The 72,089-nt window shown below is 37.9% G+C and overlaps 1 non-coding gene and 1 pseudogene across 1 annotated transcript; one reads left to right on the top strand and one right to left on the bottom strand.

Moving 5' to 3' along the window:
• The first annotated feature begins 39,489 nt into the window (after positions 1–39,489).
• Positions 39,490–39,626, top strand: LOC125995560 (uncharacterized; annotated as a pseudogene).
• Positions 39,627–57,267: 17,641 nt separating this feature from the next.
• Positions 57,268–57,400, bottom strand: LOC125995626 (small nucleolar RNA SNORA51). Its single transcript, XR_007491120.1, has one exon. It is a non-coding gene; the product is annotated as a small nucleolar RNA SNORA51 (small nucleolar RNA).
• Between the last annotated feature and the right edge of the window lie 14,689 nt (positions 57,401–72,089).

Genomic DNA, 72,089 nt, shown 5'->3' with positions numbered 1-72,089 from the left:
TGATTTATTCCATATTTACATTAAAGGACTGAAACCATATATAATACTCCAATAAGGCATTTTATAGAATGATTTCACAATAAGACAATGTTATCTCGAGCTACATTGGGGTTGCTAATGTTGAGAATTCAAACAAATCTCTGAATCAGCCTAGAGAACAATGAACATTTCTGAAACGTTTAAGGCATAAAACATTTTTCTGATATGCATCTGTCAAATTGTATTTTTAGAGTACAGTTTTCTTCCGTAACAACAAGTTCAAGATCCCTAAATTTCATGAGAACTTTATAGCAAATATTTAAAATCCCTTTTAAGGTAATTCAGAATTAATGTATCTATAACTTAGTAAAGTATCTTATTAATGTGATTTTCATTAAATATATGAAACCTGTACTATATATCTCAGTCTAAGGTTAGTTTCCAAATAAATAATTTTGCTTTGAACACAAGTTACTACAACCCCAGATTTGCTATAAAATAAGTTTCCTCTAAATTTAGGGAAGATATTAACAGATACATGACATTTGAAATAGATGGAATTTAAAATAAAAAAGAAACAAATACATATTTAATCAATAACTAAATTATTACTTACTGTACCTAGTTATTATCCTTATAGTTAAGCACTTATTCTTCTTAAATTTATCTTAATAATTAAGTCTTACTTTCAACAGTTGTTATTCCCTCAGGGGAAGGTGCGCCTTTCCTGGAGGTACTGCAATGTTGTATATGTAAATATTTGGGGGGATTACTATGTTACTCACCCTAAACTGATTGGTGATTGTGCCCTACCCTAGGGTGTGACCTGGCATTCTGCCCCACCCTAGGGTAGGACCTGATTCTGCTTCCACCATTGGTTGGTATCTGATCCCACCATTGGGTGGTACCTGACTCTGGGGGATAAAAACAAGGGTCTGTGGAAGGCCGAGGCTTTTTGGCTGGAACTGGAGCTGAGTCTTTGGACTTCAGTCTTGTCCACCAAATAAAGCGAATATTTCCACGAGCCTGACTGTTTGCGAGCTGTTTACCCGCCGTTTCACCTCAGAACCGTTGGCTAGACAGGGTGGCAGACGCGTGCTCCGAGCGGGAAGAGAAAGGCCTCATCCTCCATCCCACCATCAGTCAACCTCTTCAGGGGCTGACTTGCTACACTGCAATACCAGATTGATACATGGAATGGATAGAGCAAGCTCCTAGGTAAAGTAGAAGTTTTGTCTAAGCTTTTAAACATCTAGGGTTATGTGAAGTGGTCTTTGTTTTAATGTCAAATCTATCATATTCAGATTATGATAAGATTCATGGTAATATACTGAGTCATACCACAAATTATAAATGTGATTAACTCACATAGAGCTGATTTACCTTAAATCTGTGAACATCTGTGTATGCTGTTTTTAAGTCTAAAGGGATATTTCCATTGAAGGAAGAGTGCATTCCTCATTTAAAAAAACAGTAAAATTATAAAATTTATATTTTACCTCTATACTATATTCCTTTTATATATTGCACATAGTCTTTTATACTTGTCATTCATCTTTCTCAATTAATGATGAAAGAAATTTCAACTGTGCATGCAAATATAACTTCTTTTAAATCTCAAACTTACCATTAATCCATTCATTTAATATAATTTTTCATATACTAGAGCAGAAATATAAGACTTACATAAATCAACTGAAATTTAAAAATGAAAGCTCATTTAGGCTCTTTAAAGCATATTGTGCACTGTTGCTTCTATAAAGCACATAAAAGACTTGGTCTTCAGCCTGTGTTCTCACTTGAACATGGTTCTTACTTGCTTGCCTCAATATTTCTTTCCTTGGCTTTTTCCACTTCAGAGAAGCTTGTGTTCTCTGTTAAACACACGCATCATCCATATTCTTCTCTTACATATTTCTAAGCCCCAGCATGTAGTCTGTCTTGGAGAATGTCCTATGTGCATTGGAGAAGAATGTGTATTCAGCTTTTTGGAATGACAAGCTCTGTGTGTATGTTTGGGTGTGTATTCTAGCTGGCATAATTCTAGATGATTTATATATAAGTATATTTATGTTATAAATATAAACATATATATATATATAAATTAATAAAAAATACTACTTTTGAAAAAAGAAAAGAAGAGTGGGATTAGTATACACACTTCTGAATTTTTAGTCTGATTTATCTGTAAGAGGTGACAGAGCAATATGAAAGTCTCCAACTACTTTTATACTGCTATTAATGTCTTTATTCAAGTAACTTTACAGTTGATTTAAGTACTGTACTGGCCATTAATTGATGCATATAAGTTTAGGACTATGATTTATTCTTGATGTGCATATTTCTTGATTAATAAAAAATGACCTAAAGCTACTCCTCAGCCTGACACCCATCTTGACATCTATTCTGTCTGCCCCCCCTTTGTCTCCTGCCCCATTCATTCTGTCTGCCAAATACAGTTTAATTTATATCTAATCTTTCTAGGCAAGTTGGACCTAGCACTTCTTTAGAAAACATACAGCTGGGGCCTAAGTGATAGCACTGTGGGAGAGCATTTGCCTTGCACATAGCTGACCTGAGACAGACCTGATTCAATTTCAGAAATTCATATGGTCCCCCAAGCCATCTAGGAGCGATTTCAGAGCACAAAGCCAGAAGCACAGTGGGGTGTGAGCCAAAAACCAAAACAAACAAGCAAGACAGCTTCAAAACTCAGTTGAAGAAACCAATTATTAGTTGTCAGTATTTCTTATACTTGAATAACCTTGCATAATTTAGTAAAATAATATGTAAGTCTAATATGTACAACTAGCCAGATTTTATCCAACCATTTTAATAAATCACATTTGGGGTGGGGGGAGTCCAGACCTGGTAATTCTCAGGGGTTACTCCTCGCTATGCGCTCAGTAATTGCTCCTGGTTTGGGGGACCATATGGGATGCAGGGGATCAATCCCAGGTTTGTCTTGGGTCAGTCATATACAAGATAAATGCCCTAATCTGTTTTATCACTCTGGCCCCAATAGATCACGCTCTTAAATAATCTGAAACTCATCATTGTATAGGAAAACTTAAAAATACATTTAATGTTTTAGAAACAGAAATCAAGGAGGTGCTAACCATGAAATTAAGCACAAATTAAGAACAAAGATAAGAGAAATAATCTCAGAATTATAGGAATACAGGGAGAAAATTGGGAAAGGGAAAGAACAAATAGTAAGGAAGATAATAGCAGAGAACTTCCTGAAACTCTAGAAAGAGGCCGCTGTACAAATCCAAGAATCAAAAAGAGTAGTGAATAAAATAGTCCATAACAGAACATAGCCAACACATATAGTAATCCAAATGTAACAAAAGAAGAAGAGGAAGGGACTCTTTAAAGCAGTTAGGAAAAAATATTAAATATAAAGAAAGGACATAAGAATCAAACTAGGGGCTGGAGAGATAGCGCTGAGGTAGGGCGTTTGCCTTGAACGTGGCTGACCCAGGACAGACCTCAGTTCGATCCCCAGTGTCCCATTTGATCCCCCAAGCCAGGAGCTATTTCTGAGAATATAGCCAGGATTAATCCCTGTGTGTGACCTCAAAACAAAACAAAACAAAAACAAACAAACAAAAAGAATCAAACTATATATTCCATTTGAAACAATCCAGGCCAAAAAAAAGTGTGGTGTAATATATTCAAATTACTGAATGAAAGAAACTTTTAACCTAGAGTCCACTATCCAACAAACCTCTCATTTATATGGGAGGGATGTATAAAAAAATTCTCAGAGAAAAAATATTTGCAGCATTCATACTACCATACTAACACTAAGTGAACTACTCAAAGATTGATTATAAAAGTCAAATACACAACTGAAATAAAACTACACAGTATCAGGGAACAACAGCTCTTTCTTTTAATAGTTACTTTAAATGTCAGTAGAATATATTCTCCCATCTAAAGTCACAGAGTAGTGGGCTGGAACAGGAAACAAAATCCAGCCATTTGATGCTTTTGGGAAACACACTTAAAATCTCATCATAGACATAGGCTCAGAGTAACAGGATGGAAAAAAATTATTGAAACTACTGGACATTAAAATAAAGTTGAGACAGCCATACTTAAATTAGACACATTGCATTCAATATCAGGAAAGTACTTAGAGACAAGGATGTACACTACTTATTGATCGGGGGAGAATATACCAAAAGGTACTAAATGATCAACATCTATACACCAAATATAGAATCAGCAAAGTTTGTAAGGCTTTTGCTCACAAATCTAGAGAAACTAATGGACAGAAATGTGATAGTAGACAGAGAGAGAACTCAACATGCAATTCTTCCCACTGGACAGATCCACTTGAAAGAATATTCGCTACAACAGAAGGTTGATGTCCCTAAGTGGAAAGGTTACGCTGGTGAAGAGGGGTGTTCTTTTTATGACTAAAACCCAACTACAATCATGTATGTATTCATGGCACTCAAATAAAGAAAAAAATTAAAAGAGAAAATTAAGTAAATCATAATATTAACATCTTTTCCAGGCATCAAAAATTGATATCTACATTAGTATGTTTAATAGAAAACCAGTGTGTCCATGTAGTATGTACACACTGAGCGGCCCCAAAGCAGGTTCAGAACAGTCAATTGTGATGATTTAACCTAGTAATGCACAAATTACATCAAAGAAAGGGTGCTAAATCATCTAAAATTTAAGTGAGAAGGAAAATAGTACAGCACTATCAATATAAGGAAATTGGAACAGTAAATCATAATATTCTCAAGAATAAAAGTCCAGAACCAGATGGGCTTACAGGTGAGTTTTATCAAACATTCAGAGAAGATTTGCTAACATGGATCTTAGACTCTTCAAAGAAGAGATACTGAAAAGAGAGGAATCATCACTAATATATTCTATGAAGCTGACATTATGCTCATTTCCAAAGCTAACAGAGATACTTAAAAACAACAACAACAACAAAAACTAAGGATAATCTGTCTGATGAACATTAGTGCCAAAAATCCTTAACAATACCTTAGCAAACCATCAACACATCCAAAATATTATACATCATAACCAGTGTTTTTTTTTCCCCAGGGATGTATGATGGTTCAATATGCAGAAATCAATCAATATCATACTCTTCATCAGAAAGGATAAAAAATAAAAGGATATAAATCACATGATCATATAAATTTCTGTATAGAAAACATATGACAAAATCCAACACCTCTTCATGACTAAAACTCTCAACAATATATGTGTGGAAGAAATCTTCCTCAAGATAGTAATAGCTATCAATAGACAGTCAATAGTCAACTTTATTCTAAATGGGGATTAACTAAAATCATTTTTATTAAGTTCAAGCAGTAAGCAAGAAAGGGTATTGTCTCCACTCTTAATCAACATAGTATTAGAAGTCCTAGCAATAGCAATCTGACAAGAGAAGGAAATCAAAGTAACCCAAATTGAAAAGAGGAAGTCGGGGCCAGTGAGGTGGTGCTAGAGGTAAGGTGTCTGCCTGGCAAGCGCTAGCCAAGGAAGGACCGAGGTCCAATCCCCTGGTGTCCTATATGGTCCCCTCAAGCCAGGGGTAATTTCTGAGCGCTTAGCCAGGAGTAACCCCTGAGCATCAAACGGGTGTATCCCCCCCCCAAAAAAAAAGAGGAGGTCAAACTATCTCTATTTGCAGATGACACGATATACATCAAAGACCCTAAAGAATCCACAGAAAAGCTAGTAGAAACAATGAATATACATAGCAAAGTGGCAGGCTACAAAGTCAATACATAAAAGATAGTTGAGGGGCAATAGTGGTGGTACAAGCAGTAGGGTATTTGCCTTGCATGTGCTGACCTAGGACTGACCATGGTTTGAACTCCCAGTGTCCCATATGCTCCCCCCAAGCCAGGAGTGATTTTTCAGTGGATAGTCACAAGTAACCCCTGAGCATCACCCTGTATGGCCCAAAAACCAAAACAGAAAAAAAAAAGTAAAGATAATTGCATTCCTAGGAGTGGTACAGCTGGATTGTATGGGAGCTCAATTTCCAGTTTTTGGAGGATTCTCCATATTGCTCTTCAGAAAGATTAAACTAGTCGACATTCCTATCAGCAATGGATAAGAGTTCCTTTCTCACCGCATTCCCATCCAACACTGCTTGTTCTCATTCTTTGTGATGTGTGCCAATCTCTGGGATGTGAGGTGGTACCTCATACAAAAATACAATACAAAAACCACTTCCTTACACCTATATTTATTGTAACACTATTTACCATAGCAAGACTCTGGAAACAACCAAGATGCCCTTCAACAGATGAAAGGCTAAAGAAACTGTAGTACATATACACAATGGAATATTATGCAGCCGTCAGGAGAGATGAAGTCATGAAATTTTCCTATACATGGATGTACATGGAATCTATTATGATGAGGGAAATAAGTCAGAGAGAAAGTGAAAGATGGAGAATGGTCTCACTCATCTATGGGTTTTAAGAAAAATTAAAGACATTTCTCAACAATTTTCAGAGACAAAAGAGAAGAGGGTTGGACGTTACAGCCCACCTCATGAACCCCACCAAAAAGAGTGATGCATTTAGTTAGAGAAATAACTACATTACGAACTATCCTAACAATGAGAATATATGAGGGAAATAGAAAGCCTGTCGAGTACAGGTGGAGGCGGGGAGGGGAGGAGGGATATTTGGGACATTGGTGGTGGAAATCTTGCACTGGTTTTGATGGGTGGGTGTCATCTGATATGACTGAAACCCAACCACAATCATGTTTGTAACCAAGGTGTTTAAATACAAAATATTAAAAATAAAGATAATTGCATTCTTATATATATAACGAATGAGAAAGAAAATATCAGAGTCTATCCCATTTTAAATTGTGTCCAAAACTATAAAGTACGTAAAAATCAACCTAACAGAACAAGTGAGTGACATATACCATTAAAAATTCAAACACTTGGGGCCATAGAGATGGCGCTAAAGGTAAGGTGTCTGCCTTGCAAGCGCTAGCATAGGATGGACCGCAGTTCATCCCCCAGCGTCCCATATGGTCCCCCCAAGCCAGGAGCGATTTCTGAGTGCATAGCCAGGAGTAACCCCTGGCGTCAAATGGGTGTGGCCCAAAAACCAAAAAAATAAAAATTCAAGTACTTAAGAAACTGAAGAAGACCTAATGAAATGAAAAAATATTCCAAGCTCAAGATTGGAAGAAACACTATCAAAATGACCATCTTTCTAAACTATTATACAGATTCAATGTGATCCTTATCCAAATTCAGACATTTTTTCAAGAACTTAGAACAATCAATTATAAAGTTTGTATAGAACCATAAAAGACCTAGGATAGTCAAATATGCATTAAAAAACAAGAAACTGAGAGGCATATCATTACTTAACTTGAAGGTCTACTAAATAGCTATACTGACCAAAATAGCAAGGTACTGGAATAAAGACAGACTTTCAGAGCAATGGCTCAAAATAGGATATCCAGTGACAACCCCCAAAGTATATGGTCAATGAGTCTTTGACAAAGGGATCAATTAATCTTTGACAAAGGAGTCAATAACTTAAAAATATTTGACAGTCTTTTCAACAAATGGCATTGAAACAATTGGATAACCACATGTAAGAAATTAAAGATCAATCCATATCTCACAAGTTACACAAAATACAATCCAAAAATGGATTAAATACTTTAAGATTAGACTTGAATCCATAAAATTCATTGAGGAGACTATTGTAAGTACACTCCAAGACTTAGACCTCAGAAAAGTTTTTGTTCATAGGATACCAATGGAAAGCTCTATAGAATCAAATTGAATAATTGGACTACATTGAACAGAAAAATTTCTTTATGAGAAAAGAAATACAGACTAAAATCAAGTAGCAGAACAGGAAAAATTTTTGCACTCAACACATCAGATAAAGATTTGATATCTGGGATATGCAAAAACTCACAAAAATTAACGCCATAAAACCTAAAAACTATAAAAAATAAGGAGAGGAAAATATATAGACATTTCACTGAAGAAAACCAACAGATGGAAAACAGGCAATTGAAAACACTTATGATCACATATCAATAAGGAAAAACAAATCAAGACAAGAAGTATATATTATCTTATGTCACTTATAATAATACATATTAAAATACTGAGAACAATTTCTGTTTTTGGGACTGTAGTAGGAAAGGCAATCTGATCAACTGCTGGTGAGAATGCTGCCTGTTATAAACCCTATGGAAAAGTTTGGAGAATTTCAGTAAACAAAATTGAGCTGCAATACAACCAAGAAATCCAACTTTTGGGTATCTATCCCCAGGACAGAACAAAATTTACCAAGAAGGATATATGCACACTATTTATTGTAATACTCACTACAATAGATAAGACTTGGATAACCTAGCTATCCAACAATAGATAAGTTGATCATGAAAATGTGGTAGTTATATACAATAGAATACTCCATAGTTTAAGGAATAATTCAGTCATGCATTTTTTTTCTGCAAAATGGATGTAAATGGAAGATGTTAAATGAAGTAAGCCAAAAAAAGAATACAGAATATTACACATATATGGTATTTAGAATAACTGTGTGAAAAAAATATAATAGTTTAAATAAGAATTGTCTCAAACACCTTAGTACCAGAATATAGCAAGATTCAGAAAATAAACTGAGTTGAGGATGAGCAAAAAATAATATGAAAGGATAGGGGATACGGTGTCGAGTGGTCTTAGGTGCATTGGTGCTATTATAAAAAAGAACAGAATTAAATATCTAATCCAAAAGCAACAACAATGGAGTCAAGATACCCGAAGTTTAACAATCTAAACTTGAAATGGGCCTGCTATACTGACAGACTGGGAGATAATATGGCATGCATGCACTTGAGAACAGAAAGGAGGTAGATAATGGTGGTGAGATTGATCCTGATTCATTGTATGTCAAAAACCCTTCTATGCAGGACTTTCAAAAATTAATTAAAAACTAAAAGTAAACAAATCATGCTATCTGTCTAACATTTTAAAGTCTAAAGCCTATGTTGACTGATATTAGTATGGATATTAGTATGGATACACCCGTTTTGTTTTAAAGGAATTGATTGCTTTATGGCGTGTCTTCAGTCGTTCATTTTTAGACTGTATTTCTTCTGAACATTCAAATATGTTTCTTATGGACTGCAGAATGTTAGATTCAATAATCTGACCCATTTCTCTTAATTGGTAAAATCAGTCCACAGGCATTGAGAAATATTATCATAGAATTTATTGTGCCATTTTTTTTGTAGAAGTTTTGTGTACTTACATGGTTTATCTGCTGTAAAGTCACCCCTCTAGTTCTTTATTTAAACTTGGTTTTGAGTGTGTAAAGTTCCTGAGCCTTGTTTATCATCTGTGACTGTATTCTTAATTTCAAATACAAATCATAGTATGAGTAAGTGAAGTACTCTTGTTAAGGTATTAATTTTCTGGAGTTTTTCACTATATTACTCTACTACCTTATGTTGGGAGGGCTGCTTGTTATAAATCTGCTGTGAATTTTAAGACTGCTCCCTTGTACGTAATTTTTTTTTTGGCCTTGCTACTTTCAGTGTTCCATCCTTTTTCTTTGCTTTTTATCATTGGAACTTTATGTAATTTGGTTGTTTTTATTTTTTCTCGTTTTGGAAGTACTCTTTGAGCTTCCCAACTTTGAGTGCATAAATGCTCTCTTCAGTTCAGAACTTTTCAACAATGATATCTTTGACTGTTGTTTCTTCATAGGGTTTTTCTTCCTATATCTCTGACTCCAATGATTCTAATGTTCTTTCTGTTGAATTTATTCCAAAGTTCTATTGTCATTTGTTCTGTTACTCACTTATTTTGCATTCATTACCTGATAATCTGCTGGTGAGACATCTCTATATGTTTTCATTTTGCCTAGCAAGCTTTTCAGTTCTGTCATTTCTGTTTGAAGTTATCTCATATCTTCTTGAATCTAATTTTTACCTTCCATGATTTCTTGGAGTTCCTTGAATGTCCTCAATATATCCTCTCTAAAGCTCTTATCAGAGAGGCTATCTAGGTGGCTGATACTTCTTAGGCCTTCAGAACAACCATCTTTATTCATTAAATCTGTTGGAGTTTTGCAAGAGTCTTATGGGACCTCTAACTGCGGGTAACCTAGAAGAAAAGACTGACAAAATGTTTTTATTGAAGCCTATTTAATAAACAGAGAAAGTAGAGGTCAGTGGCTTATAAACTTCAAGGTTGGGAGAGGTAGATAGCTAGATTTGGGATAAAGTGAAGGTCAGATTGAGGGCCAGATGTAAGGAATAGGTAAAAAAAAATGTTAAAGGATAAGCAATCCAGGGAAATATAGCTTAGTTCCATAGAAATCAGTGAGGAATTCACAGCCAGGAGTAGAAACAGTTCACCAGTTTACAACTCCTACTTCACAATTCCCACGTTCATTTCCCACATGAAGCCTTACTCAGGTTGGGTTTTATTCATCCCATCAAACTGCCAGCCAATGACAGTTGTTTAAGATCTTTCTTAAATTGGTGGATGCCTTTTATGGCTGATGTTACAAGGGTGATACAATAATGTAAGACAATAGAGTTCTTCATTGCTTTCTCATGGTGACCTTTGCAGTATGAAATTGTGTGTGTGTGTGTGTGTGTGTGTGTGTGTGTGTGTGTGTGTGAGACGTGGCTCATTGACTAGAAGAAATGCACAGCCATGGAACAAAGAAGAGAGATAATACTCTACTGGAAGGCAAATGTCTCTTTTGAAGTACAAAGAGGACACCTCTATGGTCTGTTTCTTTGCCTAAGTTGCTTTGGACAGTTCTTTGGGACATTCACATCTTTCTAAATAAGTTCCAATTTTAGAAAATAATTTTGATTTGTATAAAAAAGAAAAATAAATAAATTTATATATGTGAAAAAACTTACTTTGTAATAATAGAACTCAAACTATCTTTAAATTAGTTACATGATTTTACATGATTTTTAATACAAGGTTGTAAGAAGCAAAGAACTTTGCTAAAATCAGGGTAGAGACAATGAAAGCATAGAATTTTAACCCTGGGATACTGAGTCTGACTTATCTGAAGTTCCCATTGTCTGTACATTCTGAACTACTCACAATGGGTCCTGTTATCTAGGTATTCCTGCCTGTTCAATGTATCTATGCCATATCTGTATGTGTAAGAGCAGAATTCTGCCTGCAAAAAGAATTTAAGCTGGGCCTTGTGCTTCAATAAACACATGGGAATCCTTCTCCCATTCTTGTCTGTTTCTGAGTTTGTTCTTTGGTCTGTGTTTATCTGTTTTTATGTGCAAGTAAGTTCCAAGTAAGAGTAACCCATATCTTAAATGGTGTTCCCTGCAGGTCGGGGCACCTACAAAATAAATACTAGACAATATGGAAGGAACACTTAAACTATGTAAATACTGTTTCTCTTTAACACATGTCATATTTATTTAAATTATTTCATTGATATTTTTAAAGGGAAACTAAACTCCAGTAGGGATTAAATCCCTGAATATATATTGGCACAATCCATAATCAAGTCTATTTTCACTCAATTTCAAAACTCTTCCATCTTTTAATTACTTAATTTTAAACTCTTTCTGTTTGGAATTTTTAGCATTTTCATCTAGGAAATATGACAAATATTACTGAAAATATTTACTAATAATGGCTGGAATGGGATGTCATGAATATAAGTGTTTTCAGAAAATTGTGTGATTTCTCTGTTGGAGCCATCTAGGTATTTTGATTAGCCTCATTTCACCAGTTCCTTTATTATTTCAGTAAACTGCATGATTTAATATTTTCTTTGCATCTGTGTATTAATTATATTGTGTAATATACTCTCATTTTCTTATACAGTCATTACCAGAAGTAAATGGATAAAGAACATGCTATGTAAAGGCTACAAGTTAAGATTAGATCTGTAGCATTGTTAACAGAACAGAGCAGCCCAGGATCACTTATAGTGAATGTATAACAGAATCACTTATAGTAAATGTATAGTAAATGTAGGATCACTGCTAGTCAATGTATAACTCACTAAAAAAAACCCTGACATATGTGATGTATGGGAATGTTATGGTGGAAAAGTACTGAACCACCCCTTCCCCTCTTTTGTCTGAAAACGTGCTCATGCTTGCTATAAAAACTAGCCCCCTTTCAATAAACTTTGACTCTTGATCTGATTTTCGTCTTGAGTCCATCAATTTTCCCAGCCCTCTTTTATTTTCCAGGTCTACTCCTCTTCCTGAGTCACGAATAACTTCATGACCCTCATTCACCCTGTGGGCTGGGGTCCCCTGGGGTCGCAAACATTGATATAATGACCTGGCACAGGCCTCAGAGGAATGGGCATCCTCCATTCACCCCTGAACCAGGGAAGGTATCTACGAAACATCCAAGGTTTTTTATACCAAAACCTGGAAGCAATCCTCTACCAGGAAGACACTACCACGGCTTTGTCATCGACCTGCTCAAAAGAGACTTCCCTTAACACTAAGAAGACTTGACAACAACAACGGCCTGCTTACAGGACAGGGTTCTCTGCATTGCCCTTTAATTGTGAGGTGAAATGAGAAGACACTCTGCACCATCCTGACTGCAGTGTAGAATATGCAGATTTCAGGATCTTTAATACATAAACATGATACCAACAACAAAGACTGTGTGAAAAATAAAAGTATATTGGCACTACAGACAATGACTTGGATTGGACAAACTAGTTTGCCTGGAGCCTAGAGTTGGTCTTATGCCAGGAAAATTCAGGGGTAGGGTCTCCTTATATTTAGGCCAAAGCTTTTCCATTCCATGTCCCTCATATTTTGGTGGGCCTATGCAAACAATAATTTCCACTCTAACACCGTTTTGACTGTGCTCCTTTGACTCTAATCTTTAAGAGAAACAAACCACTTAAACTTTTGAGGTTAACTTAAACTAATATGAATGTGCATGGAAATGTAAAAAAGTACTTTGCCTTTAATGTTTAAGGAGTTACATAAGTGTTATGTCTTTAGATTGCTTTGTGTGCTGCTAAGAAATATTATGTACTACAATCTGGGGACTTGAGGGACAAAGCAATTGTACATAGGTTCTGTTTTATTTTTCTTAATGTTCTTTGGCTGAAAGTTCAAAGTTAAGTTATCAGCAATAGGACTACTGAGAATTCTGTTTATGAGTGATTGTCCTTCCACTGTAACTTTACATTGTCCTCTTACTTTGCATCTTTGTTCTCATAATTAAAAATAAAAATTAATAAAAAATAAAAATAAAATGGTTGTTTAAATATTCCATTCAAATATTTCTGGTAAGTGGATTTGAATTCATAAAGGATTCATGAGGAATTTCCTGTACAGTATAACTATTAATAACTTATTGGCTATGTATGATACATTGCTTCACAACTAAAGAATGAAAGTAAGAAAATGAAAGCAGAAATTGTGTTTCCTATCCTTTGAGTAAAGCAGATAAAAAATAACATATATCATAAAGATATCAGATGAGGGAGAAGGGAAATGGGAGGAACAACTAGTGGGAGAGATAATTGCAGAGAAATTCCCCACTCATCAGATGAAAGCGGCTTCCTAGATGCAAGAGAATAAAAGAATACCAAACAAAACAAATCCAAACCGAATAACATCAAGTCATATCACAATCAAAATGGCCAAAACCAAAGTGAGATGCTTCTTTAAGCAGTAAGGGTGAAGAAAAATTTTAAATGAAAAAGAAAGAAAGAATATTAAGAATCACAACTGGGGGAGTCAAAAGAAAAAAGAATCACAAGTGATCCTCCATATGAAACAGCCCAGGCAAGAAAAGAGTGAAACATATTTAAATTACTAAATGAAGGAATATTTAACCTAAAGCCTATTACCCAGGAACACACTGACTTAGATGGGAGGGAAGGATAAAACTATAAAAAAAATAGCCCACTGACTGTAACTAGACCAACTATTGAAAGACCACTTACATAAATTAACCAATTGTAGAAGAAAAATTCCAACAAAGTAAAATGGCACTACAATCCTTTATGTCAACAATATCCTAGAAAACCAATGGACTAATTTCATATCAAACGGCACAGAATGTGAGCGGGAGGGCAGAGCAATAGCACAGCACAGCACAGTAGGGCTTTTGTATTGCAAGGTGCTGACCAGGAACAAACCTGGGTTTGATCTCCTGCATCCTTGAGGTTTCCTGAGCCTGCCAGGAGCGATTTCTGAGTGCAGAGCCAGGAGTAACCCCTGAACGCTGCTTGGTATGACACAAAAAAACAAATCAAAACAAAAAAAGAAAGCACAGAATGGCAATGGCATAGATCAGAAAACATACACTCAAAATTTCAAGGTAGACACAGGATAGGAGTAAACAGAGAGAGGAAAAACACTAATACAAGTTATTTAGAGGAGAAAAAAATCTGGGACAGGCATACACACATCAGATCAAATCGGGTTTTTTATTTTGTTGTTGGTTGGTAGGTTTTTTGTCTTTTTCGGCCACACCTGGTGACACTCAGGGATTAGTTGCTCCTGGCTATGTGCTCAGAAATAGCTCCTGGCTTAGGGACCATATAGGACATCCAGGTATCAAAGTGTGGTCCGTTAGCACATTCAAGTCAAAAGTCCTAACGCTCCAGCACCTATCAGACCAAATTGTATTCAACCTAATGAAACTAAATGAAGACAAAAGTTTACATTATTTATTGAGCAGGAGAACTAAATACCATGAAGTACTAAATCTAATCAACATTTACATACACAATTTGGATCAGCAAAGTTTTAAGGCTTTTGCTCATAAATCTAGAGAAAGATTAATGGAAACATGATAGATGTGTGAGATTTCAATCTGTCACTCTCACCACTGGATAGATCCACTAAGCAGAATATCAATATCAAGAGCCCTAAATAAGAAACTAGAAGATCATGTATTATTGGATTTATAAATGCTTTTCTCTAGTGCCCATGGAACATTCTTCAGGATAGATCACATTTTAGGATTTACTTCTAACTTACATAAATTCACAAACATATGAATCCTAGCTAGCATCCTATCAGACTACAAAGCCCCAGAGATAGAAATAGATTATAAAAAGATGTGGAGAAACTCCACCATATGGAAATAGAACAATATGCTACTTAATAAGAGATGAATAAGAGAAAAATAAAACGTTTACTTGAGATTAATAATGAAAAAAACAAGTCACTGAAGTCTATGGAACACAGCAAATGTAGTAATTAGGGGGAACTCATGATATAGACTACATAACACAAGTAAAAATTAAAAATCTAGAACAACTATATACCTTAAAAATGTGGAACTCAAACACTGTTAGAAGTAAAGAATTAATAAAAAATATAATATAATAATAATATAAATATTATAATAATAAATATAGTAATATAATATTACCTATTAACCTACTTTTCCCCAAGTGTAAGGTAGTCTCCTGAATCACCTTGTTTCCTTAATTACTTTTTAACTCATTTAAAAATATTTTTCTTTATATATATGTGAATATATTTATATATATAAAGCATGTGACCAGCCAGACCACTGAAGCACTCAACTGTGACCCACACACTTATATTATAGGACCTACTCATCTAACACGTTTAGGCAAACTAAAAATCTCTTTCTCTTTTCTTCTTTCTTCTCACTACCTCATTCTTTCTCCCTTTTCTTCTTCTACCGTTTCTTCTTCATTATCATCAATTCAATCAATGTCAAATAAAAACCACAATATTACTTTCTCTTTAGGAAAGGAAATTTGATACATAAAGTGCAGTGAACAATAGTACATAGGATAAACACCTATATGGATAGGCCTCACAAACACATTGTTTCCGTACTCGAGATGCTAAACCTATGCGTATCCAAAATTGTTCCAGTCATCACCTAATTCTGAAACCCTCATTCAGGAAGGCCCAACTCCATCTCTAACAAAATCTCTAGAAATTGAGAAAAAGTCCTCATTTCAACACACCGGCCTAATCTCTCTTAGTTGATTTATTAGTTTCTTTACCTTACTTGTAATATATTTACCTATTTTTCTGTTTTCATCTTATTTCTTGCTCTCCTCTCCTCTTTTTCTTAAGTTAAACCTAAATTAACTATTGTATGTTTCTATGTGGGCATGAGCTCATAGAGAGGACTCTTCCGTGAGAGCCAAACCTAAATTGTAAACAACCCATGCCTATTGTATATATAGCCCCTCCTGTATAATATTCCTTCTTCCCCCCTTCAGAAATCTGACTATCCCTTAACCCCCCCCCAATCCCAACTTGATATCCCACCTTATTAAAACTCTGTACTCTCAGTTCTTTATCCATTAGGCGTCAAGACCAACCTCCTACACCAATAAGCCATTACCCAGCACCCAAGTGAAGGAACACCCACTCAGACTCACACCTTGTCCCTGGTAAGAAAACTACAACCAACACACCTACGGCCTCATGCTGTGTGGCCCTCCTCCTCACTTCTTCCTAATGTGAACTCTTATTTGATCTCGGACTCAGCCCCAAAAGTATCTCCAGGGCAAGAACTCTACTCAAGACCTCTCTGTCACAAATCATTTCTCAATATCATGAAGATCAGGGTGTTTGATGAAAATGTGTCATGGATCCCACACCCGAAAAGAAAATCTCAAAATACAATGGGGAAGTCTATATTTCCTCTTAACCAGTTTTTCCCCAAATGTAGTCTCCTGCATCACTCTGTTCCCTTAATTATTTTTAACTCATTTTTAAATTTTTTTCTTTAAATATATGAGTATATATATATTTATATTTTGTCTTATTTCTGTTTCTTCTCTTCCCACCTCCAATTTCAATAGCAATATAATGTAGCATCATTTCTTCCTGAAAAGGCATACTAAAAAAAAGGGAAAATTTTATGTATAGAAATAAGCTCTTATCTACTAGGGATAAGAACTCATACTTTTGTACAAAATAGGGCATCTTCCAATTTTAACATATGTCATACGGACCAACTTAGACTCCAGGTGATTAGACAGTGACCGTCCAGCATTAAACCCTAGATCCCAGACATAGAACCAACACAGTTCTCCACAAGAAGCTCCAGGAACCAAACTCCCTCTGGGACATTCTTAATACTGCTCTCACACCAACATGCTCTAGTTTCTATATGATATCCTGAAAATGAGGAAATGGTAGCAACTTGATCTAAGAGCAGGTTGTCTTACCTCACCATCTAATGATAAGAAAAATCAGAAGACTTGTCATCCTTTGATCTGTGCAAAAGCCAAGATCACTATCTACAGAAGACTGACTGCTACATCCAGGACTGGGCAGAACATATCCTGGAACCAATAAAAAAAAGCCCTAGTCTAGTTTTTGGCCTACAATCGGTACCACAACCAAGATCTTTAATTCCAGAGGTCTGACTGAAACAACTGCAACTGTAGGGGTCTTCTGGAAACATAACAAAAGACTCTACCCCAGGATTCATCCTAGGATAAGTGCAATAACCAAGACCACCAACTACAGAAGACTGATTTAAATGGAAGTGAAGGAACAGAACTTCTAGAACCATAAATAAAGACTTCATCATAGGCTCCATTCTTTGACCTGTGCAGATATCAAGATCTCTAGATACAGAGGTCTGATTTTATGACCCATGATGGAGCATATAAGTCATCCATACACCACAAGAGGACCTAGGAGAGAGTAAATTAACATGCAAAGAGTCTGTAGTTATTCCCATGACAGTATACTTCAAGGGTGAAGAAACCCTGTATTACTTTTTTTGTTTTGTTTTTGTGCCACACCCATTTGATGCTCAGGGGTTACTCCTGGCTAAGCACTCAGAAATTGCCCCTGGCTTGGGGGGATCATATGGGACACCAGGGGATTGAGCCACGGTCCTTCCTTGGCTAGCGCTTGCAAGGCAGACACCTTACCTCTAGCGCCACCTCACCGGCCCAGAAACCCTGTATTTCTTAGGCCAAGGGAATTCTCTTTCTAATTTCCCAAATATTTACTGTGTCTTTGCAGAAAAATAAAGCACAAAATATTATTTATTTGATAATATTTGGTTTTGTTTTGTTGTTGTTGTTTACATTTATTTTTTGTGCTGTTTTACTTTTATTTCAGGAATGTGGTTATTATGTAGTGCTTGTCTTTATTTCTATAGTGCTCATTGGATTTTTTTGTTTGATTTTTCTTTTTGTATTGTTGTGGTGTTTCTCTTCCTTTTTCCCTTTCTTCTCTCAAACCGATGTTTAGCGCATCTAGAAGAACTCCACCCATTTTAGGCTCCTTTGATATTTACCCATTTTAATTTTCTTCTCTTCAAACAGAACCACATAACTTGAATTGTCTTGTTCTGCCTTTCAAATTGAGGGGGAAATGATGGAGGGTACCAAGACCAAACAGTTGTATTATCACTAAGTAGTAATAAAAATGATCAGACTTAAACACCAAATCCAAAGCCAATGACAACAGAATCGATACCCAACCTACAAAAAGCTAGACACAGAGGGGACCACTTATACTAGCAGCCTGGGGGGGGGGGGATAAGGTAGAAGGATGTGGGAGGCATACTGGGAATGGGGGAGGAAGGAGTACAACTTTGGTGGTGAGAATTCCCCTGATTCAATGTTAATATGTACCTAAAATATTACTGTGAAAGATATGTAATTCACTTTGGTCAAAATAAACACTATTATTATAAAAAATGATAAAAAATAGTTTGACTAAACGTGGTTTTCTCAAAATGTGGTTTCTCAAAATGTGATTCTCAAAGAGTTACCCTTTCAGTAACAATATAGTAAGCCAGTGTGTAAAAGAGGAAAAAAGGAGAGAGGGGGGAGGGAGGAAAGAGAGAGAGGGAGAGAGAGAGAGAGAGAGAGAGTGAGAGAGAGAGAGAGAGAGAGAGAGAGAGAGAGAGAGATTAAATTTCTGCCATAAAGGTAGGCAGGGGGAAGGGCAGGAAGGAGGGTGGAAAGGAAACTAGGGACATTGGTTGTAGAAAATGTGCAAGGGGGGGGGTTGAATATTGTATGATTGCAATTCAATCAATGAACAATTTTTTAACTGGTGATTAAACTAAGATTTTATTTTAAAATTGTGAACAGAAATAAGCTAAAACAGATGTTGTACTTAGAGCACCAACAGTATTATTTTTTTTTCTGGTTTTGAACCTTTAAGGAGAAAAAATATATATAATATCAAGATCAAGCATACTATGTAGACTGGATCACTGGAGGACTGGAGAGAGATGGGAGAAAACCCCTGGGAACCTCTAGAAGATGGGTCAGGGAGCTTAAGTTTTCGTCTCCTCGTCCTTCAGCAGCATGTTCAGGATTCCGCAGCTGATGGGGAACAGACGTCCTGATTCTGGGCACCGCAGGGTCCCCTCGACAACTTCCACCTCAATGGTGTAATCTTCCACAGACATGGTGCAGAAACTCTTCATTCTACTCATAGCCCTCGACAGACCGCTTGGGATCTCTCCCAGACTCAGATGGTGGGAAGTCTGCATGGGAATGAGGGGTGAGGGGGTAGTTGGATTTCCAAAGGGGGGAAAGGGGAAGGGATATGGTAGGGGAAGGAAGGGAGAAAAGAGAAAATACATTAGAAAGAAAGGGAAAAGAGAAAAGAAAAAAAGTAGAGAGAAAAGTAGTTCATCCATGCCACAAAGTTGGGGTTGATGTCCACCTGGTAGACGCACAGCTCTTGGCTCCTGTTCCCCATGCCCGCACATGCCAGCTCAGCAAGTTCTGGGTGAGCAGCTACAAGTTGCCCCAACGAGCATGCTACTCTATTTTATTAGCACTACAGATTCCTCATTGTACTCATAGCCCTCCAGACTCAGATGGTCGGCTGCCTGCAGCAGGGCCATCCACACCACTTTGGAGTTCATCCATGCCACATAGTTGGGGTTGAAGTCCACCTGGTGGACTCTCACTTCTTGGCTCCTGCTCCCCATGCCCGCACATGCCAGCTCAGCAAGTTCTGGGTAAGCAGCTTCAAGTTGCCCCGACGAGCTTGCTACTCTATTTTATTATCACTACAGATTCTCAGGCATTATGACCTTATGATCCACGAAGTAATCTGGCATTCTGTCTGAACAACTCCCTCCTATTGATTCTGATGTAATTCAAATTTGAGAACTGTTGGTTTAGTCCAACGAGGCAATCCAAGGAGAAATGTTGACAAAGGAACACATTCCTTTCGTTTTTGTTGGCACTTTTCCATACAACTAGGAATAAACTGGCAATCTTTTTCAATATCTATAAAAAAGAAAAAACATGCTAAAGTCTAGGCATGGTTCGGAAGTAGAAGAATTTAGAGTTTTCTATCATTTTGAAAGTCAAGGACTTCAAAATTTTTATCTGAAGTCCATCATTCATCCTTTATAATACATTCGTTTGTACTGCTCTTACTCTAAATTCTCGCTCAAATTACAGGTCCCTTCATCATTCTGTGAGCCAAAGGATGCTCTTAAAGTTGAACATCTAATACAATTAGTTATATTAGTTAATAATAGTTTGAAGATCAGGACAAGGAGTTTGTGTTTCCCTAGAATAAATCAAGAATCAGCTCCCAGTGTGGAAGACATTAGAATGAATGGTTAAAACCTTAAATATGAAGGAATTTGCATTTTTCTCTGGAGCAAATTAAAGATCCCATTTACAAGTCAGTACATTTGATTATGTTCATATTTCTCTTCTAGTATAGTTAAGAATGTAGTCAAAAAGACTATTGTTCTATCTAAACTATTTAAACTGCTATTCTCTGTGAGTTCAACTGTATAATTCTGATGAATTGTTCAAGTGATATACTGTTATTATTTAAGTGATAAAGGTATTTTGTATACTTTGATCCCTTCTAATTAAAAATGGTAATCATTTATGATTCCATCTTTGTTCTAGAAAATTATATATTAAGTTCAATAGCCCAACATAAATAAATGGAAATCTCTGAGCTACTTTGATCTATCAATCAGAAAAAAACGTTTCAAAAGATCATTTCTTCTTTCCTATTTCTTTACAGTGATAGATCCTGGGTTAAACCAGGGCTGAGTTTACAGCCAAGTAGAGAAGTCGTAACTTGAAGAGGGGTCACACATACTTTTTTTAGGGTGTGGAAGTTGTACCACACCTGGCAATGTTTAGGAATTAGTCTTGGTTATGTACTCAGGAATATTCCTGGCATGCTTTGGGGACCATATGGGATACCATAGATTGAAGCTGTATGAATCATGTGCAAGGCAAGCACCTGCCCCACTATACTATCTCTCTGACTCAGACCCCCATATGCTTATGAACAAAGAGCAGATGGCTGATAATCCTTACAAATTCACTCACTCACTATTCAGCTAATGCCAGATTAGAAGCAACAGTTTAGGTACTAAATTCCAGTACCAGTCCCATTTCATAGAGACATAGTCAGAAGTAGAAAATAGCTGTTTTCAAGAACTAGAATGAGATTGCTCCCAGAGATTCATGGTGCTGCACATCTAGTGATTTATATTTAGAACCACTACTTATCAACATTAGTTACATACCACACACTGGATAAATATATTGGTCCAGTCAGTTGGAAGAATATAGGATGATCCAACCACAAGAGTTTTTCCTAGGTAAAAGATAAGCAGTGTCTTAACATGCAATGGGAATATCTGAGTATCTAAAGAGGCTGAGTATCTAAAAAGTACCTAATATCTGAATGCATACCCAATATATGAGTACATAATGCCTACATAAAGAATGTATATTTTAATTAAATCTATACCTGGCATAGACTCAGAGAACTCATTCATTTGGGACATAAGGAATTAAAGTAATAAAAGTACCAATAGAAAATAGGAAGCACTTGTTAGACAAGATCTCTTTCTCTGTCTCTATCTCTGTCTCTGTTTCTCACTCTTATTTTTGTCTCTCTCCTCATAAGGTATTTAAAAAGTCTATTTCCACCAGATCTTCGACATTGTGTTTGTTTGATTTGGGACCATATACAGTGGTGCTAAGGGCTTAATCCTGCTTCTGCACTTCAGGATCACTCCTTGCAAGGCTTGGCAGACCATAAGGTGTACTGGAGATCAAATACAGTTTGGGCTACGTGCAAGGCAAGTGCCTTATTCATGGTACTATTGCTCTGGCCCAAATACTCACAAGAAATCCAAATTTGTTTTCTTTTCTTATTTCTTTTCATTCTCAAAAACACCTTATATTTTGAGGCCACATGAAGTGGTAGGTATTCAAGATTTGCTCCTGACTCTGTGCTCAGAAAACATTCCTGGCAGGGATTAGGAAATGATATGTGGTGGTAGAGATTCAATCTCTTTTGGCTGTGTGCAAAGAAAGTGTCTTAACAACTATACTACTGCTCCAGCCTTGACCTCACTCTTTCTCAAACACATACCTTCTGATTTGCCCCAAGAATATATTTACAAATAATGTAAATTTGTGTTCTCACAAGAAGTGATAATTGTAAAGTGTTATTAAGTATTTAAACTTAAATCTTTTTCCAGATATAAAGCAAAAAAAATGTAAATCGCTTCTTGACTTACACTTTACATTTTGACAAAGTAGTTATTGTGTTGAATTTGCAACTGTTTCCCATATCTGTACCAAATACATTTTACAGTCCATTTGAAATTGATTTAAGATAATAAAGACTAATCACAGGGATTCTTCATTTCTAAGATATCTAACAGAGCACTTATTAACATATATATAGAGAGAGGAATAAAGTCAGATTATAATATATCTCTTAATCATGCCATCATTCTGACACAGTAGACAAACACCATCTAAAAAAAGTAGTCATAAACTTCGTTGGGTTAAATCTGGAAATATAAATACTAGAAACAACAACAATATGGCTTGACTGAGAGAACACATTTCTGAAATATCTGGAATTTGCTGTGAAAATTAATAGTAGTGCTATAATTGTTTCAGTGATAGTAACTACATATTCTCTGCTTACTAATTGTCAGGTAAGTTTATTACAGATATTAGTTTCCCATAATACTCAGTAAAAACACTCAGGAAAGCTATTATTACATTGTTTAAAATTTGAATGAGAAAATTTCAACTCAGATTAGAAACCTTTCACAAATTCGCCCAAATCATAAAAACAAAAGATAAAATTTGAACTCCAGTATATTAAGTAAGGTATGTCATGTTTGGTTAACCAGTTGAAGTGAAGCTGATAAAGGCATGGTAAATTGATTTTTTTAATCTCCACTGTAAGCCATAAGCCTGAGCTGAGTTTGTATAAACTCAGAAGAAGGGACACATTTTCTACTGCCAAGGGAAAAAAAACAACTGTGTTGTCATGATACTTTATCTATTACTACACCATGTATCAACCTAGTTTATGAGTTCAGCATAATAAAATTTGATCAGCATTAGTTGAGAGTTGTTCAGGAAAGCACAGATGAAGCAGCTAGTACTTGCACAAGTTACTCTTTAGTGTATTACCCACAGTACTGACTAGAGAATTCAGTTATTTTTGTAAACATAAGCATGAAGCAGAACTAGTGTCGTCTAAAGAAATGGCTATTTTACAAATCAATAGTTTAAAAAATACTGTTTCAGTAATTATATAATAACATAATTTTTATATACTTACTTTCTTTTTAGAAAGACATATCCCATTACTTATGCCCCTCATCTTTTAGCCTAGTCTATAATTTATTAAGTTAAGATGGGAATAATCATAAATCTAAAAACTATAATGAAATCAGCAAATAAAATCCAAAGCACAATAAATTCATGAAAAGCTAACGTATATGTAACTTCCTTAAATTCAATACTTTCAAGACCTACCTTTGACATGGTATTACATCCTGGTCTGGAATCTTTGATTCCTCAAGTTGTTGATATTCTGCGCCCACAATTCCACTCAACCTACTTCAAGGTGAGGGGGGAGACCTGAAAGTGTTTTTGTGGAGCATACTGCTAAGTTGTCCTGGACTGATGTTAGAGGAGAGATTCTTGCTGGATGAGAGAAAATCAACACTTATCAATAGACAATATCTGAGCATTGATCTTTGCAGTAACCCCAAAGGTGGTTATTTAAGATTGCAGTTAGTCCATTTGCGCTCCAGATCTGATAGACTCCACCATATTTTGCCAGGTTTTGCCAGGTTTCTTTTTTTAGATAGTATCCAACACGGGTTGGAAGTTATGGAGCTTATCATGTCAGGTATTATCTTTGACTTTGCAGGCAGAGATTGGCAAACTAAGTAAAACCATGTTTTAATCATTTTCCTAACTGTAATCATTGCTTCCATTATTGGTATGTGTCTACAGCTTTGATGGGTGTTGTTAATAGATCTTTAGAGTTCTTGTAGTGTTATTTTTACCTAATGATATATATAATATATATATACAAATTTAATATATATATTGATTTTGGGGCCACACCTGGTGATGCTCCAGGATTATTCCTGGGTATGTGTTGAGAAATCATAAGGGACCATATGGGACACCCGGAGAATTGAACCGTGGTCCTTTCTAGGCTACTGTGGGCAAGGCAGACGCCTTACCACTTTGCGCCACTGCTCCGCCCCTACCTAATGATATATTTAAATGTCCTGCTAATATCTGCTTGAGCACCTGTCCCAGGGAGAAGTATAAGCAAAATCAATCATTTTTCCTAAGAATATTGTCATCTCTTGAAATGCACTATGTATCATTGTACATAGTGTGAACACACCCACTTCCACCATGTTGAGCTTCCTATACCTGTGATGTTTGACAGATTGGCTCCCTCTGTCAGGTGAAACGTCATCTAGGAATGACTAGGGGCCAGCAAAACTTGACTCCATCTTCTCCAAAGTAGTCACAGGATTATTTTCCGCTTTTGAGTACTGTGGAAAATCACATGCACAGAATTGAGGTAAAGGATACATTGTGAGGTGAGGGCCTGTAACAGTATGACCAGGTATCAAAGATTTACTAGAATTTCTGGTCACTTCTGCATTAGGAATTTCATCAAGAGAATAAAATCAATAGCATTTGCATCCCATTTCTTACACAGTGAGTCAGCATCCTGCTGATATTTTCTGTGATTAGCTAAGGTTCATTTGAGAGGATACTTACTTCACTTTAGAATCTTGAGTTAGTCTTCTCATTTCAGTCTGCATTCATTGAACACTCTGACTGACAGCCTCCAAACAATCACAGTATGTTTTATTCATAAATATTAAAATTTTAAATATTAATTATACTAATACTAATGAACATAAACATTCTCAGAATTATTGAAAACACTTACTTGGAGAATTTTCCTGATACTTTGCATGGCTTTCCAGTTTTAGTCTACTGCCATGTCTAATAAGATCTATTAGTTAATATTTTTGCAGCTTTTAACTTTTGGGTTGCTTTGGGTTATGAGTTTTCATATGATAGAGACACCAATGAAAACTTTGAGGTAATATATATAGATATATACATATATTTCATTGCGTTTTTTATCATTATTATCTTGGCTGTTGAAACCACGTTCGTATGGAAAAGGTTGTTAGTTTCAACAGCCAAGAATAATAACTATCAAAAACACAATGAAATGATATTATAGCAATTCTTATTTATTAACCTTTTTATTATAGACATACATTGAATAAAAGTTTGTTAAATGTGCATTTTGCTGACATATAATCAACATCCTAAATATCTACTTCTAACATTCTAAAACATCTAGTCTTTTTTTTTTTTACCATTCCCAACATTGAGCAGCTCATAACCAAATTAGAAGACAAACTCAGACCTAACCCTAGACTATAGAAACATAAGAAATATCTGTGCAAAGCAAAGAGGCAAGACTATTCATCTCTAGCATAGTGGTTTAACGGGCCAGGTTCACCAGGAGGCTCTACAATATCCATTTTTTTTCTTAGTGATTGCTAAATCACTAAAAGTCATCATTTCATATATGTGAAAATATTTTACAGTATATATAAAACATATAAGAATATATGTTTTCTGATACTTTAGTTCTCTTCCTCTATTTTAATACAAATTTTGATCCTGAAAGCTTTTGGATTCATTAGAAATTCCCAACAAAAGTCTCTCAAATAGAGCCAAATTCTAACTTGTCCTACCATTCATGATTTTCATATTAGATCATGAATTTTACATTTTTTCCATTCAAATGAGTTAACTATTGTTCTATTATAATGATGCTTTCAATTAAATAATTTGGGTCATTGAATTAAAATGATCAATATTTGTTTCTAATGTTTTTTTACTTCTTTCTATCACAGTTTTTGTGATAACAGTCTTCAATTTAGTGGTTAAATTTCATTTAAGATTCGATTTTAAATAACTGCTATTTAATCAAGAGTTGGTTGACACTTGAGGGAACATTAAAATAACTAATGATTTGGCTTTCTTTCAAACTAATATTCCACAAACACTAGTTCAATTGTATTTTCAGAGCTCTAGTGTGCTTTTTCAAATATCGATGTGGGAAATAGTCAGTTGGAAATTGTCTTAAAATAGAAAGTTGAAAATCAATTATTCTTATACCTAGAGTTAAAATTGAAAGTAAAGCTTTAACTCTGAATAAAGAAATGAATTTAGGAATCATAACCAGGATCAGGATACCAACAACAGAATCTGTTGATACCATCAATAGATAATACACTAAAGTGGACATTCAGTAGTCACTGGAATCTTTGTATGGACTAAAATGAGAATGAGAATTTGAGTGATGTAGTCTTAAAAAGGGTTCACTTCTATGATTAAAATCCAAAAAAATATGTTTTTTTAATCACGATCCTTAAATAAATATATTAATTTAAAAAATGTCTGATATTTCATTAGCAAAGATAAATACTAATGTAAACAAATGGCATAGTTTTAAGAAAAAGGGATCACACAATTTCATCGATTTTAGAAATGGCATCTTTATGACAAATCACGAAGACAAATTATCTCAGGTTTGTGGCAAGAATGGGAAAAGAACTATTTTAAATGTGCACAGAACAACCTTATTACAATTACCTTATCAGTGAAAATGACTTTACTGAGCACTCAATCAGAGAAACAACCATTTCCAATAATAAACTTTCTATGGTTAAAGCATAGAAAAGATGTAAAGAAATATTTGTGAAGAAAATATAAAGTAATTGTAAAGTAATATAGGATAACTTTAAAAGATTGAAACACAATGATGAACTGATAGGCCCTCAACTATAATGCTATTATTTCAACAGTGGTTTATTATAAAATAGTACTTTGTAGATGGAAAATTATAGGACTCTAAGAAGATATCTTTGGGAACCTCAAAACACAAACATAAAATGAAAAAAATCATTTTAAATCTCTGGGATCTTGCAGCAACATTTAACAACTTATTTTTATTATTTTTTAGTTTTTGGGCCACTTCCAGTGACACTCAGGGGTTACTCCTGGCTATCTACTCAGAAATCACACTGGCTCGGGGGACCATATGGGACACCGGGGGATCAAACCCAGGCCAATCAAGGCAAATGCCTTACCTACCTACTGTTCTACCAGTTCAGACCCTACATTTAACAAATTTTAAATCACCCAAAACTTTAATGTCCATTTACTTTATCATCTATCATTTAAGTCACTATATGAATTAAAATATAAAATATATTAATAGGTACACAAAAACATAAGAAAATATAGAAGTTTTAAGAATCAAAGCAAGCATCATAAACGAACTCAGATATGTCAAAAATATTATAATAATCAGAGAGGGAATTTAAACCAAAAGTGATACATATCTTAAGGTTTAACAACAAGAAAACCAAACAGCATATAAGAATATATGGGTACTCAGGAAGAGGTAATAATTCTAAGAAATACTCCAAAATGAATGTTAAGTTCTAGAACATATAAATGATGTAATAGATGCACTTGGTAATGTCATTATTATATAGAACAAAAATAAAAGTCCCAATGTTCTTTAGTATAAGTTGATATGATTCCTGGAATTAAAAAACCCAAAATAATTGAAAACAAGTAAAATAAAAAAAGATGACATTCATAAGCAACAGAAAAATTTCAGAAGGTATAAAATATGCCTTATTAGACTATCAGAAGAAGTTGGTCCAAAGAAAGTAAATGCTGAATTAAATATAAGGAAGAAACTTTTTTTGTTCTTTTTTTTTTTTTTTTTTGATGGGTTACATCCAGTGGCGCTCAGGGGTTCCTTCTGGATCTGCACTCAGAAATCCCTCCTGGCAGGCTCAGGGGACAATGTGGGATGCCATAAATTGAACCTGAGTCTTTCGGGATTGGTTACTTGAAAGGCTAATGCCCTAGCACTGTGCTATGGCTCTGCCCACCCAAAAATGAATTTTTAAATAAAAAGGAAAATTTTGACAGAGATTCACTAAAATTCTGGGGAAATTCTGGGAAAAATCTAGAAAAATAAAAAACCTGGCATATAGAATAAAACAATGAAAGCAATACATTAATAATCTTTTTAAATATAAATACCATACATATAACTATTAAACTAGATTAAAAATCCGACTATTTTAATAACAAAAAAAAAAAAAGAAAAAAGGTAGAAACTCTGCCAAAATAATGAAACAGTGCAGTTAGGGTAGAGAGCTGGCCTGGACTTGCTTTCTCTAAATCCAGTGATCTCATCCTGTAGTTTAAGTGTCCTTTATGGTCATGACAAAGGGGCTCAAGTGCAGTTGGTACTCTGGGATGGTATCCTCAACTTGCTTTGCATTGATAAATACCTAACTGACCCACCAGCTTAATAAAGTCTTGGCTCCTAGCCTAAGACTTGGCCAGACTAAACTACAACCAACCATTTGTTTCTCTAGTGGTTAACCCATTACTCCAGTCTACAGATTGACTTACTTTGTTGCGGACTGAGTAGCAGACACCAGCAGCGTGGTGGGGGGATTGGAGGGAGGGGGGATGAGGAGCGAGGGTGTCTAAGGGGGAGGGGGTGGCTGAGGTTTCTTAGCCTTCTGCCACTCCTGGAAAGGTATCTCAAGTGATGGGAGATGAGTGACTCTCTTAGTGCGGCGTATGGTGGTGGATGTAGGACGCCCTGGGGGTGGTCTGGGTTGTAGGAATGCAGTGGGGTTTTGGGAATTTGGTTTAGAAAGTGAGGACATGGGTCTCTGAGATGGTGGTTCAGAGGTTTGAGAATTCTGGGGTGGTGGTGGTCTGGGAATAGGGGTAGAGGTGTCAGGACTTGGGGAGGTGTTTTTGGGAAAATGGATGGGAATTTGGAAGAAGCGGTTGGACGATGGACCATACTTGAAGAGAGTTTCTGAGACACATGAACAGGTACCAAGGAAGAATATTTCCCAATTCCTCGGAAACATGGAGGGGGGATGGGAGTGGGGCAACTTCGAGGAGTTGAGGGAGGATGGGGAGGAGGATGGGGAGGACGAGGGGGATGGGGCTGGGGGGGAGGAGTCTGGGGAGGGGGCTAAGGTTTTGAATTGGCAGGAGAGATGGGAGGTAAGATTTTGGGGGAAGTGGGACGAAGAAAGGGAAGGGGAGAGAGAAGTCGGACAACACGACCTCTAGGGTTTACAGGGTTCGGGATTTTGGGAAGTTTTCTCGACATACTGTCTAGAAGTCCTCGTAGCCAAAGAGCGAAGTCGGACGAGCAAAAGCTGACCCGTTCCTGCTTTATATAGATGTGTCCTTTGTGACATCACTGTGTATCACATCACACATCAAATGACATCAAATGCCCTTTATGACACTTCACATTCCTCCTTCAGAATCACCCTTGACATTAACTCAGTGCTTCTCAATTATTTCTGTCATGGCCCCCAGGAAGAAAAAACATTTTCGTGCCCCCCATGCAACTGTAAAAAATATCTTTATTAAATAAAACTATAACCTGCAAAACAAAAATATATATAATAATTTGAACTGATTTTTTAATCAGAGGTGATGTCTGGATGAGTGGCTACAAAGAGCACGTTTTGCAATGCATAGCTTTTTGAAGAGAGGTTTGACTAGGTAACTCTCAGCTCCAGAGACATACAGAGACATAAACATGGGGTTTAGCTTGTTATGATAGTGATTGCCCAGGTCAAATGCGCCCCCCTTTACGGAGCCTCGAAACCCCCTTGGGGGCACGCCCCACTATTTGAGAAGCATTGTAGTAGCCTGAGAAAAGTTTCTGCTTTAGAGAGATTATTGGGAAAAAATGCAATAATTTGGCTAGGACAGTAACCCTTGTGACCTAGAGCAACTTGTAGTTGGTTCCTCACTGGGCACTGAATGATTTATAGCTAGGACAGAGGTAGGTCCAATGGTACCTAGAAGGCAGCTGAGGAAAGTTTATGAGAGTGGTTATCATTCCCTTTGACTGATTTTATTTCCTTTTGCATAGTTTCAGTCTACTACTCTCTTAACTGACAGAGGAGATAGTATGACCTTGTCCAAGGACTCTGAAGGTCAAGATGGAGGCTTGTTGCAGTGTGGTAGAATTAAATTGAAGATAGTAATCAAAGGCAGGAAATGGTAGGTTGACGGAGACCACTGAGGGAGCACCTTCTGGCTTGGGACTGTGGAAAACTCATCCCCTTCTATTGTACCTGACAAGAGAATTACTGTCCCTTGGACTTCTTTTTCTTAAATTAGTTTGATTTGTTTTCTGACTCATTCTTACACAATGTACATGTAATTGACTGTCCAATGTTTTATTATGGACAAGCACTTTAGTTTTTCAAGATTTCTGGGTCTGTTTTGATAATTATGTATGTTTGATTCTCCTTGTTCTTTCTGCTGTTTCTGAGCTCTGAACTGTAAAGTCTTCCATGGACATCATCACCATACTCCTGTTTCTCAGAGAAATTCTTGGCAATTTTTCCCCTCTTCTGGTGGAAATTTGCAGTTCCTTAATCTGTGTCCCTTTTTTTTCCTCTGGCCTATTGTTGGAAGCAAACCAAGTGCAGGAGTGTGAGGAGTCCGGATCCACCCTATGTTCAATTGTAAGTAGATGTAAAGTAAAAACTTCAGAATATAAGATTCTATGCTACTCCCAAGATGGCTTTGTTGTTTTTGTTCCTTTTGAACACATTGAAACCCATATTATTATTACATAAAAAACTCATATTCTTATTTCTTGAGAAAACTTCCTACACTTAGTTCACCAGTAGGTTTCAGGCATTCTCCCTTCACTACTCTACACACACACCCCTTCACTATGTCCTCTAGTTCAATAACTTCCACTTTTTCTTTAAAAAAAGGCGTATCTGCTATAGTTTATGCAGACAATATGATTCAATTTTTTAATTGCTATAGTTTTAAACTTTTCTCTCAAAATATTTCTTGAATAGTTTTCTAGAGTGGTTTTACTTATGTATAATCCCAACCTGGTTTATTTTAGGTATATGTCTTCCCAATTTTGTGAATGATTCTGGGGAAAAATTGTGTGAACTAAAGACCAATATTTAATTATTTACACTCCCTGATGAACAATACCCACAAAACTAAAGACATTAAAGGATGTTTTAAGCAATTATATTTATTAGAATACAAAAGGGGAAGCATTCTAAGTCCTTGTAAATAAGGTTTTAAATTATGATTCAGGTGCACATGTAATATGTCAAGGATATGCTCATATGCTCAATAGTTAAGTCATTGAGTTGGTTCTATGGAAAATTATTGAATTTTGTTGTTGCTTAGATGCTTAAGTTTTGCTATTCAGGTAGATAGTTGAAACAAACAAGAATACAAATACTTATCATCACAGATAATGAAAAAACACAGATGTTCAAGTTGGACATAAGATACTGAAATCTATAGCTTTGGCTTTCGGTCCAAAGTGTTTCAGTCAAACTGTAAATTTACAGGTTTCAGTCCACAATTTAAACTGTATAAAAGCCCATAGTCAAGAATTAAATTGGATTTATGTTAATGTTCCTTGTGAGATGTTAAGAATATGAAAAATTTATCTTCTGCATGAACATTACCCCAATGCAATCCACAAGAGCTTCCCTCAGAAAAGACTAGCTGAACTTACAAAATTCCAGAACACATGAGCATGGACAAACATAAGGGGCTTATTGATTAAATGTATATTTATGGATATCAACAAGTTTATAAAAGGCACAAAACAAAGACTTGGACTTCTATGAAAGAAGAGGACAATAAAATTAAGTTGCAAAAAATGTTCAGAATAAAATATATAGACATTAGCTGCTAAAAACAAAAAAAAAGTTAACTACAAAATCGTAGAGTAAGGGATGATGAACTCCATACAAAATTACTTTTTTAGTATACAAGCTAAAAGATGTTCATGTAAAAATATCAAAACCTCAATAAACAGAATAAAGTTAATATTAACGTCAATAATGTCTAATTAATATTAAATGTCACTGAGACAGAGTATAAAGGTAAAATAATAAAAGGTATGACAAGGGAAGCTGGAGAGATAACATGGAGATAAGGCGTTTGCCTTGCATACAGAAGTTCAGAGGTTCGAATCCCAGCATCCCATATGGTCCTCTCAGCCTGCTAGGAGAAATCTCTGAGGCAGGATTAACCCTGAGTACTGCTGGGTATAACCCAAAAACCAATCTCTCTCTCTCTCCCTCTCCCTCTAAAAAGAAAACAAAACAAAAGATGTGACATAATATAAAAAATATTTCTTATTGTGATTTATAAGCAATATGTAGTTGCCTAGTTAATTCCAATGACAAATATATCTTTTTGTGATTTATAAACAACACGTAATTGACTACATGTTGCTTATAAATTATTTTTCTCATATATATTTGGGTTGTGTGTGTGTGTTTTGGATTTTGAACTACACCCAGTGTGTTTAGAGCTCACTCCTGTCTCTCCACTCAGGGATCAATCCTTGTGGTGTTTTTGTGACTATATTGGGATCTAACCAATATGTGTTGGCTGCATGCAAGGCAAATGCCCTACCTCTGCACTATCACTCTGGCCTCACCCCATATATATTTCCTGATTCAAAGTCCCCAAATTATTGAATTTTCCTGAACAATAAGAAAAATAATCTCTTGTTCTATTATGTTTGAACTTTGGATGGAAAATTGCCTTTTGTGGAGATACACTGTATTCATATATAGAATTATAATTCTGTACATCTTAAATATGCAATACTATGTCAATGATATGTCAAAGCTCTAATATTTAAATGAAAAATAAAACAATCAATTTATTAGAAAATGTTTTTTCTATATACTAGCAATAAAACATCAATGTATATATGGCAACAGACAATCAATGGAAATGCAAGGAAAAACACCTAAATCCACTTATATAGTTGAAGAATTCAACCTCCTTTTACAATTAATTGGCTTTGATTAGGAAGAATATCAGTAAGGAAAATAAATAATATAATATGAAGACATATAATATGAAAATAATAATATATGAAATTATATGAAATATAGTATGAAAATTAAATAAATGAAGACATAGTTTACCTGCATGTCATTTTATTCAAACTAGATTTAATTAATATTCATTATATACTATAAGAAAGAGGCAAAAAATATAGTATTATCAAGATCATAAGGAATATTAATTAAAATAAATCATATATTTTCAATGAATTTCCTCAATAGAAAATCTGTGGCAATTGAGAAACATGGTTAGGGCATGGGTAGGAAACTTTAGTAGGTATAGTGAGAAGGTAAAATGCATTTGCATTTGCAGGATCTAGCTTTGATCTCGAGCATTGATTATGGCTCCCGAAGCTTCACCAATAGTGATATCTGAGCATAAAAACCAGAAGTAAATCCTGACTAAAGGAGAAATCCAAAGCAAAGAAAGAAATAAAGGTAAAAGAAAGAAAGAAAAAGAAAGAAAGAAAAAGAAAGAAAGAAAGAAAGGAAGGAAGGAAGGAAGGAAGGAAGGAAGGAAGGAAGGAAGGAAGGAAGGAAGGAAGGAAGGAAGGAAGGAAGGAAGGAGGGAAGGGAGGAAGGAAGGAAGGAGGGAGGGAGGGAGGGAGGGAGGGAGAAAGGGAGGAGGGAGGGAGAGAGGGAGGAGGGAGGGAGAGAGGGAGGGAGGAAGGAAGGAAGGAAGAAAGGGAGGAAGGAAGAAAGGAAGGAAGGAAGAAAGGTAGGAAGGAAGGAAGGAAGAAAGGAAGGAAGGAAGGAAGAAAGAAAGAAAGAAAGAAAGAAAGAAAGAAAGAAAGAAAGAAAGAAAGAAAGAAAGAAAGAAAGAAAGAAAGAAAGAAAGAAAGAAAGAAAGAAAGAAAGAAAGAAAGAAAGAAGAAAGAAGGAAGGAAGGAAGGAATGAAAGAAAGAAAGAAAGAAAGAAAGAAAGAAAGAAAGAAAGAAAGAAAGAAAGAAAGAAAGAAAGAAAGAAAGAAAGAAAGAAAGAGAAAGAGAGAGAAAGATAAAGAGGAAAGAAAGAAGAGAAAGAAGAAAGATGAAAAAGAAAGAAGGGAAAGAAAGAAGAGAAAGAAGAAAGATGAAAAAGAAAGAAGGGAAAGAAAGAAGGAAAAGAAAGGACAGAAGAAAAGAAAGAAGAAAGTGAAAGAAGAAAGGAAAGAACAAGAAGAAATGAAAGAAAGAAAAGAAAGAAAGAAAGAAAAAAAAGACAACTTGAAGAACAGATGTTACTTCCCTCCCCAACTTCCTGTTTTGCTCACCTAGAGAGGCAGACCTCCCCACATCTGGGAATGGTCTTTGGCTTCCTGTTTTGCTCACTAGTACAATAGAAGGGGAGATTCAATGGGAGGTGGGAGAGAGGTATTCAGCAAGAGAGGTGGCTGGTAGAGATAGGTTTGAATGCAGGGCTACTTATGGAGCAGGCTTAAAAGGTTAAAAGTTTAAGAGCCACACATGGTGGCTAGGGCCTTAGTAAAGCGAATGTCTCCTGAAACCTTACTGTCTATGGATCATTTCCTCAACTTTACCCTGAAACCTGAAGACTCAGCCAGCTGGATGGTGTTGCAGGAGCATGTCCCGTGTCTGCAGGCGTGTGGCCTGGGTCTGCAGAGAAAGTCCCCTCCATCCATCCATCCCACCATCAAGGACTTTATAATTAATATGTCTTTCAACACACAAATCATGTAAACATATTCATATATATTATTCTTTAATTAGAAAGCCACTAACCAATGTACAAAATAAAAAATCTAGATAGAGATTAGCAATGTGTTTGTAAAGATCAGTGGGAGCTTCAAAAGAAAATACAAATTATCAGTGTGTGAAGCAAGATGAAAATAATTTTCAATATTAAATTTTTATATTTTTTGTTTGTTTTTCTTTTTTGGACCACTTACTGTGTTGTCCAGGGCTTACTGCTGGCTATGTGCTCAGAAATAGCTCCTGACTTGGTGGACCTTACAGGATGCTGGGAGATCTAACTAGGTCTATCCTACGTCAGTTGCCCCCTACTGCTGCACTATGACTCAAGTCCCAAGTTTTTATATTTAAAAAGTTGTTGCTTAAAATCTATAACCTAAATTTCCATTTTAGAATACAGGTAAAGGTGTAATATATAGCCTACAATAAGAAGAAAAAGTATAACTTAGAGAATAAAAATTAAAATTGAAAATACAAAGAACAGAGAAAGCCAGTAAGAACAAAGCTGATTATTTTCAAAGGTCGGTGATACTGATAAATATCTAGTTAGTCTAATATAGGAAAAGGAGAAGATACAAAACAACATGAAACTAGAATAGCCATAATTATTATCCCCTTAGGCATGAAACAACAATTATGTCCTGCATAATTATATTGTCATTCTTGATAAAGTATATTCAATAGATTGATATTTTTTAAAGATTCAAATAATCACCATTAACATTTACACAAGAAATAAGTAAATTTAATAGTCATGTATGTGTTAAGTGCATATACATATATGAAGAAATAAGTGTCATTTTAACGATTGGGGGAGACTAGAGAACACGGGTCAAGGCACTTACCATGCCTTTGGCCATCCCCAGTTTGAGGGATGTCACCTCATATGATCCTCAAGTACTTCCAAAAGCGATCCTAAGAATTGAATCAGGAGTAATCCCTGAGCATTTCTGAATGTGGTTCAATGCCATCTACTACCACAGAAGTCTGGAGGTCCTAGGAAATAATGCAAACTAACTATTTTACAAATGAATTATGATCCTTCAGTGACGAGTAGGGCTGGGTAAAGTGTTGTTCTAAGTAATTCTGAAGTTGCATAGATTCTCTAAGACTAAATGTTTTACTGTCTGAATAGATACAAATATATGAATTCTTATATATTTAAAGAAATATATATATGTGTGTGCATGCATACAAATCACTTGGAGAAACTGAGTATGACAAATATAAAAATATCTATGCTGTCTTTGCAAATTTTCTTTAATTATAAAATTGAACAGTCTACTTGATATGTGTACTTCAGGAATTAAAATGCTATACATAGTCAATATGGCCAACCCTAGCTCTATCCCAGGAACCACAAATTATCCCTAATTCCATGAGGGATTCCTGTACACACAATGTGTAAGCATAATCTGTAAGCACTGCAGAGTGTGAGCTTCAAACCCCACCATTCCCCAAGAAAATGAACCAAGTTTATTTTTCAAATGTAACATTTTAAAAGAAAAATGATACGTTGAAGCAAAAAATACAGAGGAGAAGGGCGAGATGGAAGGATAAGTAAAGAAAAAATGGAAGACAAAAAATTAAAGACATAAGACAGAATTCGGAATTCCCTATATTTTCCTTAATAGCCCATTTGATGCCCTCAGGTATATGTGTCCCATTCATGATATATTTGTTTATATGAAGTTTCTTTAAAGGTAGTATAACTGGCCATGATTATCAATGATCATATTTGGCTATGTTATGTAATATGAAGAACATATTTACTACTCTTCCATTCAAAATGTATGAGGTTCTATTCCTGAAAGTAATTTAGGTTGGCACAATTATATCCATCAGTTTTTTATAGCGATGTATAAGGCCAGGTAACTTGTATGGTCCTCTCCCTCAATATCATTTGTAATATTACAAAATCATACAATTGATGTAATGTTCTTTCTTTAATCTCAATTTTGTATAATTGTTTTGTTAATATTTTCTTTGGTGTAATACTGCCCCCATATTTAAGGAAAATTAAAGTCAGAAGGTCCTCTGAGAGTTGTCCCAGCATGCATGGCTGAGAAAAGACAACAAAGAGAGATCACTTCCTTGAAAAGTAAGGGTGGTATTTCTTAAGGTAAGTAATAACTGCGAAAAATAGTTTTAAACATTTATTTGCCTTAATTAAGAATCTACGTGTAAGGACCAGAGAGATCACACAGCCATAGGACGTTAGGACGTTTGCCTTGCACCTAGCCAATCTAGGACAGATGGTGGTTCGATCCCAGCATCCCATATGGTCCCTGGAGCCTGCCAGGAATGATTTTTCAGCATAGAATCAGAAGTGATTCCTGAGTGCCACAGGGTGTGACCCAAAAACTAAAAATAAAAAAAAAGAGACTCGGGCCCGGAGAGATAGCACAGCGGCGTTTGCCTTTCAAGCAGCCGATCCAGGACCAAAAGTGGTTGGTTCGAATCCCGGTGTCCCATATGGTCCCCCGTGCCTGCCAGGAGCTATTTCTGAGCAGACAGCCAGAAGTAACCCCTGAGCACCGCCGGGTGTGGCCCCAAAACCAAAAAAAAAAAAAAAGACTCTCCCTGTTGCTGTGCTAAGTATGTATATAGTTGAACATTTACCTGTGGGCGACCAAGTACCCACCATTTCTGTGAAGAAGCTTACACCCACCAGCCATCCTCTTGCTTTGCTGGCAGTTGCGGATTTTTGCCCCTGAGCTAACAGGAAAAGCAGCATGTTTAAATTTGGCCCTTGCAACAGGAACTCATGTTCCATTTCGTATTTGCCCTGGGGACTTGAACCCTCTTCTACTTCTGAAAAAAACATCTTTACAATGTATTGCTATGTTTCTCCACTCCCCCTTTGACCTTAAATTTGTTTATAACATTTGCCTTTTGAAGCTAGTTCCTGTAACTGAAACCAGATGTCCTGCTTAGATAAGGAAGTCCTATGATCTGTTCCTCCCCCACTGTTGCAATCCAGCTTCCTGCCTTGTACCCCAGAAAAACAGGTTAGCCGTATTTGCCTTGTGAGGAAGAAATGTTATCATTGGATATTTTGTACGTACCTGGCCAAATGTGATTGGCTAAGTGATGCTTCCTGCTTTTCGTGAGACCTCCCCTAATTGCTAGGGGATAAAAGACCCAGCTTTTTCCTGAATAAACACTCTTGAATGGCAACTGTCATCTTGAGTCTTTCTTATTAACCTCTCCTAATTCGGTTTGTAGGTGCTGGGTGATTCAGGCCATTTGCGAATAATTTGGAGATGTCCTCTGGCTGTTCCCTGGGTTGAGAGAAACTGCTGGCTGGAATTCTCTCCCCTTAGGGGAAACTTCCAAGGGCATTTTCAAGTGGCGCCCAAACGCTAGTGTCTCGAACTTTCAGCCTTCACCGGTCGGCGGAGGCAGCGAGTCCGGAGCTTGCCCATAAGACGTCGGGTAAGACCCCATCAGGGTTGACGCTGGGTAGTAGTTAGCCTTCATTTGCACGTGCACATCAATTGCCGACCCATCAGCTCCTCAATTGGCCCTTGGAGCCCTATATATTCTCTAACTATGGGAGAAGCATTAAGTACTGAAGCTAAATTCATCACAGATATTCATTCTGAGCTTAAGGCCAGACACATAGAGGTTTCAAAAAGGATTTATGTGAATTTTTTGCACTCCTCCACGACGTATGTCCGTGGTTTACTGTTACTGCCCCTCGCATCGCCATTGGTAAAATTAGAAGGTTTTAAAGGTGTTCAAAAATGTCATAATAAGCCCTTTAATCTATGCAGAGGTAGTGTATATGTGGCATATTCTATACCTGTATATGAGACAGATAATTTCTGTGCAGTCAAAATGCAGACAAAAATTTTGGAGAAAAAATATCACTTCTCTCTTAAAGTTGGTAAAATTGGCTTAAGTTCAGCAGAAATAATGCTAGCCTGTGTGTGTCTTTGTGGATACAAGTTTGATTGCTCTGCTAAATATGGCAGAGAGTGGCGGGGGTAGAAGTAAAAAGATTCAGGAACTGTTTATGTGGAATTTATAGTGAGAATTATTATGCGGCATACGTGTGCCTTTTCAAAAATCATTTGTGTAATTAAGTTTTGTGCATTGGGTGTTGTAAAGTAATTATTAAAATGTTGAAAATTAGGAAACTTTCTAAATTCAGGTCTGTAAAGGTTAAATTCAGGTCTGTAAGGGTTAAAAGGTTCCAGGAATAAAAAAGCAACAGAAAGATAAGCGCAATAAACCCCCTTTGTTCATGCCTCTCAGAAATTTTAGAGCAAGGTCATAATTCTGTTACTTGTAATAACAAATTATCAGTAAAAGAAAAACCTTTTTGTGTTTTAAAATTTAAACGGACACACAAGTATTAAAATTTGAGTCTTTTATATTTCTATTAGAAAATTTATTTTAATTTTTAAGGTATTTAAAAAATTATGTGAAAAATAATGTGGTTAGCCTTTTTAAACAATATAGTTAATTTAATGCACTGTGAACACCTAGGTGTGCCTTATAGTACCCTTGGTTTTAATTTTGTGCTATAGCAATGGTTGTTCTTTACCTCTGCTTTGAAGAAAAAAAAAACTAGCCTTTTAAGTGTATTCAGAAAATCAGCACATTATACAAATTTGTATATTTGTGCTAAAGTAAAGAAATCTGGTCTTATGAAAAAATGTACATATTTAATTTTATGAGTAATATTATAAAAGCAAATTAACTAGCATTAAATATAATTTTAGTCTTAAGCTCTAGGTGTGGAAATGCATCACATGTCTTTAACTATATTTTATAATGTCTAAACATTTTGTTAATTTGGTATATAATATTTTTTACAAATTATCCACTTAAAGTCTTCAAAGTAAAAACAGTTGTTTGTTTTTTAAAGTCAGTTTTTTATACCTTTAATAATCATAGTTCATGCTCTTGTGTTTGATCATAAAAATTTTGACACTTTATTACAGCTGTCTTACTATTCTACTGTGAAACCAATTTATAAAAAACCTGTTCATTTACAGCAAATAATATCATACTTCAAAGTGGAGACTCCTTCTACAGTGCTCATTAACCATTTTACCTAACAAATTTTTTTAACTTCTAACATTTTACTTCATGCTTTAAACCTCAAATTAGAATTGTTTTAAAAATATTTTGTGTTAAATCTAAACCTTAAAATTTATTTTCAGCAAAGTTCCACTCCAGCTACATTAAAAGAAATTTTTTTTTACAAACATGCCGGCTAAATATTTTAGAAGCGCTTGTCAATTTTTCTAATGCAAGTTTTAATTCAATCCTTTTGTCTGTTCATGTGTGTGTGTTATGATGAGTGAAGGTGGCCACAATGTTGTGTTTCGTGTTGTTTTGTTCTGTTTATTTGTTATTTTTGCATTTCATGATAAATATAATTTTTAAAGCCTTATCCATTTTTGAAATTTCAATTAATTTTTTTTTTACCTGGCTCAGTCTGGTCATCTAACAAACTGTAACATCCCGCTGAGAATTATGTGTTAAGCTAGCTTTGTCTTTCTGACAGCATGGCAGAAAGTGCAGGGGATTTCTCAATGGCCATCGGGGATAACTTTTCCCTGGAGAACTTCTGGACTTTGCAATCACCCAGCTCTCCCGCTATGTGTAAGTTAAGGCCTATAGAATATGAAATTGTGGCTAAAAAGAATAGCATCTAGCTTTAAAATAATAACTACGAAGTTTAAGAAAAATCATTTAGGTTCAGTTTAAAAGTTTTTGAAAAATTGGCGATTGTTAATTATAAAATTTTTTTGAATGCTAAAGTCTGGCAAAAGTCAGGAGGCATTCCCGTGGCATTCAAAAATAACCATTTTGCCTCCTGCCAAGCTGTTTTCTTATAGACTTCCTGCAGCTTCCCGCAGTCCTGTCTTCATCCACTTCAAAAGAGCCTGTCACCCCTCCTGTTAGCCTGCCATTCCTGCGGACCTGTTTCAGACTAAATCCACCTGTGACAATGCTGAATTTGACTCTGCCTGGCTGCCCTGGATGCCCACCACTGCCACTAACAACCTCCGTTGCAATTTGTCTGCTCCACCTTACTCTCCCTTGCAAGACGATGACAACACCTCTGGTTCCTTCCCTTCCCCCTTTGCTGGTGACATAGCCAACTCCCCTCCCACTCATCCCACTCCACCCCCTGACCCATCCTGGAAGTAACCCTTTGTGCCCTCGCCATGGGTCCTGAGGAATAGTAAGCCACCCCCACTCAATTTTTGCCACGACCTGGCCCATTCACCCATTCCCCAGGACACACTGGCTATGTCAGCTCAACCTCTCCTATGCCCCAAGCTCTTCAGGGCTCAGCCTGCTTCCCCCCCCCCCTTCCAGCCCACACTGTCCTCCGGACCCCTCTCCTCTTCGCAGCTCATCCTCGTCATAGTCAAAGCCTCCGCCCAGACATCCTCCAACCTGCAACTCACCCTCCCCTCTGGCCCTTCCTCCAATGCCCAAGCTATCCTTGATATGATGAATGCCTCGGCCCTTGCCCTTACCAACCCTGGGTATGAACAATGTTGGATTTGTTATTCCCCTGTTCCCCCCTTTTATGAAGGTGTTGCAAAACCGTCGTGGCTTAGACCTTGCCTTTTTGAAAGAAGGGGGAGTTTGTGTTGCTTTAAAGAAAGAATGTTGTGTATTTAAAGATCAAACTATCCTAGTTAGAGATAGCATCAAAAGGATTGAAAAAAGCCTAGAGGAAAGACAGAATGAAATAGACAGAAGTGAAAGTTGGTATCAAAATTGGTTTTCTACCACTCCATGGGTTAGTACCTTGCTCCCAACTTTATTGGGACCCTTCATTGGCTTCATGCTGCTTATTTCTTTTGGCCCTTGGGCTTTCCGCAAAATGACTGCCTTTGTTAAACATCAAGTTGATGAAGCAACCAAGAGCACCGTTCAGGTGCACTATCAACAGCTGACACTACAGATGACGACACCCCCGATTTTACCCCCCTCAACTTTGAGGAGATTGAGCGCTTGGCCAACAAACAAAGATCTTTCAGATCTTTCTGTTCTAGGCTGTGGAGACGCGTCATACGGGGCTAGCCTGATGCCAGATCCTGGGGGCAACATGTTGACCAATCGCGGCGACATGGCCAGGTCCGGGAGCACATCAGGTAACCTAAGACAGACCCTCCACCCTACAAGTTGTGCCTTTTATTTAATAGAGAAGGGGGAGATGTGGGTGACCAAGCACCCACCGATTCTGTGAAGAAGCTTACATCCACCAGCCACCTTCTTGCTTTGCTGGCAGTTGCGGATTTTTGCCCCTGAGCTAACAGGAAAAGCAGCATGTTTAAATTTGGCCCTTGCAACAGGAACTCATGTTCCATTTGTTATTTGCCCTGGGGACTTGAACCCTCTTCTACTTCTGAACAAAACATCTTTACAATGTATTGCTATGTTTCTCCACTCCCTCTTTGACCTTAAATTTGTTTATAACATTTGCCTTTTGAAGCTAGTTCCTGTAACTGAAACCAGATGTCCTGCTTAGATAAGGAAGTCCTATGATCTGTTCCTCCCCCACTGTTGCAATCCAGCTTCCTGCCTTGTACCCCAGAAAAACAGGTTAGCCGTATTTGCCTTGTGAGGAAGAAATGTTATCATTGGATATTTTGTACGTATCTGGCCAAATGTGATTGGCTAAGTGATGCTTCCTGCTTTTCGTGAGACCTCCCCTAATTGCTAGGAGATAAAAGACCCAGCTTTTTCCTGAATAAACGCTCTTGAATGGCAACTGTCATCTTGAGTCTTTCTTATTAACCTCTCCTAATTCGGTTTGTAGGTGCTGGGTGATTCAGGCCATTTGCGAATAATTTGGAGATGTCCTCTTGCTGTTCCCTGGGTTGAGAGAAACTGCTGGCTGGAATTCTCTCCCCTTAGGGGAAGCTTCCAAGGGCATTTTCATTTACCTCTAGATGAAAAAATTAGTACACACAAATATGGCCTTGATTATATATCACTTGACCTAGAAAAATCATCATCAATAGAAACATAAAAATATCTTCGTCATATTCAAAGTAGTATTAATCTTTTAAATGAGGGGACAGAGTAATGGCGCAGTGGTGGGATGTTTGGCTTGCAAGGAACTGACCAGGACTGACTGCACTTTGATTCCCCGGGGTCCCATATGGTCCCCCAAATCAGGATCTATTTCTGAGCCAGGAGTAACCACTGAGAGTTACCGGGTGTGGACCAAAATAAAAAGAATAAATTAAAAAAAAAAGATGTTCTGGAGGCCAGAGACATAGAATTGTGATAGGACATTTGCCTTGTATGCAGGCAACCCAGAAGGGACTTAGTTCGCTTCTAGGCATCCCATATAGCTCCTAGCCTGATAGGAGCGATTTCTGAACACAAAGCCTGGATTAAGGTAACCCTTGAGCATCGCTGGGTTTGTCCCTCAAACCAATCATTCAATCAGTCAATAAAGTTTAATCGTTTTTAAAAATATCACAAAAATTACAAAATAAAATATTTCTGTATTTTTAAACAGTTTAATCACTGAGATGTAAGGATCCTTCATAGGAACACCTGGAAAACTTATTTATCTTTTAATTAATATCAGAATTGACAGCCAGGGTCCAGCCTAGGAGTAAAAATCTTTGAGTTGATAAATTTTGCTCTTGGATCCCAGATAAGTCTCTGTCTGTCTGGCTCAGCTTCCTTCTGTCTTTTCATTGGAGCTTTTCATTCAGAAGATTTGTAACTCACACTAAAGTCCTGTGATGTATGGTTTGAAGAAACTTACAGATCAAACAGTATATACTGATAAGCTTTTTGCTCAAAAGAAAGTACAATATTTTTAACCTTGCAGGAAAGCAGATGTAGGCTTTCTCTCACACATAAAGTTCATGTTTTAATACATCCCTGTAGTATTTAATAAAGACACACAATTATTATTCACCACAACTGAGTGTCTCTCCATCATTCGCAGAACCCTACACCCACTTTCATGGCGACCTAGAGAATTCCCTAAAATGTCAGGACAAAGAAGCCATGGCGGAGCTCCAGTGACACAATCGGTTAGCTTGCGGTACTTATATGGCAGTACGAGGAGCCATGCCAAAAGGCCAGGGCGATGGCGCTAGAGGTAAGGTGTCTGCCTTGCCAGCGCTAGCCTAGGACGGACTGTGGTTCGATCCCTCTGGCATCCCTTATGGTCCCCCAAGCCAGGAGCGACTTCTGAGTGCATAGCCAGGAGTAACCCCTGAGCGTCAATGAATTTGGCCCAAAAACAACAACAACAACAACAACAACAACAAAGAAGAAGCCATGGCATCATAATGCAAACAAGCTGTCACTAAATTTTGAATAAAGAGATACCACAGTACATTCACTTGTTCCTTTCAACAGAATCTAAAGTGATCTCCTTTTTTGTCCTCTTAAAAATAAAACAAGTTTTTTTTATCATTATAATCATCTAATAAAATATATTGATGATTATGATGATGATGATGATGATGATAGCTAATTCAATATCATAACCTTGGCTGAACCATTTGGGTGCTTTCCTGCAGGTTTGTGCCCTATCTGAAAAATTCTACTTCCTTGAGTAATGTACAATGGAAAACCTTCACTCTGCTCTGCCTCCCCACTCTCCTTGCCTTTCCCCCTCACCCTCCCAGGCCTGGTGGAATTTCTTTTCCTGAAAGGGTGCCACAGGGTGTCGAGAATGTCTACTGCTGTTTAGACAGTCGCAAGTCTTAGTCCAAACACATCATTAGTGGCATGCTGAAATCAATAGGACAGTGAAATGAAACAGATCTACTTTGGATGGAGAACAGCTTTGATTCCAAATCTGCCACATGTACTCAGCAGGAGTCAGAAGGTTAAATGAAAGTAGTGTCTATGTTAGAAAGCAGAAATGACAGAGCTGGTCTGAGACCACGGGCATTAAAGTGGGACAGAGGATATTTCTCTATGATTTTAAATGTATGTCTTTTTGTGTTGCTCTGGTTTATCTGTTTGTATCAAAAGCTTATTTACTCAGATGCAACAATTGTTCATTAGTGAGCTGTTTATATAAAGTAATTATTTTTTAAAGCTTATTAGCTTATTAATGGATCAAGATACAAGTTTAGACAGTGGTGAAAGAGAATGTCTATGATATAGTCTTCAACATGCTCTTAATGCAAATAATTAAAAATGAAAAAAAAAAACTCGACCATTCTGGTTATTTTGGTAGATTTTAAATGTATCTATGCCATATCTGTATGTGTAAGTGCAGAATTCTGCCTGCAAAAAAAAGTATTTAAGCTGGGCCTTGTGCTTCAATAAACACATGGGAATCCTTCTCCCATTCTTGTCTGTTTCTGTGTTTGTTCTTTGGTCTGTGTTTATCTGTTTTTATGCGCAAGTAAGTTCCGAGTAAGAGTAACCCATATCTTAACTGGTGTTCCCTGCAAGTCGGGGCACCTACAAGGTTCAATATATCTTCTAATTCTTGACGTTGATATCCAACAACCATAATCATGATCTTTATTATCTTGATAGAAAGGTAAACAAGTAAATACTGTATGAAAGAAATATAATTTTCCTTCACAATGGTAATAAATAGTATGTGCATAAAAGGTGAGTAATATCTTTATCAATATGAAAAAATAACAAAGTCTGAGGATCCTATTTCAGATACATGTTCTTGAATTTATATACTATTATTATATTCTTCATGGTTTCCTCTCAATATTCAATTTTTTTATAATTATATTTGGTGGTTCTATGCTACTTAGGGATGTACAACAGTAGGTGTGTTTGTTTTATTCTTCATTTAACACACAACTGTTAACATTTAGATGATTATATATAGGCAAAACATTGAAGGCAGGTGACTTCTCATATACCCATTGGGAATGGGGATAGACCAAATGCAATAGTGCTCATGAGTTTAATTCTCAAGAGTTAAACTTTGCAGATCTCAGAGGATCATATATGATGCTGGAGCTAGAACTCTGGTCGGTTGTATGCAGGCAAATGTCCTGCCCACTATACTCTTGTTCTGAACCACATAAAATACTTTCTTCTATTAGAGAGAAGAATTGATTAATTTCAATAATCTCCTTGTATTAAGGCTAAAAATTAACATACATATGTTATTTTCAGAATATTATTCTAAGTTATAAAATGTATTCAGGTTCTACTGTTTCATTTTCACTAATACCTACTTAGTAAGCCAAACTCACTATTTGGTTTACAAAATTTGAGCCAGAGCACCTTTACAAGACAAATTTCTTAGATTTTAAAATGAAGTACCAAGATTGGGTGGCGTTAGTTGTAGAAATTTGATATCTACAGTTCTAGAGTCTGGAATTCCAAGAAGGTATGTTCACAGGATTGCTTTAGTCTGATACCTCACTCTTTGACTCTGGTCTTATCTATTTTCACCTGATCTATCATCTATATTTGTCCTTGTTCCAATTGTACCCTTGAAATTTATCTGTCTCCTTGTATTATTCTGACCATAATGACCTCATTTAATTTTTACTGTATTCTGAAATGACCCCATTTTTAAAATGTTCACAATCTCACATGTGATGCAAGGATTTCAACATGAATTTGTCAAGCAGTACAATTTAAGCCATGACACTTGTTTTACCTCACTATTGTGTTTTCTTGATCTTATCTAAATATATCGGCTTCAATCTTTTTTCTTATAATTTTTGTAGGGCACTGAGCTACTCTTTAATTACAGACTATTTCTAAATTTCTATTTATTTAATGTTTTCCATAGTCAGTTGGAGGTTCTGAGATTACTCGGAGGTTAAATGTCCTTCACTTTTCTATTTGTGGTGCAGATATATGAAATGCAAGTAATTAACATGCCTTGTACATTTAACCTTTATCTGCTCGATGAAGGTTGTGTCAGGTATTGCAATTCCAAACTTTTCTTCTCTTACCAGATGTGAGTTATTAAATATCATTCACACTCAAGAGAAGAGCATTATATCAGATCTCCTGGAGAAAGAATTGTCAAGCACGTATAAATTTATATTAAAAGCAAAATAAATACTAGACAATATGGAAGGAACACTTAAACTATGTAAAAACTGTTTCTCTTTAACACATGTCACATTTATTTAAATTATTTCATTGATATTTTTAAAGGGAAACTAAACTCCAGTAGGGATTAAATCCCTGAATATATATTGGCACAATCCATAATCAAGTCTATTTTCACTCAATTTCAAAACTCTTCCATCTTTTAATGACTTAATTTTAAACTCTTTCAGTTTGGAATTGTTAGCATTTTCATCTAGGAAAGATGACAAATATTACTGGACATATTTACTAATAATGGCTGGAATGGGATGTCATGAATACAAGTGTTTTGGAAAAATTGTGTGATTTCTCTGTTGGAACTATCTGGGTATTTTAGATGATTAGCCTCATTTCACCAGTTCCTTTATTATTTCAGGAAACTGCATGATTTAATATTTTCTTTGCATCTGTGTATTATTATATTGTGTAATATACTCTCATTTCCTTATCCAGTCATTCTTCTTTGGACATGTGTTTTTTCCAGATTTTGGCTCTCATGAATATTGCTGCATGATAATTTGAGTATGATTTATGAATAAGAACAGATTCTCTTTGCTATGCGAGGATATAGATTATTTAGAGTCCTTTAGAGCTGTGACAAATTTCCAGAATTATTTTGTGCCCCTTCATTTATGACTATATGGAATCCATTTAATAATAGATACATGTATTATAAGAGTTGAATCCCTAGAAAATTTTCACCTTAATGAAGTGTGATAACCATAGTCCCTTCTTGGGAAGCAATGCTATTAGTGTGATTCAAGTAAGATATATAATATTATCCATTCATTTACTCCAGAATATTGGACATAAAAATACTATTTAACCATTGACTACCAAAGTTTGGTCTTTTAGGATAGCAGAATAATTTATGTTGAAGTTAGGTATTTTTACTCTCTTAAGAAAAATGTATGTGCTCTGAGTACATAAAGTTTCCAGGAAATATTTTTCTTCATTAAAACTAACTATTTAAAAGTTTTGTTATATGCTGTTGGCTTTGTTCTGTATGTTTTGTTTTGGGGGCCAGACCAAGTTGTGCTCAGGACTTCATTTTGAATTTTCATGCAATGATCACTACTAGAATTACTGAGGACTATACAACCTTTAGCAATTAAACCTTGGTTGCCCTCTTGCAAGCTAAACACCTTACTTTGATGCAAGGTTAGTGCCTTACCTCCTCTTTGACTAGGCTACTTTAAGATTTAAAGGGGAACATTAGGGTTTCAAAATTGAGTTTTGTTATGATGAAAAGAAAAACATGATGAGATGAAAAAAGAAGAGAGAATAGGGGAGAGAGAAAAATTTGGGTAGGAATAGTGTGATTTTTCAAGGAAGAAGAGGTCTAAGATATTACTCTAGAGGCAAAGAATGAATATTTTAGAAGAAATATATAAGATTCATTTAATCTCATGAGCAATTTTCTGTAGTAATTTTTTATTTTTAGCATGATAACAGTGGTTCACTTCAAACCACAGACAACAATGAATCTGATTTAATTTGTTGTTCGTATAATTTGTTGTTTGAATGATGACATGATTTTTATGCTAAGAAATGCAAAGTCATATGTTCAGAAAAGAATAAAAATGTAAAAGAATCACTGAATCATAACAATTCATTTAATTCTCACCAAAACCTCAAAATTTGGGAATATTTCTATAATTCCCCAATATGTAGTAGAATGATGTGTAGCCCTAGAAAGATTTGAGATCTAGACTTTCTATGTTCAGAAGCTGGAGATGACTCTACCTAATTACAACAAAAGGGAGAGATTACTTATGTGCAGTTTTCTGTAACTTATTGATTATGAAAGATACTTATGGAACAAAATGATCCAGAGGCATAATGCCAAATATAAGGTAATGAAACTCACTTGTGCTATTTAGAGAAACAAGTAAAGGGGATGGACAATATCAATGTGGGTGCTGTTTTATATACAAGAAAATAATGGTAGCTGGGGAAATGTGAGCAGGACTTTGATTTTGACATGGACAAAAAGTTAAAGAAAGGCAGAGATAATCAAAATGGTGATCAAGTGAGTTTGCAATGTCAGTCATAGTATATGGAGAGTGGATTTGGGAGAAAGAATGAATCAAAGGTGATATAAGGACAAGATTAGAAGTGTCATGGGAATGAGCACTTCCATGGTTTTGGTGCATAACTTTGTGCATAAATACTATCAAGTTAAATACTAATGAATCTCTATTATCTAAAAATAAATAATAAGCATTACCTCATATCAACTAAAACAAGAAAAGAAAAAAATCATTTATGACCTACCGAATGCAGAGGCACAGTCTTCACGAATCAGTCAGTAACAGAACTCCTATTTGAAGACTTCGATCCTTTGAATCCTTTGAATTAAGGCACAGTTTTAATAAACACACACAAAAAAGCCCAGTTCATCTGACTTTTTACATATGATTCAAGAAGCAGAACAAAGAGTCCAGAGAAATAGAGTTCTGTCTCCAAGATCAGTGGAACAAAAGTGAAAATAGACTACAGGAAGCCTATTACTTGTGTGGTAGTTATGAATGAAGTCGATTTTTTCACTTTTTACACTTAAGTGGTTATTCTTAAGCCCTGAATAGAAAGGTCAGAATTTATGGAAGAAATCCTATGTTGATATCCTTGTTGAAATGCCCATGTTCTGGGCATGAGTAAAATGCTTAGATTACAATGTTTAATGGATGTTTGATTCAGAAGTTGTCTTATTCTTACAATGCGCAGATGTAGACATTTCTCAGGTTACAATAGACTGATTTAGGGTAAATCATTTTTGCAGCCTGTGGGGCTCAGAATATTAGTCTTTAAATTAAAACTTATTGAGAAGATAAATATAAAAAATGGCATTTCTTAACTTTAAATTTGTAGTGCAGTCTATTATAAAATTACTTCGTGTAAATAAAAGAAAAAAGAAATTGAAATTATTTGACTCAATTATTCTTTGGAAATCTATTTCTATGGATATGCACATTTAAGAGTAAGAGTTAAAATTGTACAATAATTTTGGGAGATAAATATAACTCTTATTCAATTACTTATTATTATTATTATTTTTAGTATTATTATTTTGGCCACACCTGGTAATGCTCAGGGATTACTCCTGGCTAGGCACTCAGAATTTGCTCTGGGCTTGGGGGACCATTTATTCAATTATTTTTATATTTGAAACACATTTCAAATAATTGTGTTTTATATGGTTCCAGATTTTTTCTTATAGATTATAGCAATTAAAAACAATGCAATTCTATAATATTTTTTATTATTTTAAACTCTTAGGTTTTAGATCTTTTAGAAATTATGATGAAAAATAATTTTTCTTTTACTTCTTTTGACCAGGGCTTCTCAGTCATGTTCAAAAGTTTTAGGAGTCCTGCCTTCAATTCTTGGTATCTAGTGGTAGTTCAAGGAAATAACTGTAGAGGTCTGTAATTCTATGATACTGGACTCTGTGGTATTGGAGATACCTGAACCATCTAGATGGTATAGGGACCCTCAGGGATCCATGACAGTGCTTATTGGCCTCCCTCCAGGTATACTCAGTAATACTCAAGAGACCAATTGGTATGAGGAATCTGGGCCTGCTACATGCATGCTAAGTATGCGTTCTAACCACTGTCCTATATGTGTATATCTCTTATAATCTCTTAATCCATAACTATATTATTTCTTATAACACATACTCTTCTTTTGTTTTTGAATTATATCCAACAGTATTCAGGTTTGGTTTGGCTCTGAATTTAGGCATCACACCTGGCAGCACTTATAGGACCATATATGGTTCCAAGGATCAACTAGGTCAGCTGCATGCAAGGCAAGCATCCTACTGTACTACCTCTCTGGACCCAAAACAAATAATTAGTGATAAGCCATAAATATAAAAGCAGGTTGACATAATGTATTTATAGATGAATATATTATGGTCATATAAAATATTTATTTTTCCTTATTTCATGGTGAACTCTATCTTATTTTTATGACTATTTAGTACTTAATATTTCTCAGCACTGTAGAAGCATATCTTGCTCTCTTTATAGAAAATTAAATAACATAATTATTCGATATTTCATTTCCTATTTGAATTTGGGAATAATTAAAATTTAACATTGAATTTGTCATATGGTCTTAATCGCCATAAGACTGTTCTTATCGAATATACTATATGTTCAGTTTTAAATTTCTTTGTTAAACAGCTTCATTGATCTTTAGTTGACCAGATGTCCCAAATTTCTTGAGACTGAGAGGTTTCTTGGGACATGAAACTTTTATGGGTAAAGACATATAGTTGAAAGTTGATTGTCCTTGTAGTATGTACCTTTATGAAAAATTTACATATTTTCCTTCACAGGATAACAGAGATGCTTATACTTGCAGCTGAGAAAAATAGATACAATAAAATGTGTCTCTTAAGATAGATAAAAAGAAAAAGTAGAAGAACAGTGTGAGATGGAGAGACTATAGATACTTGATTCTGTTTTTATGCACTTGTAGAAATGTTTAGAAGAGAGACTGTTTTTGTTTCAACCTTCTGTTCTATAGTTAGCGATAAGTAATGAGTGAATTATTTATGGGATTTTGTTTCTCTATTTCTATAGATGTGCATTTTTGTACATAGGATATAAATTATTATTTATAAACTTTAATATAAATATCACTAATCAAAAAGTAAAAAATAATGATATTTAAATTTAAAGTATATTATGAAAGTATATAAAACCCATGTCATATTGATTTTTAAATTCAAAAGAGAACTCCAGTGAAGGAAATTTTTCATTAATTATTTTAGATTATAAGAAATCACCACATATAATAGCTAAAAGTCACAAGAAAGGCACAGACATTGTTTTTATGAAATTGCCATTCCTTCTTATATAGTCTCATAGAGGACATGAAACATATCTTCTAGAACAGGGGTCCTCAAACTTTTCAAACAGGGGGCCAGTTCACTGTCCTTCAGACTGTTGGAGGACCAGATTATAGTAAAAACAAAAACTATGAACAAATTTCTATGCACACTGCATATATCTTATTTAGAAGTGAAGAAACAAAATGGGTATAAATACAATATGTGGCCTGCGGGCCTTAGTTGGAAGACCCCTGTTCTAGAAGTTCTCATAACAGTGGTCCTCACCAAAATTCTTTTCGTGATTTTGATATTATTGTACAAAATGTTAAGGGATGACTCTTTATCAATATCCAAGTAGCTCTTCTCCATAAAGGATTCTCACTAGTGTAGTTACAAATTGGTGTGGGGTACCTCACTGACACTCTATAGCAACCTTCTAGAGTAAGACGGGCATCACCTAAATTTAGAACAAAGCTTCTCAATTTGGTTTGTTCTTACCAGCAGAGCTCACAACATTTAGTCACTTACCACCTCCCATAGACAATTTTACATTCATACTAAAAATGCTGCTCAAGTGTAGAAGCAGCCCAGAATTCAAAGATTGACTCAAATGAGATAATCTTTGTGCCACCCCCTGGTACCGCTACCCACAAGAGACTTGGGGAATAACAAAGTTATTCATAAGTCATGAAGAGGATCCGACCTAGAAGAGAATAGGCTGGGAAAAAATGAGCTTAAGACAGTGTTCTGATCAAAAGACATTTTATTATAGTAGGGGCTAGCTTATATAGCATGAGCACATTTTCAGACAAAAGAGGGGAAGTGGTGGTTCAGTAATTTTCCACCGTAACATTCCCATACATCAAATATGTCAGGGTTATTTTTTAGCAAGTTATACATTTATTATAAGTGGTCCTGCGGTGCTCTGTTCTGTTAACAGTGCTACAGATCTAATCTTAACTTGTAGCCTTTACATAGCATGTTTGTTCTTGCTTAACCATTGACCTCTGGTAATGGCTCTCTTTCTGGTCAGCGCTTTCTTTTAGGTTCATGGGGGAAGCGCCACCAGCAGCCTCACATACATAGACCTTTGACTTCTCAGGCATCAGAGACTCCATTTTGCTGATTCTTCATTGTACTCATAGCCCTCGATTGCCTCTTGGGATCTCTTCCAAACTCAGATGGTCAGCCGCCTGCAGCACACCACTTTGGAGTACATCCATGCCACACGTTTGGGTTGAAGTCCACCTAGTGGACGCACAGCTCTTGGGCTCCTGCTCCCGATGCCCGCACATGCCAGCTCAGCAAATTATGGGTGAGCAGCTTCAAGTAGCCCCGACAAGCTCACTACTCTATTTTATTAGCACTGCAGATTCTTCAAGGTACTATGGGCTGCTAGGAATCTCTCTCAGACACAGATGGTCAGCCGCCTGCATCGGCGCCATCCACACCACTTTGGAGTTCATCCATGCCACAAAGTTGGGGTTGAAGTCCATATGGTGCACGCACAGCTCTTGGGCTCCTGCTCCCCATGCCTGCACATGCCACCTCAGCAAGTTCTAGGTGAGCAGCTTCAAATTGCCCCAATGAGCTCGCTTCTCTATTTTATTAGCACTACAGATTCTTCATTGTACTCATTGCCCTCGACAGGCCTCTTGGGATCTCTCCCAGACTCAGATGGTCAGCCACCTGCAGCAGCGCCATCCACACCAATTTGGAGTTTATCCATGCCACAAAGTTGGGGTTGAAGTCCATATGGTGCATGCACAGCTCTTGGACTCCTGCTCCCCATGCTTGCACATCCCAGCTCAGCAAGTTCTGGGTGAGCAGCTTCAAGTTGACCCAATGAGCTAGCTACTCTATTTTATTAGCACTACAGTTTCTTCATTGTACTCATAGCTCTCAACGGGTGCTTAGGATCTCTCCCAGACTCAGATGGTCAGCAACCTGCAGCAGCACAATCCACACCACTTTACAGTTCATCCTTGCCACAATTGGAGTTGAAGTCCACCTGGTGGATGCACATTTCTTGGGCTCCTGCTCCCCATGCCCGCACATGCCAGCTCAGCAGGGTCTGGGTGAGCAAATTCAAGTTACCCCAACGAGCTTGCTACTCTATTTTATTAGCACTACAGGTTCTTCGTTGTACTCATAGCTCTCCAGACTCAGATGGTCGGCCACCTGCAGCAGCGCAACCCACACCACTTTGGAGTTCATCCATGCCACATAGTTGGGGTTGAAGTCCACATGGTGGACGTGCAACTCTTGGGCTCCTGCTCCCCGTGCCCGCACATACCAGCTCAGCAAGTTCTGGGTGAGCAGCTTCAATTTGCCCCAAGGAGCTCGCTACTCTATTTTATTAGCACTACAGATTCTTCATTGTATTTATAGCCCTCCATGGGCCGCTTGGGATCACTCTCAGTCTCAGATGGTAAGCCATCTGCAGCACACCACTTTGGAGTTCATCCATGCCACAAAATTGGGGTTGAAGTCCAACTAGTGGACACACAGCTCTTGGGATCCTGTTACCCATGCCCGCACATGCCAGCTCAGCAAGTTCTGGGTGAGCAGCTTCAAGTTGCCTCAACTAGCTCGCTACTCTATTTTATTAGCACTACAGATTCTTCATTGTACTCATTCCACTCGAAGGGCCACTTGGGATCTCTCCCAGACTCAGATGGTAAGCCGCCTGCAGCACACCACTTTGGAGTTCATACATGCCACAAAGTTGGGGTTGAAGTACATCTGGTGGACACACAGCTCTTCGGTTCCTGCTCCCTAAGCCGACACATGCCAGCTGAGGAATTTCTGGGTGAGCAGACTCAAGTGGCCCCAACGAGCTCGCTATTCCATTTTATTAGCACTACAGATTCTTCATTGTGCTCATAGCCCTCGACAGACTGCTTGTGATCTCTCTCAGACTCAGATGGTCAGCCACCTGCAGTAGCCCCATCCACACAACTTTGGAGTTGTTCCATGCCATTAAGTTGGGGTTGAAGTCCACCTGGTGGATGCATACCTCTTGGGTTCCTGCTCCCCATGCCCGCACATGCCAGCTCAGCTAGTTCTGGGTGAGCAGCTTCAAGTTGCCCCAACAAGCTCGCTACTCTATTTTATTTGCACTACATATTATTCATTGTACACATAGCACTCCAGACTCAGATGGTCGGCTGCCTGCAGCAGCGCCATCCACACGACTTTGGAGTTTATCCATGCCACAAACTTTGGGTTGATATCCACCTGGTGGACTCACACCTCTTTGGCTCCTGCTCCCCATGCGCACACATGTCAGCTCAGGGAGTTCTAGGAGAGCAGTTTCAGTTGCCCTGACGAGCTCGCTTCTCTAGCTTATTAGCACTACAGATTCTTCATTGTACTCATAGCCCTCGACGGGCCTCTTGGGATCTCTCCCAGACTCAGATGGTCAGCCGCCTGCAGCAGTGCCATCCACACAAATTTGGAGTTCATCCACGCCAAAAACTTGGGGTTGAATTCCACCTGGTGGATGCACAGGTCATAGGCTCCTGCTCCCCATGCTTGCACATGCCAGCTCAGCAAGTTCTGGGTAAGTAGGTTCAAGTTGCCCCAATGAGCTCGCTAAGCTATTTTATTAGCAATACAGATTCTTCATTGTATTTATAGCCCTCCATGGGCCGCTTGGGATCTCTCCCAAACTCAGATGGTCAGCCACCTGCAGCACACCACTTTGGAGTTCATCCATGCCACAGAGTTGGGTTTGAAGTCCACCTGGTTGACGCACAGTTCTTGGAATCCTGCTACCCATGCCCACACATGCCAGCTCAGCAAGTTCTGGGTGAGCAGATTCAAGTTGCTTCGACGAGCTAGCTACTCTATTTTATTAGCACTACAGATTCTTCATTGTACTCATACCACTCGAATGGCCGCTTTGGATCTCTCTCAGACTCAGATGGTAAGCGGCCTGCAGCACCGCAATCCACACAACTTTGGAGTTCATCCCAGCCATTAAAGGGTTGAAGTCCACCTGGTGGATGCACACCTCTTAAGTTCCTGCTCCCCATGTCCGCACATGCCAGCTCAGCAAGTTCTGTGTGAGCAGCTTCAAGTTGCCCCAACAAGCTCGCTACTCTATTTTATTTGGACTACAGATTTTCATTGTACATATAGCAATCCAGACTCAGATGGTCGGCTGCCTGCAGCAGCGCCATCCACACCACTTTGGAGTTCAACCATGCCACAAATTTTGGGTTGATCTCCACCTCGTGGACTCACAACTCTTGGGCTCCTGCTTCCCATGTGCGCACATGACAGCTCAGGAAGTTCTAGGTGAGCAGCTTCAAGTTGCCCCGATGAGCTCGCTACTCTATTTTATTAGCACTACAGATTCTTCTTTCTACTCATAGCCCTTCATGGGCCTCTTGGAATCTCTCCAAACTTAGATGATCAGCTGCCTGCAGCACACCAGTTTGGAGTTCATCCATGCCACAATTTTGGGGTTGAAGTCCACATGGTGGACGCACAGCTCTTGGGATCCTGATACCCATGCCTGAACATGCCAGCTCAGCAAGTTCTGTGTGAGAAGCTTCAAGTTGCCTTGACAGGCTCGATACTCTATTTCATTAGTACTACAGATTCTTCATTGTATTTATAGCCCTCGATGGGCCGCTTGGGATCTCTCTCAGACTCAGATGGTAAGCCCCCCGCAGCACACCACTTTGGAGTTCATCCATGCCACAAAGTTGGGGTTGAAGTCCACCTGGTGGACATACAGCTCTTGGGATACTGCTACGCATGCCCGCACATGCCAGCTCAGCAAGTACTGGGTGAGCAGCTTCAAGTTGCCTTGACGAGCTCGCTACTCTATTTTATTAGCACTACAGATTCTTCATTGTACTCATAGCACTCTATACTCATATGGTAAGCCGCCTGTAGCACACCACTGTGGACTTCATCCATGCCACAAAGTTGGAGTTGAAGTCCACATGGTTGACGCACAGCTCTTGGGCTCCTGTTCCCCATGCCTGCACATGCCAGCTCAGCAAGTTCTCGGTGAGCACCTTCAAGTTACCCCCAATGAGCTAGCTACTCTATTTTATTAGCACTACAGATTCTTCATTGTACTCATAGCCCTCGAAGGGCCGCATGGGTTCTCTCTCAGACGCAGATGGTAAGCCACCTGCAGCAGCGCCATCCACACCACTTTGGAGTTCATCCATGCCTCAAAGTTGGAGTTGAAGTCCACCTGGTGGATGCACAGCTCTTTGGATCCTGCTCCCCATGCCCGCACATGCCAGCTCAGCAAGTTCTGGGTGAGCAGCTTCAAGTTGCCTCTACGAGCTCTCTACTCTATTTTATTAGCACTACAGATTCTTTTTTTTTTTGTCCCCCAATTCACAATACATACCCGGCAAGGGGCGTGTGTTGAGGTGTATATGGGGTGCCTTTACTGTACCTCCTCTTTCTATACAGCCAGTGTAAAGAACACAGCCTGTGGTAAGAATTGGGAGGCCTTATCTTATCTTTTATTTATTTTATTTATTTATTTTTTTCTTCAGGGCAAACTAAAGTTGTTTTTTTTTTGTTTTTTTTAAAGTAAAAATTTATTTAAAGGACAAAATTGATTAACATAATGAGGTAAACTAATATAACATAATAATAATAATAATACATGTAAGTCAAAGAAAGTTTCTGATTAAAAACACAATTTTTTTTCATAATTGCTTACATATCTTTCACTGTAGTATTTTGGGTACATATTCACATTGAATCAAGGGAATACCCTCTGCTGCTCTGCCTCCGGGCTGTCCACTCGCCCTGCGCCTTAGCCAGGCCGCCTCTTCAGCTCACTCATGTTGCTCAGACTCAATTTCAAATAAAAGTATCTTCTCAAAAAAAAAAAAAAAAAGCACTACAGATTCTTCATTGTACTTATAGCCCTCGATGGGTCGCATGGGATCTCTCTCAGACTCAGATGGTAAGACGCCTGCAGCAGCGCCATCCACACCACTTTGGAGTTCATCCATGCTACAAAATTGGGGTTGAAGTCCACCTGGTGGATGCACAGCTATTGGGATCCTGCTCCCATTGCCTGCACATGCCAACTCAGCAAGTTCTGGGTGAACAGTTTCAATTGGCCCCAAGGAGCTCGCTACTCTATTTTATTAGCACTACAGATTCTTCATTGTACTCATAGGCTTTGAGGAGCCACTTGATCTCTCCCATACTCAGATGGTCGGCCGCCTAAAGCACACCACTTTGGAGTTCATCCTTGCCTCAAAGTTGGGGTTGAAGTCCACCTGGTTGACGACACCTCTTGGGCTACTGCTCCCCAGGCCTGCACATGCCAGCTCAGCAAGTTCTGGATTAGCAGCTTCAAGATGCCCTGACGAGCTTGCTACTCTATTTTATTAGCACTACAGATTCTTCATTGTACTCATAGCCCTAGAAAGGCAGCTTGGGATCTCTCCCAGACTGAGATGGTCGGCCGCCTACATCACACCACTTTGGAGTTCATCCATGCCACAAAGTTGAGATTGAAGTCCACCTGGTGGACGTGCACATCTTGGGCTCCTGCTCCCCAGGCCCGCACATGCCAGCTCAACAGATTCTGGGTGAGCAGTCAGGTTGCCCTATGGAGATTGCTACTCTAGTTTATTAGCACTACATATTCTTCGTTGTACTCATAGCTCTCCAGACTCAGATGGTCGGCCACCTGCAGCAGCGCCATCCACTCCACTTTGGAGTTCTCCATGCCACATAGTTGGGGTTGAAGTTCACCTGGTGGATGCACAGCTCTTGGGATCCTGCTCCCCATTCCCGCACATGCCAGCTCAGCAAATTCTGGGTGCGTAGCTTCAATATGCCCCAACGAGCTCGCTACTCTATTTTAGTAGCACTACATATTCTTCATTGTATTTATAGCCCTCGATGGGCCGCTGGGATCTCTCTCAGACTCAGATGATAACCCACTTGCAGCACAATACTTTGGAGTTTGTCCATGCCGCAAAGTTGGGGTTGAAGTCCACCTGGTGGAAGTACAGCTCTTGGGATCCTGCTACCCATGACCGCACATGCCAGCTCAGCAAGTTCTGGGTGAGCAGCTTCAAGTTGCCTCTTTCGAACTCGCTACTCTATTTTATTAGCACTACAGATAATTCATTGTACTTATAGCCTTCGATGGGCCACTTGGGATCTCTCTCAGACTCAGATGGTAAGCCGCCTGTAGCAGCACCATCCACACAAATTTGAGGTTCATCCATGCCACAAAGTTCGGGTTGAAGTCCACCTGGTGGACGCAGAGCTCTTGGGATCCTCCTACCCATGCCCGCACATGCCAGCTCAGCAAGTTCTGGTTGAGCAGCTTCAAGTTGAGTCGATGAGCTCGCTACTCTATTTTTTTAGCACTACAGATCCTTCATTGTACTCATAGCCCTCCAGACTCAGATGGTTGGCTGCCTGCAGCAGCGCCATCCACACAACTTTGGAGTTCATCCGTGCCACAAAGTTGGGGTTGAAGTCCACCTGGTAGACTTGCACATCTTGGGCTCCTGCTCCCTATGCCTGAACATGCTAGCTCAGCAAGTTCTGGGTGAGCAGCTTAAAGTTGCCCCAATGAGCTCGCTACTCTATTTTATTAGCACTACAGATTCTTCATTGTACTCATAGCCCTTGACGGGCCTCTTGGGATCTCTCCCAAACTAAGATGATCAACCGCCTGCAGCACACCACTTTGGACTTCATCCATGCCACAATGTTTGGGTTGAAGTCCACGTGGTGGACGCACAGTTCTTGGGATTCTGCTACCCATGCCTGAACATGCCAGCTCAGCAAGTTCCGGGTGACCAGCTACAAGTTGCCTTGACAAGAACGCTACTCTATTTTATTAGCACTACAGATTCTTCATTGTACTTATAGCCCTCGATGGCCCGCTTGGGATCTCTCTCAGACTCTGATGGTAAGCCGCCTGCAGCAGCGCCATCCACACAACTTTGGAGTTCATTCATGCCACAAAATTGGGGTTGAAGTCCACCTGGTGGATGCACAGCTCTTGGGATCCTGCTCCCATTGCCTGCACATGCCATCTCAGCAAGTTCTGGGTGAGCAGCTTCAAGTTGCCCCAATGAGCTCGCTACTCTATTTTATTAGCACTACAGATTTTTCATTGTACTCATAGCCCTTGACGGGCCTCTTGGGATCTCTGCCAAACTATGATGATCAGCCGCCTGCATCACACCACTTTGGAGTTCATTCGTGCCACAAAATTGGGGTTGAATTCCACCTGGTGGACGACACCTCTTGGGCTCCTGCTTCCCATGCCTGCACATGCCAACTCAGCAATTTCTGGGTGAGCAGATTGAAGTTGCCCAACGAGCTCGCTACTCAATTTTATTAACACTACATATTATTCATTGTACTCATAGCCCTCGAAGGGCCTCTTGGGATCTCTCCCAGACTCAGATGGTCGGCCGCCTTCAGCACACCACTTTGGAGTTCATCCGTGCCACAAAGTTGGGATTGAAGTCCACCTGGTGGACGACACCTCTTGGGCTCCTGCTCCCCATGCCTGCACAGGCCAGCTCAGCAAGTTCTGGGTGAGCAGCATCAAGTTGCCCCAACGAGCTCGCTACTCTCTTTTATTAGCACTACAGACTCTTCATTGTACTCATAGCCCTCGAAGGGCAACTTGTAATCTCTCCCAGACTGAGATGGTCGGCCGCCTACAGCATACCACTTTGGAGTTCATCTATGCCACAAAGTTGGGATTGAAGTCCACCTGGTGGACGACACCTCTTGGTCTCCTGCTCCCCATGCCTGCACATGCCAACTCAGCAATTTCTGGGTGAGCAGCTTGAAGTTGCCCAAGGAGCTCGCTACTCAATTTTATTAACATAACAGATTATTCATTGTACTCATAGCCTTCGAAGGGCCTCTTGGGATCTCTCCCAGACTGAGATTTTCGGCTGCCTACAGCACACCAATTTGGAGTTCATCCATGCCACAAAGTTGGGATTGAAGTCCACCTGGTGGACGTGCACATCTTGGGCTCCTGCTCCCCAGGCCCGCACATGCCAGCTTAACAGGTTCTGGGTGAGCAGCTTCAGGTTGCCATGATGAACTCGCTACTCTATTTTATTAGCACTACAGATTCTTTATTGCACTCATAGCCCTTGAAGGGCTGCTTGGGATCTCTCCCAGACTCAGATGGTCAGCCGCATGCAGCAGCGCCATCCAAACCACTTTGGAGTTCATCCATGCCACAGAGTTGGGGTTGAAGTCCACATAGTGTACGCACAGCTCTTGGACTCCTGCTCCCCATGCCTGAACATGCTAGCTCAGCAAGTTCTGGGTGAGCAGCTTCAAGTTGCCCCAATGAGCTCGCTACTCTATTTTATTAGCACTACAGATTCTTCATTGTACTCATAGCCATTGACGGGCCTCTTAGGATCTCTCCCAAACTAAGATGATCAGCCACCTGCAGCACACCACTTTGGAGTTCTTCTGTGCCACAAAATTGGGGTTGAATTCCACCTGGTGGACGACACCTCTTGGGCTCCTGCTCCCCATGCCTGCACATGCCAACTCAGCAATTTCTGGGTGAGCAGCTTGAAGTTGCCCAACAAGCTCGCTAATCAATTTTATTAACACTACAGATTATTCATTGTACTCATAGCCCTCGAAGGGCAGCTTGGGATCTCTCCCAGACTGAGATGGTCGGCCGCCTACAGCACACCACTGTGGAGTTCATCTATGCCACAAAGTTGGAATTGAAGTCCACCTGGTGGACGTGCACATCTTGGGCTCCTGCTCCCCAGGCCCGCACATGCCAGCTAAACAGGTTCTGGGTGAGCAGCTTCAGGTTGCCCTATGGAGCTTGCTACTCTATTTTATTAGCACTACATATTCTTCGTTGTATTTATAGCCCTCGATGGGCCGCTGGGGATCTCTCTCAGACTCAGATGATAATCCACTTGCAGCACAATACTTTGGAGTTAGTCCATGCCGCAAAGTTGGGGTTGAAGTCCACCTGGTGGAAGTACAGCTCTTGGGATCCTGCTACCCATGCCCGCACATGCCAGGTCAGCAAGTTCTGGGTGAGCAGCTTCAAGTTGAATCGAAGAGCTCGCTACTCTATTTTATTAGCACTACAGATCCTTCATTGTACTCATAGCCCTCCAGACTCAGATGGTCGGCTGCCTGCAGCAGCGCCATCCACACCATTTTGGAGTTCATCCATGCCACAAAGTTTGGGTTGATCTCCACCTGGTGGACTCAATCCTCTTGGGCTCTTGCTCCCCATGAGCGCACATGCCAGCTCAGGATGTTCTAGGTAAGTAGCTTCAAGATGCCCTGACGAGCTCTCTTCTCTATTTCATTAGCACTACAGATTCTTCATTGTACTCATAGCCTCAATCGGCCTCTTGGGATCTGTCCCAGACTCAGATTGTCAGCCGCCTTCAGCACACCACTTTGGAGTTCATCCGTGCCACAAAGTTGGGGTTGAAGTCCACCTGGTGGACGTGCACATCTTGGGCTCCTGCTCCCTATGCCTGAACATGCTAGCTCAGCAAGTTCTGGATGAGCAGCTTCAAGTTGCCCCAATGAGCTCGCTACTCTATTTTATTAGCAGTACAGATTCTTCATTGTACTCATAGCCCTTGACGGGCCTCTTGGGATCTCTCCCAGACTCAGATTGTCAGCCGCCTTCAGCACACCACTTTGGAGTTCATCCGTGCCACAACGTTGGGGTTGAAGTCCACCTGGTGGACGTGCACATCTTGGGCTCCTGCTCCCTATGCCTGAACATGCTAGCTCAGCAAGTTCTGGGTGAACAGCTTCAAGTTGCCTCTTTCGAACTCGCTACTTTATTTTATTAGCACTACAGATTCTTCATTGTACTCATAGCCCTCCAGGCTCAGATGGTCGGCTGCCTGTAGCAGCGCCATCCACACCATTTTGGAGTTCATCCATGCCACAAATTTGGGTTGATCTGCACCTGGTGGACTCACACCTCTTGGGCTCTTGCTCCCCATGCCCGCACATGCCAGCTCAGCAGGTTCTGGGTGGGCTGCTTAAAGTTGCCCTGACGAGCTTGCTTCTCCGTTTCATTAGTACTACAGATTCTTCTTTGTACTCATAGCCCTCGACAGGCCTCTTGGTATCTCTCCCAGACTCAGATTTTCAGCCGCCTGCAACAGCGACATCCACACCACTTTGGAGTTCATCCATGCCACAAATTTGGGGTTGAAGTCCACATGGTGTATGCACAGCTCTTGGACTCCTGCTCCCCATGCCTGAACATGCTAGCTCAGCAAGTTCTGGGTGAGCAGCTTCAAGTTGCCCCAGTGAGCTCGCTACTCTATTTTCTTAGCACTACAGATTCTTCATTGTACTCATAGCCCTTGATGGGCCTCTTGGGATCTCTCCCAAACTTAGATGATCAGCCGCCTGCAGCACACCACTTTGGACTTCATCCATGCCACAATGTTGGGGTTGAAGTCCATCTGGTGGATGCACAACTCTTGGGATCCTGCTACCCATGCCTGAACATGCTAGGTCAGCAAGTTCTGGGTGAGCAGCTTCAAGTTGCCTTGAAAAGCAAGCTACTCTATTTTATTAGCACTACAGATTCTTCATTGTACTTATAGCCCTGTATGGGCCGCTTGAGATCTCTCTCAAACTCAGATGGTCGGCCACCTGCAGCAGCGCCATCCACACCACTTTGGAGTTCATCCATGCCACAAAGTTGGGGTTGAAGTCCACCTGGTGGATGCACAGCTCTTGGGATTCTGCTCACATTGCCTGCACATGCCAGCTCAGGAAGTTCTGGGTGAACAGCTTCAATTGGCACCAACGAGCTCGCTACTCTATTTTATTAGCACTACAGATTCTTCATTGTACTCATAGGCCTCGAGGGGCCGCTTGGATCTCTCCCAAACTGAGATGTTCAGCCGCCTACACCACACCACTTTGGAGTTCATCTATGCCACAAAGTTGGGATTGAAGTCCACCTTGTGTACTTGCACCTCTTGGGCTCCTGCTCCCAATGCCTGCACAATGCCAGCTCAGCAGGTTCTGGGTGAGCAGCTTAAAGTTGTCATGACGAGCTTGCTACTCTATTTTATTAGCACTACAGATTCTTCATTGTACTCAGAGCCCTGGATAGGCAGCCTGGGTTCTCTCCCAGACTGAGATGGTCGGCCACCTACAGCACACCACTTTTGAGTTCATCCATGCCACAAAGTTGGGATTGAAGTCCACCTGGTGGATGTGCACATCTTGGGCTCCTGCTCCCCAGGCCCGCAAACGCCAGCTCAACAGTTTCTGGGTGAGCAGCTTCAGGTTGCCCTAATGAGCATGCTACTCTATTTTATTAGCACTATATATTCTTCGTTGTACTCATAGCTCTCCAGAGTCAGATGGTCGGCCACCTGTAGCACCTCCATCCACTCTACTTTGGAGTTCATCCATGCCACATAGTTGGGGTTGAAGTCCACCTGGTGGACATGCACATCTTGGGCTCCTGCTCCCCATGGCCGCACATGCCAGCTCAGCAAATTTTGGGTGAGTAGCTTCAATTTGCCCCAACGAGCTCGCTACTCTATTTTATTAGCAGTACAGATTCTTCATTGTATTTATAGCCCTCGATGGTCTGCTTGGGATCTCTCTCAGACTCAGATGATAACCCAACTGCAGCACACTACTTCGGAGTTCATCCATGCCTCAAAGTTGGGGTTGAATTCCACCTGGTGGACACACAGCTCTTGGGATCCTGCTCCCCATGCCCGCACATGCCAGCTCAGCAAGTTCTGGGTGAGCAGCTTCAAGTTGCCTCTACGAGCTCTCTACTCTATTTTATTAGCACTACAGATTCTTCATTGTACTTATAGCCCTGTATGGGCCGCTTGAGATCTCTCTCAAACTCAGATGGTCGGCCACCTGCAGCAGCGCAATCCACACCACTTTGGAGTTCATCCATGCCACAAAGTTGGGGTTGAAGTCCACCTGGTGGACGCACAGCTCTTGGGATCCTGCTGCCCATGCCCACACATGCCAGCTCAGCAAGTTCTGGTTGAGCAGCTTCAAGTTGCCCTGACGAGCTCGCTATTCTATTTTATTAGCACTACAGATTCTTCATTGTACTCATAGCCCTCGAAGGGCCGCTTGGAATATCTCCCATTGTCAGATGGTGAGTCGCCTGCAGCACACTACTTTGGAGTTCATCCATTCCACAAAGTTGGGGTTGAAGTCACCTTGTGGACACACAGCTCTTGGATCCTGCTCCCCATGCCCGCACATGCCATCTCAGCAATTTCTGGGTGAACAGCTTCAATTTTCCCCAACTATCTCGCTACTCTATTTTATTTTCACTGCAGATTCTTCATTGTACTCATAGCGTTCCAGACTCAGATGGTCGGCTGCCTACAGCAGTGCCATCCACACCACTTTAGTTGTAGTTTTCTTGCCAGAGACAAGGTGTGAGTCTGAGTGGGTGTTCCTTCACTTTGGTGCTGGATAATGGCTTATTGTTGTAGGAGGTTGGTCTTGATGCCTAATGGATAAAGAACTGAGAGTAAAGAGTTTTAATAAGGCGGGATATCAAGTTGGGATTGGGGGGGTTAAGGGATAGTCTGATTTCTGAAGGGGGGAAGAAGGAATATTATACAGGAGGGGCTATATATACTATAGGCATGGGTTGTTTACAATTTAGGTTTGGCTCTCACGGAGGAGTCTTCTCTCTTGTGCTCATGCCCACATAGAAGAAACATACAATAGTTAGTTTAGGTTTAGCTTAAGAAAAAGAGGAGAGGAGAGCAAGAAATAAGATGAAAACAGAAAAATAGGTAAATATATTACAAGTAAGTTAAAGAAACTAATAAATCAACTAAGAGAGATTAGGCTGGTGTGTTGAAATGAGGACGTTTTCTCAATTTCTAGAGATTTTGTTAGAGATGGAGTTGGGCCTTCCTGAATGAGGGTTTCAGAATTAGGTGATGACTGGAACAATTTTGGATACACATTCTCGACTACTAAAACAATGTGTTTGTGAGGCCTATCCATATAGGTGTTTATCCTATGTACTATTGTTCACTGCACTTTATGTATCAAATTTCCTTTCCTAAAGAGAAAGTAATATTGTGGTTTTTATTTGACATTGATTGAATTGATGATAATGAAGAAGAAACGGTAGAAGAAGAAAAGGGAGAAAGAATGAGGTAGTGAGAAGAAAGAAGAAAAGAGAAAGGGATTTTTAGTTTGCCTAAACGTGTTTGATGAGTAGCTCCTATAATATAAGTGTGTGGGTCACAGTTGAGTGCTTCAGTGGTCTAGCTGGTCACATGCTTTATATATATATAAATATATTCACATTTATATATAAAGAAAAGTATTTTTAAATGAGTTAAAAGTAATTAAGGAAACAAGGTGATTCAGGAGACTACCTTGCATTTGGGGAAAAGTAGGTTAATAGGTAGTATTATTTTATATTATTATTATGTTTATTATCATAATATTTATATTATTATATTATATTTTTTATTAATTCTTTACTTCTAACAGTGTTTGAGTTCCACATTTTTAAGGTATATAGTTGTTGTAGATTTTTAATTTTTACTTGTGTTAAGTATTCTATATCATGAGTTCCCCCTAATTACTACATTTGCTGTGTTCCATAGACTTCGGTGACTTGTTTTTTTCATTATTAATCTCAAGTAAACGTTTTATTTTTCTCTTATTCATCTCTTATTAAGTAGCATATTGTTCTATTTCCATATGGTGGAGTTTCTCCACATCTTTTTATAATCAATTTCTATCTCTGGGGCTTTGTAGTCTAATAGGATGCTTGCCATGATTCATATGTTTGTGAATTTATGTAAGTTAGAAGTAAAACCTAAAATGTGATCTATCCTGAAGAATGTTCCATGGGCACTAGAGAAAAGCATTTATAAATCCAATAATCCATGATCTTCTAGTTTCTTATTTAGGGCTCTTGATATTGATATTCTGCTTAGTGGATCTATCCAGTGGTGAGAGTGACAGATTGAAATCTCACACATCTATCATGTTTCCATTAATCTTTCTCTAGATTTATGAGCAAAAGCCTTAAAACTTTGCTGATCCAAATTTAATGTAAATGTTGATTAGATTTAGTACTTCATGGTATTTAGTTCTCCTGCTCAATAAATAATGTAAACTTTTTTCTTCATTTAGTTTCATTAGGTTGAATGCAATTTGGTCTGATAGGTGCTGGAGCGTTAGGACTTTTAACTTGAATGTGTTAATGGACAACACTTTGATACCCGGATGTTCCATATGGTCCCCAAGCTAGGAGCTATTTCTGAGCGCATAGCCAGGAGTAACTAACCCCTGAGTGTCACCAGGTGTGGCCGAAAAAGACAAAAAACCAACCAACAACAACAACAAAAAAAAAAACCCGATTTGATCTGATGTGTGTATGCCTGTCCCAGATTTTTTTTCTCCTCTAAATAACTTGTATTAGTGTTTTTCCTCTCTCTGTTTACTCCTATCCTGTGTCTACCTTGAAATTTTGAGTGTATGTTTTCTGATCTATGCCATTGCCATTCTGTGCTTTCTTTTTTTTGTTTTTGTTTTTTGGGTCATCCCAGGCAGCGTTCAGGTGTTACTCCTGGCTCTGCACTCAGAAATCGCTCCTGGCAGGCTCAGGAAACTCAAGGATGCAGGAGATCAAACCCAGGTTTGTTGCTGGTCAGCACCTTGCAATACAAAAGTTCTACTGTGCTGTGCTGTGCTATTGCTCTGCCCCCACTCCATTCTGTGCCGTTTGATATGAAATTAGTATATTGGTTTTCTAGGATATTATTGACAGAAAGGATTGTAGTGCCATTTTACTTTGTTGGAATTTTTCTTCTACAATTGGTTAATTTATGTAAGTGGTATTTCAATAGTTGGTCTAGTTACAGTCAGTGGGTTTTTTTATGGTTTTATCCTTCCCTCCCATTTAAGTCAGTGTGTTCCTGGGTAATAGGCTTTAGGTTAAATATTCTTTCATTTAGTAATTTAAATATGTTTCACTCTTTTCTTGCCTGGGCTGTTTCATATGGAGGATCACTTGTGATTCTTTTTTCTTTTTACTCCCCCCGTTGTGATTCTTAATGTTCTTTCTTTTTCATTTAAAATTTTTCTTCACCCTTACTGCTTAAAGAAGCATCTCACTTTGGTTTTGGCCATCTTGATTGTGATATGACTTGATGTTATTCTATTTGGATTTGTTTTGTTTGGTATTCTTTTATTCTCTTGCATCTAGGAAGCCGCTTTCATCTGATGAGTGGGGAATTTCTCTGCAATTATCTCTCCCACTAGTTGTTCTTCCCATTTCCCTTTTCCCTCATCTGATATCTTTATGATATGTTATTTTTTATCTGCTTTACTCAAAGGATAGGAAACACAATTTCTGCTTTCATTTCCTTACTTTCATTCTTTAGTTGTGAAGCAATGTATCCTACATAGCCAATAAGTTATTAATAGTTATACTGTACAGGAAATTCCTCATGAATCCTTTATGAATTCAAATCCACTTACCAGAAATATTTGAAAGGAATATTTAAACAACCATTTTATTTTTATTTTTTATTAATTTTATTTTTAATTATGAGAACAAAGATGCAAAGAAAGAGGACAATGTAAAGCTACAGTGGAAGGACAATCACCCATAAACAGAATTCTCAGTAGTCCTATTGCTGATTACTTAACTTTGAACTTTCAGCCAGAGAACATTAAGAAAAATAAAACAGAACCTATGTACAATTGCTTTGTCCCTCAAGTCCCCAGATTGTAGTACATAATATTTCTTAGCAGCACACAAAGCAATCTAAAGACATAAAACTTATGTAACTCCTTAAACATTAAAGGCAAAGTACTTTTTTACATTTCCATGCACATTCATATTAGTTTAAGTTAACCTCAAAAGTTTAAGTGGTTTGTTTTTCTTAAGGATTAGAGTCAAAGGAGCGCAGTCAAAATGGTGTTAGAGTGGAAAATCAGATCAAGAGTCAAAGTTTATTGAAAGGGGGCTAGTTTTTATAGCAAGCATGAGCACGTTTTCAGACAAAAGAGGGGAAGGGGTGGTTCAGTACTTTTCCACCATAACATTCCCATACATCACATATGTCAGGGTTTTTTTTTTAGTGAGTTATACATTTACTAGCAGTGATCCTACATTTACTATACATTTACTATAAGTGATTCTGTTATACATTAACTATAAGCGATCCTGGGCTACTCTGTTCTGTTAACTATGCTACAGATCTAATCTTAACTTGTAGCCTTTACATAGCATGTTTGTTCTTTATCCGTTTACCTCTGGTAATGGCTCTTTTTATGGCCAACTTTTTCTTTTTAGGTTCATGGGGAAAGCACCACTAGTAACCTGTCACATACACAGACTTTTTGTCTTCTCAGGCATCAGAGACTCCATATTGCTCTCTAGTTAAAGGGCCTCCAACAAATGTTCCGGGTGTAAGGCCACATCGCACTACTAAATTTGTGTGTTCTGATCTCTAATAGATAAGAACTTATTTGTATGTATAGTATTTTCCCATTTTAATATGCCTATGCAAACAAGGAACAATACCACATGGCGTTATTGGTGCATATAGGGGCCATAAGAACAAATCCAACAATCCCCATGACATGGTTCAATCATAAGCATTAAACTGAGGGACTCTTCCACCAACATTCCTTATTGAACAGCTCAGAAAGAGAAGAAAAGATAAACAGTGAATATAATCGTAATAGTAAAAAAATATTTAGAAAGAGTTATAGCTGTCTTATGTCTTTTGAAATAGTTGGGGTTTGTTAAATCCAATGCATGACTTTGGTTTGTGATTAGAACTGTGTAGTACTGAAGTTAAATAGGGTAAATGTGAGGTACTGACTGTTGGGGGTGAGAGAATTAAGGAGTAATAATGAGCTTTGTTAGGGGTGTGCGAAAGGGCAGAATATGTTAAGCAACCATTTTAATTCATCAAAAAATTTAGTAATTCCAAATTCTAACCAGAATTTTTGGGAAGAATTCTGCTGTCCAATATCACTTATAAATATATATATATGAAAAATTTTAAGTGAAAAATAAATTAATTACATTATTAAAATGAAAAATAAATAATCCCAGTCATGAAGTATTTATTTCAACAATTTAAATCTAATTTAGAGTCCTGAAAGATAATACATCAGCTAGGGTTCTGCCTTGCACGGGCCACCCTGGGTTAAATTCCAGACACTACATATGACCAAGAAAATCATTAAATTGGCCCCTGAGTAAATATCCAGAAATAAATGCGAGCATCACCTTGGTGCTGGTCCAAAAATAAATAGAAAGGTTATTTTAATACTAATGTACTTAGAAACATGATTTATCTTAATCAGTAGCAAATACTATAATTTCTGAGCTTACAAAAGTAATTAGTTTTTAAAATAAAATTTCCTAAAGCTTTAGCCATCACAATTACAAGTTTTATCTATCTAGGAGTAAAGTAAAATGTTACTCTTTCACCATATTACAAAATGGTACTGCGACTAGCTAAATGAAAATTATTTTTAAAATAAAAAATAAAATACTTTTTCTTTTACTGGAGATTTCTTCTAATCTCATCTCACATAATAAGAGTCATCCAGTTCAAAAAAATGTGAAAAATGTTGATAGCGTTAGGAAAGTAAGTAGTTCTCCGAAATCATTATCATTGTTGCGGAATTGCTATGTTAATGATAGTATATTATTGTTTTCTCTCAGTTTATAGTCATGAAATAATTTCTTATACCTTAAGTTTTAGATAAATATTTGAAGAGTCATTTTTTCTGATTCAAATATTTCATGATTCAAATTACATGTTTTTTACTTAGTGTAAATTGTGTTTTCAATCCCATATTCTTTGGAGCGAAAGTGCACAATAGCATCTCATCCAGGATATATCTGAATGTATAAAACTCTGTCAGATAGATAATATATCGAGGTGTGGGTTATACAGGTAATATTTAGAACCAGAATATCTCCCGTTCTGTTTTGAACAATGCTTTGCAAAGACATGATACTCTTTGTATTGCAACTAATATTTATTCAAGAACTTGGTAATATAATAGGCATATTTTATATCCATTATATATTATAAATATATAAATATTAAATGTGTATAATAAGTTTTGAGAGTGTAAAATTAATTAAGATACAAGTGTTTGTGTGTTGATAGTTGTCTGGAAGGATATTACTATGTCATAATGGAACAATAAGAGGTAATATGGCTTTTATGAATGGCTTATTACAGGAAAGACATATTTGAGTTCATACATGTTGCAATAATGTGAACTATAATATAGGAAGCACATTCCAGTTATAGAAAACTTCATAAAAATTGGGTGTTTTTGTTTTTTCAGATGTTGTATTTTAAGGGAGCAAATCTGCAATGCTTAGGATATATGTACTCCTGTTTTTGTGTTCAGTGGTCACTACTGATATTTCTTGACTGACCATATGCAGTAGCAGAGATAAAATCATGTTCAGCAATAACATTGCCTGTTCATAGAGCGGTGATTCAACTATATATATATATATATATATATATATATATATATATATATATATATATATATTCCATGGTTTCTTTATCTAGTCATCCGTTCTTATATATTGTTCATAGAGTTGAGCTTACTATGCCTGGGGTATGAGTGTTGGATGAGAGATAATGGTGGAGTAAAACAGACACTCTGATATGTGATATCAGAGTGCTGCAACATTGTATTCTTGATACTCTACAAAAAATTGTATTCTAAATTCGGATTCCTAAATTAGAAAGTACACCTTTCAAGAAAGCATCGAAATGCCTTAAGTTTATTTTGAAAGAGAAATAATAAGATTGCAAGCAATCAGGTAAGTGTCCTTGAATAAAATTTTGGAATCTGATTAGATTGGAAACCTGTAGTTATGGTAATGGGGATTTAGTTATGAAGCCATGAAAGACATTGAAGTACTAAGGATGAAAGCACTATATTCATATACATATGCATTTTCATAACAGTTTGGGGACAAACTACAATTAGGAATATGGTATAATTTAACAAGAGCTAGAACAAATAAATACATAAAAGATTATTTCATGATTAGAAGATATTATTGATGATGTATCACTAGTACACTTCAGAAGTAAAGTTGAAAATTTAGGGAGACATTTA

The sequence above is a fragment of the Suncus etruscus genome, chromosome 17, assembly GCF_024139225.1.
Source record: "Suncus etruscus isolate mSunEtr1 chromosome 17, mSunEtr1.pri.cur, whole genome shotgun sequence".
NCBI lineage: Eukaryota > Metazoa > Chordata > Mammalia > Eulipotyphla > Soricidae > Suncus > Suncus etruscus.
This window is presented reverse-complemented; position numbering and strand designations above follow the sequence as displayed.